Raw genomic sequence first — 72,089 nt, forward strand, 5'->3', positions numbered from 1 at the left:
CTTCAGGTGAGACTTCTTCCTGCATGCAGTGTTGTTCTGGGGGGCAGGATTCGCCATTTTCTAGCCAATTGGCGCGCAATCTCCGGCGATGCTTGGGTGCTGGAAACGGTTCAGGGATTCAAAATCGAATTCTATCATCCCTTCCACCAGTCTCGTCTTCCCTTCCCCCTTCACTTCTCAAGGCAAAGTCAGGAGTTCATCACAGAGGAACTCAAGTCTCTGGTATTGAAGGGGGCCATTGTGCCGACAGTACGCCATCCTCAGGGGTTTGCCAGTTCGATCTTCCTGGTGGAGAAGAAGGGAGGGGGATCGAGGTTGGTCCTCAATCTGAAGGATTTCAATGCGGGAGTAGTTTATCGGCACTTCAAGATGGAGGGCATCCATCTGTTGCGAGATCTCTTGAGGGAGCGGGATTGGATGGTTCGTCTGGACCTCAAAGATGCTTATCTCTCTGTCCCGATCTTCCGTCCCCATCGCCGCTTTCTGCAGTTTCAGTGGCTGGGGACTTGGTATCAGTATCAGGTTCTGCCCTTCGGCCTTTCGTCAGCACCGTGGCGCTTCACGAAACTGTTACGTCCTGTGGTGGAATCTCTCCGCAGTCGCGGAGTTCGCGTGATCATTTATTTGGACGACATCCTCCTACTGGCGGATTGTCCGGTCAAACTAATGACTCATCTAGACTGGACCATAGACCTTCTTCAGTCCCTCGGTTTTCTGGTGAATGTTCCCAAATCCGTGCTTCATCCTACTCAAGTGATCGATTTCTTGGGGTTCAGGGTCAACTCCCTCACTTGTCAACTTCTGCTTCCCCAACAGAAGATTCGGTATATCAAGCGGGAATTGAATTCCATTATCTCGAGTCCGACTGTGTCATTGAGGTTGTTAGCACGACTTGTCGGTCTCTTGGCGTCTTCCCTGCAAGCGATATTTCCAGCTCCGCTGCATTATCGGGCCCTTCAGCGTCTGAAGATTCAACATCTTCAGCGGGGCCTGCGATATTCCGATCTGATTCCTCTCTCGGAGGAGGCCAAATTGGAAATGCAATGGTGGTTGGACCACATGGAGGCCTGGAACGGCAGGGCTCTTTTCTGCTCCTCTCCGGAGATTGTGATCGAATCGGATGCCAGTCGTTGGGGCTGGGGAGCTCGTTGCGGTCCAATCTGGACGGGGGGACGGTGGTCTCCGCAGGAACTTTCACTCCACATCAATTGTTTGGAGTTGCTGGCGGGGTCGTTTGCGATCAAATGCCTGTCGCCTCTTCGGTCCCACTGCTGCATCCTGCCCCGGATGGACAATGTCTCAGCAGTACGTTACATCAACAAGCTGGGGGGGACTCGATCGAGGTTGTTGGCAGAGATTGCCAAGGAATTCTGGCACTATTGCCTTCAGCACAAGATCACAGTTATTGCGGAGTACCTTCCCGGTTCTCGCAATCTTGTGGCGGACTGGAACTCCAGGTATCTGAAGGACTTCAGCGACTGGAGACTCCATCCTCGGGTGTTTCGCCAACTTCTTCGCAGTTGGGGCCCGTGTCTGATCGACCTCTTTGCATCCCGTCTCAACACCCTACTTCCCCAGTTTTTCAGTTGGAGACCGGACCCAGAAGCTCTGGCCACCGATGCTTTCCTCCAGCCGTGGCCGTCGTCCCTCTGCTATGCGTTTCCCCCATTCATGATGCTCCCAAGAGTTCTGGCCTATGTGACGCGCTTTCGGGCGGAATTAATTCTGATTGCCCCTCTCTGGCGGGCTCAGCCGTGGTTCCCTGTTCTTCTGGAGATGGCATGCGACCTGCCATTTCTTCTTCCTCAGAAGGAGAATCTCCTTCTAGATCCACTGCAGAATCCGCATCCCCTGGTTCAGTCCGGATCCCTCCTTCTCCTGGCGTGGCGGATTTCGGGGAACGTTGGGCGGTGCCAGGCCTTTCTGCAGACGCTACCAGATTTCTCAGCAACGCCTGGGCCCCAAACACTCACAAGCGTTACAGAAGCTCCTGGAAGCGTTGGAGTGATTGGTGTGCTCAACGGCAAGTTGATCCCACATCGGCTGATATCTCTTTGATAGTTAATTTTTTGGCTTCTCTGTCCTCTTCTTCGGGTTTGGCCTACTGCACAGTCAACAATTTCCGTTCCGCCATTTCGGCGGGTCATCTTCCTGTGGATGGGAAACCTGTTGGTGAACATCCACTTGTGGCTAAGATTCTAAAAGGTATTCGTATGGCTACTCCTCCTCGTCCTAAATATGTTTCCTTATGGGACGTTTCGGTTGTCTTACGTTTTCTGGAAGCTTGGCCGGTTAATTCTTTATTGACTCGTAAACAACTTTCGGCCAAGCTTACTATGTTGTTGTGTTTGCTTTCCTGCAAACGAATATCAGACGTCCGCGCTTTGGATCTTGCGGGTCGTAGCTTCACGCCTGAGGGTGTTTCCTTTCGCCTTTCCAGGCGCACTAAAACTAACACCGAGGTAATCTCTTACCCTTCTTTTCCGGCTCGACCTAACCTTTATGTGGTCCAATGTCTTAAAGATTATGAGGTAAGTACTTCTCTTCATCGATCTGATATGCAAGGTCAATTGTTGATTGCCTTACAAAAGCCCTTTCGCCCCGTTACTCCGGCCACATTGGCTCGTTGGGTACGGTGGCTCATGGGGGAAGCGGGCATTGATGTTTCTGTGTTTGGTGCTCACTCGGCTCGGGGAGCCATGGCCTCTAAGGCTTTTTCGTTGGGTGTCACTTTATGTGACATTATGAAAGCTGCTGACTGGTCCTCAGATTCTGTGTTTAAGACCTTTTACTTCAAGCCTGTTCCTACTGTTGCTTCTGTTGTGGTGGAGGAGCTTTGAACAAGCATAATCGGAGCCTCCTGTCCTGAAATAGAATTCAAAATTTGCTAACATTCGTGACAAGAATTTTCAATTCTATTAAGGACTAGGAGGCGAGGATTATCCCACCCATTGTATATGCATGTACTATATCATATATTGTTACTGTGCAATGATTCATGGATCTTATTCCTACTGTAATGTGATGATTACCTTGTTTTTTCTCTACCCACCCTTTATTTGCTCATGATTACACGGAATGTGTATTACGGCTTTGTGTCTCTTTTCAGGCTCTGATCCCAAGTGATGCTCCTCCGGCTCCGTCCTTGTGGAAGGTGTGCTGCGAGTTTCTTCTCCTCGTTGGCCTGCTTTTGTTCCTGTGGCTTTGGGAAGTTCCTCCGCCTCCTCGTTTGGATTTTGGTCCTTCTGGATGATGTTCTTCTTGAATTTATGATGTTTAAGTTGTTCTTCCTAATGGATTTTGGACAAAGAAAGAGGAAGTGGTTACCTCTGAGACTGTTTATATACCATTGGTGTACTCTATGGTTACCCTGGGTTCATGGGTAACGTAGTTTTTGTTTTTCTTTACTGTTCTGTGATTGGCTGCTGTATGTCAGTAAAGAAATTGAGTATAAGCATAATCCTCGCCTCCTAGTCCTTAATAGAATTGAAAATTCTTGTCACTAATGTTAGCAAATTTTGAATTGTTCTGTATACAATATAGGTACTGAAGCCCCTACCAAAGGCTGGGGCCATCGCGGGCAAAACAAAGTGTAGTCTCTGTCGTTAATTCTTCCTTCTTTTGTCGCTGCCCTGCTACTTGAAATTCCCCAGTTGTTAAATCTGATTTGCAAACAATACGTTGTAATGCATTACGAGCCTTAGACTTTACACGTGCCAAATTTCTTATTTCTAATGGCACAGGCTAAATGCTCTATTTAACCTACTGAATAAACAGATCGATGATCGTTGCTTGCCGATTTTAGTTACCCTGCCTGCAAGGAAGAGTTCTATTTATAAATGTTGTAAACGCGGACTCCAGTCAGTGAGTCATGATACGTCATGCGTTTAGCTATAAACGTCACGCTTCTGAGAGGTTCCCTTAGTTACGCTTCTGAACCCGCGCACCATCTTGAGGCTATGACCTGCAGTTCTAGCTCGAGTACAAATACAATTTTATCCAGTACGACTTCGAGGAGCTCCGTAGGTTTGGTAGGCAAGGTAACTAAGCATTGTAGATACAGAGACTAGCTGCGTTTCAAGCCTCGCTCGCGAATTTGTCTGTGCTATTCATTGGGCTGAGTTAGCATGCTTCCAAAATGAGGCTTGAAACGCAAGATGGGTGAAGCTACGGAAGCCATAGAAACAATGCCACGTTCGTGTCCTGTTAGCAGGTGGCGGTTGAGAGTGGCCAGGTGAAAGAAAACTCACTGCAAGATTGAGCGCAACACGCCATGGCTCAAGTGGCGATTTTGTTGCTGCCTGTGCTTCTTCCGTTCTGCAACGGCATTTCCTTCAACCTGGCGCCCCAGGGCCGCCGGTGCTTGAAGGATGAAATTCACCGGGGCTTGCTAGTGACTGGACAGTACCAAGCGCAAGAGCAGGAGGGAGTGCAGACCAACCTCAAGGTGAGACCCGCAGGTAGAGGAAATAAAGCGATCCGTTGTGTATTTTTTACACCACTAAGTTAGCAGTGACGCTAATAGCCTCCCACCAACAGTTGTACTACGCTGTTGGTGAAATTAATTCCGTAGTCTGCCATTGAGGGGGCTGTGCTGTCCGGTGAGATCAGTAGCTGTCCATGGGAGCAATACTGTGAATTCTCAAGGTTCCCTTTAGAATAAGCCAATGCTCTCCCATGTTTTTGCCAGGCATTCTGGGACATGTAGTCCCGATTCAAACACGTTAATATTAAGAGCTATGCTTAGTGAGATTAATAGACTGACTTTAAGGCCAATTCTTTATATCTAGAGTGATATTCTGTCCTTGAGATTTATACTCTCAGACCCTCAGTCGGAGGCGGAACAACAATCTGTACCTGACATTAGCAGTCTTCGTGAAACCAACAAAATGTCTGTGACCTCAGATGTTTGTTAGTGACATTAGTTAACCAATCTTTACCCAGTGCTCCAAATTAAAAGAGGATAAAGTTACAGTGAAGCTGTAAAGTCGCCGTCTTGCTGTCTGGGTAACTGTCATCTCGTCCAGGTCTTTAAGTGGGATGAAAAAACTTCGGGGTCTCTCAAAGCGGTGTAGCCGATTTAATTAGGGCGTGGCTTAAAAGGTAAGCTAAAAATCTGTGCTTAGCATAGTGTCGCCCACTGGTGTTTTGCTGCTTCTGTCATTGCATCCAGGTATATTGTACAGCAAGTAAATTACACCAGTGGTCGAAGTGGGCAGGATCGTCAGGGCACTGTAGTGGGGGAGGTGCCGCTCGCGCACGTGTTGCCACGCTGCGGCCGCAATAACCACTTGGGACACCTTACTCTAATTCAGAGGTCTTCAAACTTTTTGATGCCGAGACCCCATTGTAAAACCTTTTTAGGCGTAAGGACCCCCTTCCGACAAAAGTTTCTAGAAACTGGTACTCCTCATCATCAACTTTTGACAACCATAAATGCGCCTGTTAGACCTCATCACATCCCTCCATTATTCATCCACCCACACTGTCACACATCCATCCATCCACCCTTTCATCCATCCATCCATCCTTTCATCCATCCATCTACCCATCATTCATCCCCCCACCTTTTCACACATCCATCCATACTCCTTCATCCATCCACCCTTTCATCCTTCCATCCATACATCCATCCTTTACCCATCCACCCTTCCTTCCATCCACCCATCATTCATCCACCCACCTTTTCACATATCCATCCATCATTCATCCATGCAACCTTTTATCCATTCATACATCCATCCACCCTTTCATCTTCACATCCATCCTTCATCCATCTACCCTTTCATCCTCCCATCCATCCACCCTTTCATCCATCCACCCTTTCATCCATCCATCTACCCATCATTCATCCCCCACCTTTTCACACATCCATCCATACATCCTTCATCCGTCCACCCTTTCATCCTCCCATCCATACATCCATCCTTCATCCATCCACCCTTTCATTCATACATCCATCCACCCTTTCATCCATCCACCCATCATTCATCCCCCCACCTTTTCACACATCCATCCATGATTCATCCATGCAACCTTTTATCTATCCATACATCCATCCACCCTTTCATCCATACATACATCCATCCTTCATCCATCCACCCTTTCATCCATCCATTCACCCATCATTCATCCACCCATCTTTTTACACATCCATCCATCCATCATTCATCCATCCTTTCATCCACCCATCCTTTCATCCGTCCACCCTTTCATTCTTCCATCCATACATCTATCCTTCACCAATCTATCCTTCATCCATCCACCCTTTCATCCTTCCATCCGTCAATCCACCCTTTCATCCATCCGTTCACCCTTCATTCATCCACCCATCTTTTTACACATCCATCCATCATTCATCCATCCACCCTTTCATCCATCCACCCTTTCATCCATCCATCCTTCATCCGTCCACCCTTTCATTCTTCCATCCATACATCCATCATTCATCCATCCACTAATCATTCATCCACCCACCTTTTCACACATCCATCCATCCTTCAGCCTTTCATCCATCCATCCACTCATCATTCATCCACCCACCTTTTCACACATCCATCCATCCTTCAGCCTTTCATCCATCCATCCACTCATCATTCATCCACCCACCTTTTCACACATCCATCCATCCTTCAGCCTTACATCCATCCATCCACCCATCATTCATCCACCTACCTTATCTGTGCCTCTCTCATGGGGGCGGGGAGGGGGGGTGTATCTGTATCTCCCTGCGTCGTCTTCCTTCTTCTTTCCTGCTCATGGGAGGGCATCTCTGTGCCTCCCTGCTGGGGGCAGGGGACATGTCACGGGACCCACAGCTCCAGGTGCGCAACATCCATTGAACTCAAAGGGCTACACTACAGCCACTCCCCCAGCCCCCCCCCCCCAGCTCCCCCCGAGCTCCCCCCAGCTCCCCCCAGCTCGTGTATGTGAGCCCGGCTGTAACAGCTTCAGGGACACACACACAGTCACACCCAAGTACTTGACAGGTCTTTAAAAGACCTTTTACTTGTTAATGAGGCGTTGATGTTTTTCACACCTCTGTGTGAATTAGGCCTCCACCGTGAGCACCCTCGATCAGCCCAATGCCAGGAACTGCACTCTGCAGAATCTGCAACCCCCTTCCCAGGACTCCACGACCCCCCTGGGGGTCGCGCCCTACAGATTGAAGACCGCTGCTCTAATTGCTGCGTGGTACCGACTGACTTCCCTGGGCCACGCCCCTTTATTTATAGCTGGCGCGTGTCGACACGTACCAGCGCTAGCGTAACATCTCTGACGCGGGTAGACTGCACCGCAACCCTGCGTCGGAGAACACTACATCCCTTCTAACCTTTAATAAACAACAAACAAACAGTGATCATGTAGATCTGTTACCAGTCACTAGAATTCCAGTCCCAGGTTCGTCACACCATGAAGTCGGCCAGCTGGTAGGATGGAGCTGGGTTTCTTCTCAGGCCGTATCTGGAATGCTCTCCCCGTGATGATGGCAATGATGGGGTCTTTCCCTGTGAGGCTTAGCTCTCTGGGGATCTCGCAGGGGAACTTGGCAGACTTCCAACTGGTGCTCCCGGCAGTGAAGGTGTGCCTTGGTCTGATCGGTTCTCATCTTCAGTGGGGGTCGTCCCGTGACCACCATCTGGGCCTTCCCTCCACCGCCGGTTGATGTGGTCTGGCATCCAGGTTTTCTGACACTTCCAGGTCTGGAGTTCCGGCGTGCACCTTCTTGAAGAAAGAGATGTTGCGTTTGACTGCCTCCGTTTCTCTTGTGGCTGTTATCATGGTCCCGGTTCTGCGGATGACTGTCCAGGGCCTATGTTCGCATGGAAGCCAGAACTTGCTCCTGGGTATCTGTCCTTAAGATAAACTCTGTCTCTTACTTGAATAACAGACATCCGGGCCCGTCGGTTGGCACTGGACTGGTCATTGGAGCTGGTCCTGTTGGCTAGGGTCTTTCCTGCGTCAATCTGAGATGGGGTTCAGCTTGGGTGATGCAGGATGGTGTCTCGCACTACTCAGCCCATGCTTGCCGGTCCCGGAGCTGCCTCGGTTGTGAGATGGGGCGTCAAACGGTATTCTCTCAGGAAACTGTATATGGCCCTCTCTAGCGGTGATCCATCTGCATGCGCGATGCGTATTACTTTGTTGAGAGTACGCATGAACCTCGCTACTTTCCTATTTGCTTGAGGCCAGCGCGGGGTCACTTTCCGGTGCTGAATTCCCCAGGCCTTGAGATAGTCTGCAAACTCTTGTCCATGGAAGGGTGGACCGTTGTCTGTCTTCACCACTTCGAATATTCCGTGGGTAGCAATGGTCTTCTCAAATTTGGTAACGACCTCCGTGGCTGTCTGACTTCCCACAATCTCAACTTCAGGGTACTTTGTGTAGTCATCGATGATCACCTGTGCATAGCGTCCATCTGGGAGGTGTCCAATGTCTACACTCACGCACTCCCATGGTCGTTGGGGGGTTTTCTTCCGTGATGACGGGGTGAGGGCGATCTGGTTGGTCCGATGCTTGGCACCATGAGCATGTTCTGACTGTTTGTTCAACCAGTGGGTCCATCCCTGGGAACCACACCTTGGCTCTCACCGGCTCTTGGTCTTTACCATGCCTTGATGTCCCCGGTGTGCGAGGTCTACTGCTTGTTGAGCCAGACTGGACGGGATCACCAGTCGCGGGCCTCGGAGCAGAAAACCACTGCTGTCGACTGAAAGTTCATCCTTGACCTGCACAATTGACTCCAGGACGGTCTTTGCTTGCGTCGTCCGTCTGGTCATGGTGGACTGAATGGGGCGCCAGTCATTCGATTGGACTGTACTTATGACCAGTTGCAGGCATTCATCACTCCGGGTGGCTTTTACAATGGTCTCGAGACTCATAGGCAGTGGTCAGGATCTTTCCGATACAAGTCGGACATATTCTTCAATGTCTTCGGCATCCTCTTCTTCCGCTTTGGTGGCCGCTCTGGGATGCCTCGAGAGGTAGTTCGCTAGCTTGGACGAGCCCGGTTTGTATTCCACTCAATAGTCATATCCCTGCAGTTGAAGGATCCATTTTTCAATCCTCGGTGGAGGTTTAGACGCTGACCCTTGAAACAGGAGGATAAGGGGTTTGTGGTTGACAGGCCCAGTGGATGGCGATCGCTTCTATTTGCGAGTATCTCTGTTCTGTGCCTGTCAGGGAGTGGCTCGCGTATGCTATGAGGACCCACTCTCCATTCCCTTGCAACTGTGTGAGCACGACTCCGATCCCATATGGGCTGGCGTCCACAGCGACGTTGGTGGATCAGGTCCGGTCGAAGTTTGACCGTGTTGTGTCTGCCGACAAGGCCGCTTTAGTATCCTTGAAGGATTTCTTATGTTCGGGCCCCACTGCCATGTGGTGGAGGATTTCGTCAGTTCCCTGAGGGGCTTTGCGAGGTTGGACAAATCTGGGACAAAAGGTCCGCAAAAGTTCACCATTCCCAGGAAACTTCCTATTTCCGAGATGTTAGATGGTGCCGGGGATTCTTGTACGTCTCGCACCTTGTCGGGGTCTGGGGCCACTCCTTGGTCCGAGAATGTGTAGCCAAAAAAACTGATCTTGTTCTTTAAAAATTGGCACTTTTCTCTGTGTAGGGTCAGTCCTGATTCTTTGATCCTCTGGAGAACTCCACAAAGTCTACGATGGTGATCTTCTATCGACGACACGTAGATGAGTAGGTAGTCGCGTACGTTTAAGACCCATGGTAGCCCGCTGAGGACTTCACAGATGGTGTTTTGAAATACCTCTGCAGCACTCGAGAGCCCAAAATTGAGGCGTCGGTTTCTCCTGAGACCGACGTGCGTAGAGAAGGTGGTGATGTATTGGGAGTCCGAGTGTAGTGGTAGTTGTTGGTGATAGCCGGACCCGAGGTCCATCTTTGAGAACCACCTTGCGCCGTTTCTCTTCTCCCAATATGTTGTCGACGGTGGGGGTTAGGTGACGTTCTCATTTCACTGCGGTGTTTGGGAGGGCATGTCCACGCAGATGCGGACTTGCCCCAGCTGTTTAGGTTTCCGTGCCACTATGATCGGTGACACCCACGGGGTGGGCCCGCTGACCTTTTTGATAATCCCTTGCTTTTCCAGTGCCTCCAGCTCTTCTTCAACCTTCTTTCGCAGGTGGAACACAATGCGCCTGTGCCTCAGCGCCACCGGTTGGACTGACGGGTCGATATGGAGAGAGACTTCTTTCCCTTTCAGGCATCCAATACCTTTGAAGACGTCTTCTAACTCCTCCATGATGGCCTCTAGTTCTTCCTCTTGTACCGCCATGGCAAATGATATTAGCCTCAGTTCTTCTGTTGATTGTCCACTTATCAGCATACCGCTTCCTTCCTTGGTCACGTACACTGTGGTGGGGATCTTGAGGTCCTGGTTTTGCAGTTCAGTCTTGAAGCATCCCAGGAGCGGGATTGGTGTCTTCTGGCTGTACGCAAATACCCTGATCCTTGCCTTTCGTAGTGGTGGGCGTGGACTTAGTTGATTGTATACATTGGCAGCCATTAGTTCAATCGAGGCTCCAGTGTCAATAGTGGCTCTCACCTCCTGATGGTGGATCTTAATTCTGCACCTTGGAAGTCGTCGTGACTGATCAACTGCGAACACATAGTGGACCGGGTAGTCTCCCTCATCGTCATCCATGTCCTCCCTGTCTCGCTCTTCAGCTATTGTTTGTGCTGCTTCCTTCCGTGATTTTGCGGAGCGGCATACTGCCGCGAAGTGGTTCATCCACCCGCACGCACTGCACATTTTCCCTCTCGCTGGGTAGTCTTGCAGGCGATGGGGTGTGCCTCCGCAGTAACCGCAATCCCTCTTCTTGTCTTGCTGTCTGCTCCCTGCGTTTCGGCGCGCTTTGGGTCTCACCACGTTCGCCTTTTCCACCACGTTGACTTGTTCCGTCTTGATGGGTCAGTGGAGGGCCGCTTCTGTTTGGGATGCTCTGGCTTGCGACAGTTCCTTTGACCGGCCTAGGGTGAGGATGTCCGCTAGAGGCTTGCCATCCTCCTAAAGAATGTTTACTCTGAGTTTGGACGAGTAGCACCCTTGTATTATCTGACCTCGGATTTCTTCCTGTTCGTCGCGGAATCTGCACATGCTGGCCAGTTCTTTTAAGCGCCTGTGGAACGCGTCTAACGATTCCTCCGCTTCTTGCTTGGCCTGCGAAAAATGAGACTTTTGTAGTCCCTGTTCACCATCGGCTCAAAGTGCGCATTTAGGGCGTTGAGAAGCGTGACATATGTTTTGGGTGTGGCTTCTCCCAGGGTTTTGTAGATGCGCTGGATATCTTTGCCTCCGAGGTGGAGGAGTAGGGCTCTGCGCCTGTCCCGGGCAATGCCTGCCCCTTCAAAGTAGATCTGGAGGAGATCGGTCCAGTCTTTCCATCGTGGGACAAGGGATGAGGGTGCCCCGCCCACCACAAAGGGCTCAATGGTGAGGATCGACGCCATCTTGGTGCAGACCCAGTCGCACCTCGCGGCACATGCACTGCTTACCTCCTGGGCACACTATCAGCCGCCTGGCCGAAGGCGATGATGCCGTCAGGGTCCTCTCCTGTGGCCTGTATGTCCTAGGCCTCACCGTAGTTTCCTCCCTTCAACAGTATGCTGGGGCACACTCATGCGTGGGCTCCACCGGGTGTGCAAGAAGGGCCTCCTTTTCATCCAGGCACTCTCGGGGGCAGCAGGGCTTGCCTTGGACACAGTAGACTCGCCTGGGGGCACACAGCAAGCCAGCATGGACCAGGTTGCACTTCGTGGGTGATCAAAGGCTCACTGATCACACTAAATTAGGCTCATTGACCTGCACTGCATGCAGTAGTTTCGTCACCAGTGTAGAGGCGCAGCTCGGGCACGTGTTGCCAGCGCTGCGGCCGCAATAACCACTCGGGACACCTTACCCTAATTGCTGCGTGGTCCCGACTGACTTCCCCCGGGCCACGCCCCTTTATTTATAGCTGGCGTGTGACGACACGCACCAGTGCTAGCGTAACATCTCTGACGCGGGTAGACTGCACCGCTACCCCGCGTCGGAAAACACTACAGGCACGGCGTGCTCCTACTTCCGCAATTCAATAGCTTCCGTTCCCCTACTTTCTAATCTTAAACATGCGTTCCAGTAAGGCACAACCAGATAAGGCCTACAGATAAGGCTTGGTGTTTGTGGCTGTTCGGGACGGGCAGGTGGGCAGAGAGGGAAAAGGACTCTGTCTTTTCCTACTGGCCCACAGAAGACAAGGGCAGTGTCCACTTCTGCTCTGCACTGGGAGCTACCCCCCCTCAATTACTGAAAATTGTAACTTCAAGAAACTGTTAATATTCCCTCTTTCCTCTCGTTTATTTTTTCATTTGTGATATGGATCTAAAAATGAAAAACACGTTTGCTAAATATGTCATCTTTTCCGGACATTTTTCTATTCCACAGTGCAGCCTTGGGACAGGGAAAAATACAAGTTTAAAAATGTGAACAATAACGAAATAAAGCATCAGTGGTCGCTAAGTGGCCGGATTGATTTTATTTACAACCAAACACATTAGGACCACTTTACAGAGTTTGCCAGTGAAGCGCTACTTTTGTTTTCTCCTCTTCATTTCTCCTCATCTTCAACATTGTTTTCCCCGGGTGGCGAAGTGCACCATTCCTGGATGTACTGTAATGCTTGATTGATGGGTGGATTGGAAAACTAATTGTTTGCTGCGGTTCTGTGTTCAGGAATGTGGTGTTTTAAAACCATATTGGTTATGTTTTGTAATGATATAAGCAATGGACATTGAAACTGTCCCCTTCTGAAATAACGGCCTTCACTTTTCAGGCACAAAAACTCATTGCTTTTTGAATAATAAGTGTAAAAGCCTTAAGAAAACCATGTTTTTCCTGCTTACATTTCTCATGCTTTACATACATTTTCATTCCAGTGTTTGCTTTTTCCAGGATGATGTTACTTTTTATTTGTTTATTTAGGCAGCATATTACTCTTGTCTAGTGCATTTGAATTGAGTGGCATCCAGGTGTTTATAGCGGGGCTCAATTGGGTTGTAGTTGAAGGTAGTGCGAGTTTCTCTCAGTGTGGCAGTATGGTGTGCAGTGGGGGAGTGGATGTCGCACTATGGTCAGAGCTGCTGAATTTAGAACTGGAGAACCAGGTTCAGCCTTCATGACAAGTACCTCAGACCAATCTCCTGAGGGAGCACATTCCCATGATCGACTTTAGAAGACCCTGCTAGACCTTAGAAGCTCTGGTGTCTTAGCACCAGCAGCAGGACCCTAGCGGTGGCAAGTGTGGGTTAACCTTGAAGTCCTGACCACCGCAATCCATGCTGAAGTTCACCTCCAGTCTTGCGGGCAAGCCTACGAAGCAGCACACCCTAGAGCGACAGTGACTCTGTCACAGAGGTCATAGGATCCATGAGCAGGGCGATGCGACTGGTGCAATGTGTGACATGACAACTCCAGTTATTAATGTTCTTCCTAGAGAGAGATGGAGTTTTGTCAAGTGGAAGTTTTGACTTGTGGAAATGTAGTTCATAGGGTTAATAGGCATGCTGCAAAGCACATGTACCATGCAGACCACAGGGTGCAAATAATGTAAATAGGTCCGTGAGGAACTGCTTTTGTCAGAGAGATCCTTTTGTTACTTGCAGTTTATAAGTCCAAATCCTAACATAGAACAGTGAGATGTTAACTAATATCATCTAAGAACTGCATGCAAACTGCAGGGTATAAATTAGAGTGTTCAGTTTTTCCCCCAGTCTTTGATTATCTTATTGTTGCAAAAAGGGTTCATTTGGGTATAAATCAATTTTGGTTAATAAAGAGAACCCCCAACCATGGTATTATGTTCTAAATTCAGAGTTGGCGTTTCTCGACACCAAATAACTATTAACCTATACTGCTACAAGTATGGTTATCCTGTGACTCCTACACCTTGTAGTCCTGTGTCTTATGTAACATTTCCTATACTGGGATTTACACACATGTGATTGATTGTCTCTGCTTGATGTGTGTGATGTAAAGTGCTCTGACACCCTAACCTGGTATCAGTGACACTGTAAATCCAAATAAATGCATCTGAATGAGTGTGGCTATGGAGACTTGAGGGGCACTGTTAAAGGGTAGTAGTGAAGGAATCCGTGGTGTAGGTGGTCTTTGGGGGGCACCAACAAACATTGTTGCACAGGGTGCCCCCAGCACTAAAGCCAGCCCTGCCCTTGATGCTAGTCCACCTCACCCATTGGTACCTCCATTGGCCTTGTTTTAGCAGTAGTAGCTGCAACTCACCAGGGGTCGGCAGTGCAGGATTTGCACGCACACCAAACTTTGGGTCCTGATTAGGATGGAGGATTTTCCGCATCCTCCGGGCCAGCGGAAGCCACCGCCGGCCTGGAGGATGCGGAAAATCCTCTGCGGACCCACCAAGACCCACCGCCACATTAGGATGGCTGGTGGGTCCTGCTTTCCGTCCGCAGCTTTTCCTCCGCGGTTGGCTTACAACCACGGCGGAAAAGCACTAATATGGTGACGGTGTCTCTCAGACACAGTCAGCCAGATTAGGATGTGCATGGAAGCATGCTTTTCCGCGGTGGCTTTTCCGCCGTGGAAAAGCATGTGTCACTTCACTGCGGGGGCCCGTTGCGGGCCCCCTAGGTGAAGGGGGTTGGGGGGTGCACATGGGGGGTACCTATGGTACCCCCCTGCATTTGTATGCAGTAAGCGGCAGGCACCGCGCGGTGCCTGCCACTTTCTACAACAAATGCAATGCGTGCATTTTTAAACATTGCTGCGGGTGCAGCTTGAAGCTCCACCCGCCAAATGTTAAAAGTAGAGGATGTGACCGCCACCCTTGCGGTCACATCCTAATTGCACAGGAGGGAACTCCGCATGCCATGCGGAGGTTCCCTCCTGCTCTGGGGTCGCGGACGGACGCAAGTCCGTCCGCGATCCTAATGACCCCATAAGTTCACAAACTTCATGGTCTTTCTGCTTCATGCACAAGCACTTTTAACATGTGCTGCCTGCTTTGGGGCCACTGGAATTATGGAGCAATGGAGGACAAAATTATGCAGCAGTGTTGACTAAATTATGTAGGAAAAAAAAGGCTGCAGCGTAATGCGATATATTTTCTGATATGTTTTAATTTTTACATTTTTACAAATGCTAACAGTCGCTGCCAAGATTTTGCCTTATTAGTACCAGTGAACATACAAATGCAACTGTGAGAAAGGTGATCGGTCAACCTTAGAAAAGGGCTGTCCACTTTGCAGAAACACGTCACACTTTTTAGTAACTTTTGATGCGTTTGAGCTACAAACAATTTATTAGTTAAAATCATCAAATTATGCAGCAGATGGTACATTATGTGACAAATATTGCAGCACTATAATTATACAGAGAACATCAGCAAACTAGGATATTTTCCATTCAAGTTTGAACTGCTCTTGTGGAAAATGGGTCGAGGAGTGCTGATGACAGAAACTCCATGGCTCGGAGACAAATGGCTTGTGATTCCACTTTTAAGTGTATTTGGGAAAGTCTGTGATTATAAATGTATACCACTTTGTGAATGTATTTTAATGTCAATAACTCATATTAAATCTTAAACGTGTATTCATTGGTTGAATTAAATCACATAATAAGCTGTAACTGGGTAGTGAAATGTGAACCAAATTCAAAAAATTTGAATGATTTGCTATTTGTGGCCACATCTCTTGACTCCGCCCACGAACCCAATCCTTGGGTTATTCCCGCCCTCTAATTCTCCGGCCACTTTTCCCCTACTTTTTGTTCCCCACTTCGACCATTGAATTACACCTACAACAAGCCAGGACTATTGGCTTTGTTAGTTGCATAAGATCGATAAGCAACAACTATGCCTTCGTTGTATATAATATTGAAAATACTTCAGTTCTGAAATGATGACACCGTGAAAGAACTGCTCGGAATCTCTTCGAAGTTACATCAAAGGCAGTGAAGGGTGGGACCCATGCAGAGTTAAGATTTCTTTTTCATACTGATGATGAGGGCAAAAGTGGAGAGCCTGATAGTGACTTGCCTCAGCACATGCTTTTTAGAACTGCCGGTGCTGAGCACAGACAAGACCTGGCCCACTTAAAACCCTGAGCTCCACTTAAAGCCCTGAGCTCGTCCCCGTCCTTGCTAAATGAGGATTGTCACAATTTATGGAACAGGAACAAAACAGGTAATGCTTATCAGTTGGGTGCTTTAAATAGGTTAGCTTCCCATAGCACTTCTCATAATCCAAAGCTGTCAAATTCCTGGACCTGCGAGGGCGACCGGGTCGTAATTTCTGGTACAAGGACAAGTTGAATTAAGAATAATGAAGATTACCAATAAGTAATTGGGCTTTTACCGCTACGTCCCTTGTCTTTGTTGAAGCCATTACTAAGTGACATTTTCCACACCAAAGCAAGCCCGTCTGCGCCGGGACCACGCCCAGCGCCAGGACCCCTGGCCCTTGACGATGCCAACCCACCCGACGGACTTACAACGCCTCCACCCTCCACAAACTCAACACCGGCCGGAACCCCGCCTGCTACCAAACCACCCCGAAACGCACCCATGGACCCTTCACGTGCCAAGCCTGCAAATTCTCCTGCCTCTGAACCAGCACCGCTCCCGCCAAGTCAAGCTCCAGCAACAATCACCTCAAGTGCATCCTGCTCAACCCCCGCTCCGTCCACAGGCACGCCGTCGAATTCTGGAACCTCCTCGACACAACATCACCAGACGTCGCCTTCCTCACGGAAACCTGGATGAACGCCTCCTCAGCCCCGGACATTTCCATAGCCATCCCGGAGGGCTACAAGATCACCCGGAGGGACCGCGTCAACCAAACCGTAAGAGGCATCGCCATCGTCCACAGAAACACCATCCGCATCACGACCAACTCCGAAGACACTCTCACTGCCGCCGAGCACCTTCACTTCCAGGTACACACCCTCAGAGGCACCCTCATCAACAGACCCCCGGGACCACGCACACAATTCAGCGAAGCCATCGCAGACTTCGTCAGTCCGCACGCCCTCACCTCCTCAGACTACATCCTCCTAGGGGACCTCAACTTCCACCTGGAGAACAACAATGACAGCAACACCGCCACCCTGCTGGACAACCTCGCCAACCTCGGACTCTGAACACCCCCATTCACTACGCCGGCCACACGCTTGACCCCCTCTTCTCATCCAGCAAGCACATCGCCTTCAGCCACTCCACTGGACTACATTGGACAGATCACAGCTGCGTCCACTTCAACTTCAGGAGAACCACGACCCACCACCACCCGCAACAGGTTCCCCTCGGAAGCTGGAGCAAGATCAACACCAACCAGCTCACCACCACCCTCAGCCAGAACCCCCCCCGCCAAAACGACGGACCCCAACGAAGCAGCTCGCAACCTCACACAGTGGCTTACCGAGTGCGCCGACGACCTCGCACCACTGAAGAACCCCCCCAGCAGACCCGGCAGCAAGAAAGCCGCATGGTTCACCAACGACCTCAAAAACTCCAAGAAAAACTGCTGCACCCTCGAGAAAGCCTGGCGCCAAGACCAGACATCAGAAAACATGACAGCCCTCAAGAACGCCACCCGCAAACACCACCAGCTGATCCGCACCACCAAAATGACAACATTCAGAGAACGTCTGGACAACAACACCCACAATAGCAAGGAACTCTTCAGCATCGTTAAAGAGCTCTCCAACCCCAGCACCGGCAACAAAGACATCACACCCTCGCAAGACCTCTGCGAATCACTCGCCTCATTCTTCCACCGCAAGATCGCCGACATACACAACAGCTTCGACACACAGACCATGCACCCAACCACCGAACCAACGCCCCCCACCACCACCCTCCTCACCTGGACCCTGTTCAGCACTGAAGACACCATCCGCATGATGAACACCATCCACTCCGGCTCCCCAACCGACCCCTGTCCACACCACATCTTTAACAAAGCCGACTCCATCATCGCACCCCAACTCCGGGCCATCATTAACAGCTCCTTCGCATCCGCCACCTTCCCGGAGAGCTGGAAACATGCCGAGCTGAGCGCCCTCCTGAAGAAACCCACCGCAGACCCCACGGACCTCAAGAACTTCCGACCCATCTCGCTCCTCCCGTTTCCTGCCAAAGTCATCGAGAGGACCGTCAACAAACAACTCTCCGCCTTCCTCGAGACAAACGGATCCCTCGACCCCTCGCAGTCCGGTTTCCGAGCTAACCACAGCACCGAGACCGCATTCATCACAGCTACCGACGACGTCGGGTCCCTGCTCGACAACGGGGAAACAGCTGCCCTCATCCTCCTGGACCTCTCAGCTGCCTTCAACACTGTATGCCACCGCACCCTGATACAGCGCCTCAGCAACACCGGTATCCAAGGATCGGCCTTGGAGTGGATCATCTCGTTCCTCGCCGGTAGAACCCAGAGAGTCCGCCTCCCCTCCGTTCCGATCTGCGACCGCCGAAGTCATCTGCGGCGTTCCGCAAAGGTCCTCGCTCAGCCCCACCCTCTTCAACATCTACATGAGCCCTCTCGCAGCCATCGCACGCCAACACAACCTCAACATCATCTCCGAAGCAGACGACACCCAGCTGATCCTCTCCCTCACCAACGACCCCACCACCGCCAGAACCAGCCTCCAGGAAGGAATGAAAGACGTTGCGGAATGGATGAAGCTCAGACGTCTGAAACTGAACTCGGACAAGACGGAAGTCCTCATCCTGGGACCATCCCCCTCCGCCTGGGACGACTCCTGGTGGCCCCCGGCCCTGGGCACCGCCCCCAAGCCAACGGACCACGCACGCAACCTGGGCTTCATCCTGGACTCCTCCCTCACGATGACCAAACAAGTCAACGCCGTCTCGTCATCCTGCTTCAACACCCTGCGCAGGCTCCGAAAGATCTTCCGATGGATCCCCACCGACACCATGAAGACGGTCACCCAGGCCCTCGTCACCAGCCGTCTGGACTACGGTAAAACCCTCTACGCTGGAACCACAGCCAAACTCCAGAAAAGACTCCAGCGCATACAGAATGACTCGGCACGACTCATCCTGGACATCCCGCATCACAGCCACATCTCTGCCCACCTGAGAGACCTGCACTGGCTCCCCGTCAACAAGAGGATCACGTTCAGACTCCTCACCCACACACACAAGGCTCTTCACGACATGGGTCCCAAATACCTCAACAACCGCCTCACATTCTACACACCCTCCCGCCAGCTACGCTCGACCAGCCTCGCCCTCACCTCCGTCCCACGAATTTGCAGAACCACCGCCAGAGGAAGATCCTTCTCCTACCTGGCGGCCAAGACATGGAACTCCCTCCCCACCCACCTACGGCTGACCCAGGACCCCCCCTCCTTCAGGAAACCACTCAAGACCTGGTTGTTCGATCAGTAGAGGCTGCCCCTCCCCTCCCAGCGCCTTGAGACCCTAGCGGGTGAGTAGCGCACTTTACAAATTTGTATGATTGATTGATTGATATAAACAGCAATATTCTGCAACACCCAGTGCATTTAATTGCTGTTTAATGACAATAACTACATCATACCTGGCTGCAAGACTGAAAGTTTTGTATCCTTGCACATTCTGAAGTCTTTAATGTTTAGAAATTTGCGGTCGGAGGCCCAGGTCCCAGCTCAACAGATTTCTTCCAGTGCAATTCCCTACACCTCGGCCCTAAATGCCGCCACAGAGTGAGGGGAGTGGCCTTAGACATTTCCACACATTGTGTCTCCATGATTTAAATAAGCCCATCCGATTATACCTTTTAATCACTGGCCTAATTTTCATTTAAAGGCTTTTTTTAACCTGGTCCAGAAAGGCCGAAAGTAACAAAAAAAAGTCTGTTTTTCCTGACGCTACTGGATCAGTCAAGATAAGAAGGTATAATTTGTTTAACATCCAATAAACTCAACAATTTCTTTAACTCTTTCTCCTGAAGAAGTGAAATTGTTGAGTGTATTGGAAGTTTAGCAATTTCGATTCTTCCGAAGTATGAAAGAATAATCTATGGAGAAGAATGAAACTTAAACAGAACTTTAGAAAGAAAAGAAAACTAGGTCCTTAAGAAAACAGCAGCATCCACAAATCTTAAAAAAAGAGGACAACAAAGAAGAGCACAAAGTTAATCCAATTTTGGTGCAGAAGTGATTGCCACCAAAAAACAAACCTTGTAAGAAAGACATTTAAGAACGGCAGTCTCCAAAGGTTCAAAAGGAAAACATTGTAAAGACTTCAATACCAATTAAGATCCTACGGAGGAGCAGAATAATTACATACATGGGATGAAATGGCAAATTTATAGCCATTCTTGATTCTAATGGCTTGGGCTCAAGAATAAAATAATCTGCATCACAAAAGGCCATATTATCAAACCATTGCAGCTTCAAAGTAGATAAGCACATTTTTTGTTGAAGTCAACCACTAAGAATAGCAAAGACAATGCAAGAATTAGAGGATTGATGATGGATTGAAAACTAAAAGTCAAAAATAGCTCAATATCTTGAAAAAGACTTCAGAATAGATCGCTTTCTTGAGATTGAATTAGTTCCACCAAATGAGGAAGGAAACTCTTGACTCATAATGGATAACCTCTCAACCACCATACCAACAGGGGTGCATTTTACAGAAAGAGGAGGGCTGGAGATCTTCAGTTAAGTGGGAGAGTGAGGAATGATAAAAGGGGAAAGTACCACCATCTCCTTGAGTAGAGGGAACCACATCCTTCGAGGCCAGTTAGGTACCACTATCGCCACTTGTGACTTTTCTTGTCTGCCTTCAATAGTAACCTCCGAATCATTGGAAAGAGCAGGAAGGCAAACAGCAAATATTTTGCCAGTTTCAGAAGAAGAGCATCCACACTCCAAGCTCCCTGTTCTGGGAATCTGGAGCAGAAAATCGGAAGAACAAGAGAGTTTGCCCTGGATGCAAAAAGATCTGTTAAGGGGTGCTAAATTTCGAGCATGTCTGAAGGAAGATTGTCTTTGACAAAGTCAGATTCTAAGATGCGGCAGCCACCCTGCTGAAATGATCTACCTCACAGTGCCTGTTCCCTTAATGTGCAGTGCCACAATTGATGTTCCTAAGCCCACAGCCTAAGGAACAAGCTATCTCATTCAGGGATTGAGAGTATGTGCTACATTGATGGTTAATATAGACTATGCCAACTGAATTGTCCATCCTAGGAAACTTATTGGAAAGGAGCTGATGATACTTCAAATGGAGTAGAGCTCTGATTATTGCCATTAACTCCCGCCAATTCAATGTCCTCAGAAACTCTGTCCAAGCCTATCTCGTCTTGATATGCCAACTACCCTAGAGTTAAACTCCATCCAATGGAACTGGCATCTGCCATTGGTGCCAACAGTAGAGCTGTCTTAAATGTAATTCCCCTGGAAAGATTGTCTGACACTAGCCACCAATTAAGCTTTTCCTTTTGTCCTTAGTTACTCGAATAAGTGGTTCCAGATTGTATTATGGTGGGGACTGTATTTGGGGTGGTGCCATAGTAATGGCATAGAATGTAATCTCGCCTACTGGACCCTAAACACACAGGCACCATTTGGGACTGTACCTCGATACAATTGCAGGTTGTTTCTTCTTCCTTCTGCAAAGGCAGCCTCAGCAGGGTTAGAAGTTGGTTTACTCTTTGTTTGGGAAGAGACACCCTCCCTAAACAGGTCTTGAATGTTGCTCCAATATATTTGAGATTCTTCTATAGTTGCAGATGGCACTGGGAACTGTTTAACAGAATTCTAGTCTATTCCATTGCAGCAGTAGTTGCTGATGTGAAGGTTCCTTTAGTTGCTGATGTGAACGTTCCTGCAAGAACATTTGTCCAGATGTGGGAATATTGATGACTACCGCAGATGAAAGAAAGCAATCAGTCGTGCTACCATATTTTTGAAGTATCCTGGGAATGATCTCAACCCAAAGGGAAGCATTTGTAACGGTCAATACTGGTTCTTCACACACATCTCACATATTTCTGACAGGATCTTTTATTGTCACATGCAGATATGCATCAATTAGGTTCAGAGTTGCTAGACAATGATTATTCTGAACTAAAGGAATTATGCTTTGCACAGTTTCCATATTAAATATTATCTTTTTCACCAACTTGTTTATTTATTTATAAAGTTTTATATAGTCAGTTTCTTTAAGTCGGTCACCAGTCGAAAACCTATATGTACCAAAAATACTATAGAGTATAAAACTTTCCCCGCCTTCTTTTCAAAGACTGCTAGGATAGAATTCTTCAACCATAAAGCTTGAATCTCTTCTTCCTGTGCATCTTGCTTCACCGCTGAGCTTGGAACAGGAGTAGGAATGGTCCATGAATCTAGTGCTGGAAAGATGAATTCTATGTAATATCCTCTCTTGATTACATTAGGAACCCACTTGTAGGAAATAGATTTTTACCAAATATCCAGGAAGTAATGGATTCTACCACCGACCTTTAACTCCAACTGTCTACCTCCTGCTTTCTGACCTAGTCATGAGCATTGTTCTTTATTCAGAAGATCTTGTGTGTGCTTTTTCTGAAGCATCTGAGAGAAAGATCTGGTTAGTAGTTTAATGAATTGTTGGCATTCTGTCTTCATGATGGCAGCCTGAATGATGACCTATGCTTTAAAAATGAAATTACTTTGGCTGCCTGTTAAAGGAAGAAGAATGTAGATTTTGTAGTAGCTGCTTTCCAAACAGGCAAGCACCTTCACATAGAATTCTTTAAGCTGCAGATCTTTGAGCTGAATCCGCGTACCAGGTCTTTGGGAACATGTTATGTTTTCTTGCTAAAGATTTTCTATATGACAGATCTGCTACAATCTCAGTATAAAAGGAAATATCCAACAAGAATGTAACTTGTTTTTCCATAATTTATTTTTAATGTTTAAGTTTTTATATAGCTCGACCTAGACCCTGGAAAGATATTGGGGCACTTGTAAATGTTACATTAAATTGATAGAGTGAAATACTAGGGACATATATGTGAGTGGTGTAGGAAAGTTAGATCTGCTTCTTATGGTTACCCCCACTTTTTTGCTTGCTGTTGCATTGTTTTTGACTAGTCTGACTGGGATCCTGCTAATCAGGACCCCAGTCTATCCGCTTTCTCCTTTAAATTGACATACATGTACTTTGGTACTCTCCAGATTGGATACTGGGGTACCCTTATAAGTCCCTAGTCTATGGTACACCTGTACCCACGGCATAGGTACCCCAGAGGCCTCCCATGGGCTGATGCATGTAGTATGCTACCCATGGGAGGCCATGAAAAATGGAACCACGGGTCTGCTACTGCAACCTGCGTAAGCTGGTGCTTGCACCACTTACTTAGTATAGGTTTACTATATCTATTAGTCACTACACTAAAAACTTATAAGTCACCCCTATACCAGGCCTTATAAATCCTGAAGGCAGGGTGCTGAGTTTTGTGTGAGAGGGTGCCCCTGCATGAGCAGAGCCTCTCTACAGCCTTCGGAGACCATATTCCCGTGTTGTCTGTGACTCTGCCGGACATATAGGTAGAAGTACATTATAACCTTGTGGTAAATGCTATCTCAAACGGCTGCATAGAAACATATTGTGTTTGGTATCAAACAACTTGGAATCATACCTCCACACCGGTAACCGGTGTGAGAGGTATGATTCCACCCTCCAGAAGCGAGCTTAGTGGAGCCACTGGTCTATCCGGTGCCAGCCTTCTCGATCCGGAAAGCACAAACTGGATGCTGCCAACCAGAGACACATTTCTGCCCTCCTGCTGCTGAGCCAAGCTCGAGCAGAGGAAGACTGCACAACAGGCATCCTGTCACAGGGAGCAGGATTTAGTGTATTGGTGCTGGGTGGGTGAACTCCGAGAGTGCCTGAAAGTCTGCACTTGGGGCATATTTGGTGTCCCTGTGCATAGTCCAGCTCAAACCAGTTCTGGGAGCCATTGGCTCCTGCTCTGGCACAAAACTGGACAAAGGACATGGGTGTAACCACCCCTCGGTCCTCACCCTCCCCCAAATCTGTCCAACCCCTTCCAGTGGGTACAAAAGGGCTTACCTGGCTGTAAGACATTAGATTTTATGTGGGCAAGATTCTACAAGGAGAAACCACTGACCTTCGACCAGCTGGACACTCTGGACTTCGCTGGACTTTGACTGAGCCTGATTTTGTCTCCCTCTCGGTCCAAAGCTTTGTCTGTGCCCTTGCTCCATACAGGCTCTATGCAGGACCTGTGGTGCACAAAGACAACTGAAGAATCTCCCTTACAGTGAAAGAGTCACTCGCCTGCATTTGCAGGCACCTTAGTCCAACTGATCGGTCTGCTGTTCCTGAGCTCCTGCGGACTCCGAAGATTTTAGCAACACAGTAGGTGGGTTTTCAAAGGTCCCGGAGGTTGATCTGCTCTCTCAGCAAGTTTGAGGCCAGTATCTCTCGTGGGGACTGCATAACCCGAACCCCTGTGCACCGCGTCCATTTGCAGTTGCATATGCTTGTTGGTGATTCCAGAGCTTGTGCATTGCACTCCGTGTAGTCCTGACCTTGAGCAGTATTTGCACGAAAGAACTCCTGCCTCCTTGCACTGAGTGCTCCGTAGGCTGGTACTTTGCAATCTTCCTCGAGGTCCCCTTGCGACTCCTGGTCCTTCGGCCTGAGGATCCTCCTGAGGGTCATCTTGATTTTGTTTGGGCTTTCCTTGTTGCTCCAGACGTGCCCTGACTCTCCATTGCTTGGTGATTCCCCTGATCCTTGCTGGTCCACACCGTAACCTGCTTGACCTTCCTGCTTGGGTTGCTTTTGCCAAGGCTTGTTGGTGTTCCAGCCGGACAACAACCCCTCAGCACTCTACATCCTTCGTGGGACTGCTCACCTCCGGGTCCTGGTCATCCTCGATGTCTCCTGGTCCTTGTGGCTGCAGAGTCAAGCATCCCTTCTTCGCACCTGAAGAACCCAACATCGGTGGGCATTCGTCTACCAAGCCCCTGGTCACTCTGAAGTGACCCAGACTCTGTCCCCTCTGCTTTCAGGTTCCTTCCTTCCAGAATTCAGGCTTGGATTCCACTGGACCCTCTTCACCTTCACGGCAGCAGTACTTCTTCGCAGCCCTCCATTGAGAACAACGGCGGTTTCCAACACCACACCAGACCTAGGCACCGGCTCCTTTGGGATAGGTAACTCGGCTACTAATGAACGCAACATGGTATATCTGGAGGAACCACCCAACTCTTCCACATGAAATTCCATATTCTCCCTGATATGCCTTAGCTACTCTGGTAACCACTCTAGTAATATATTTCCATTGCTATCACGCAGGGAACCATGAACTCGCTAGCATAACTATACTAGGAAACACAACCACCTAAGCATAAAAATTTATTTTAGGGGTATAGGTCAGGAGCAGTACACATGATGCATAAAACCACATTCAGAGGTGTAGGTAAGACACATAATGCATAAAAACATGTTCAGAGGTGTCAGAACACAGGGTGCGCAAAACATACTACACACAGTACATTTCCTAACACCCAAAGCATTAGCTCATGAATCATAACAGCACAAAGCACATTAGCGCAGAAATCACATTTAGCACATAACTCACATCAAAGTCCAGGTTGCGCCACAGCGCCAACACCTAAACGTAGCAGCTGCCCACTACTTGCTGGGCAGCTGGGGACAATAACAGGACCTAAACGCTGCAGCTGGCACTAAGTGCCGCGCAGCTGGGGAAGGCGAGGGAAGGGATGAAGGAGTGCGACTCACTCCTAAGTCCAGAAGAACACATGTCCCTAAAAGAAAAACCTAAACGGTGCAGCTTCCCACTACTTGCTGGGCAGCTGGAAACTCCGCAAAACTGCGATAGGGCCCTTACTTGCCCTAGGACAAGGACTGTGCACGGGGGAGCCTTCTAGGCTCTGAACAGGTAGGTATGGGATCCCTCTCGCTCCTTACATTAATAATGTGCCCCGGGAGCCTCGTGGCTCTAGAAATAAACTACCCCCAGGACGTTGGGGCGGCCCTCTCGCACGTGGGGCCGCTCGGGTGCCGACAGAGCACCCCGACACAGCCACAGACATGGGGATACCCGCGGGGCCCTCGGGGGCCCTAACGCATACATGCCCCCGACGTTGGAGTCCTTCGTGGACTCAGAAACAGCAGAAGCGCTGAGGAACGACCCACGGGGACGCCCGCACTCACCGGATGGCTGGGAGGCGGCGTCTCCTCTCTGCTGCGTCTCCTCTGCTCAGCACTTGCGGTGGGGGCATTCTCTGGCGGCTGCGGGGCTCTCCCTCGGTCATGGGAGCCCGCCTTACCAGATGCCCTGCTTCACCCGGTCCCCCATCTCGGGGCCGGGACTTAGAAATGGAGCCTGCGAGGCTCCGGGCTAAAAGCAGACCATGGCTTCCCAAAGGCGGGGGGAAGCGGAAACAACATCCTCCCGGCCCCGCCCACAACCAGGCGGCTGGCCGGACATCGGCTTCCGGTGCTTCTCCCGGGCCACGGCGGTGAATCTCTGGGGCCAAAAGGAGGGGTGGGCACCCTGGAAACCCAATTAAAAGGTAGAGGCGAGGTGGGCACTCGCTCAGGAACAAATAAACGGGGTGAGCACTCGTAAGTAAGACTAAAATAATCACAGCCATAATGCAGGGTGGGCAACTGCGAGACACAGCAGGTCAGGAGCGCTTCCCTCCGAGGGACAATGACAGCGCTCTGCCCAGCAATCCGGATAAAGCGCCCACGAGGCGCTGGGAGGCCCAGAAATCACAAAAGGCCCAAGAAAGGACCCCCACAGCAAGGAGGGTCCCAGCATCAAGCAGGGCATTACAGGACAAGGCTTCTAGGGCAAGGAAAGTCTCCCAGCCATCCTCATGCCAGGCAGAAGGGGCCCCAGAAAGAAGTCCTCCAGCAGTCCAGGGGCTGGGCAGGGCCCGGGGAGGCAAGCCTTCCCCCTGGGCCCCAGCAGCAGCACGCCCCTGGTAGATTCAAGTCAGGAAAACAAGAACATTGAACATGAGGTCACAGCCTCATTTTATACAGAAAATCCCTTTGTCTCTAGGGTTGTAGGATGGGGGCAAAACCAGACACAGCTGGTTTGGGAGCACTCTGATGGGCTCTGCCCCTCTCACTATTCACTGGCCAGACTAGGGTCATTGACGCACCACAGGGGCGGAGCCAGCATTGTGTGGGGAAAGCCCAGCCCTATTCAGGTCCCAGGTGCAGCCCCTCCCTGCCATCAACATGCAGATCTCCCCATTTACCACCGGGGCAGACCCACCCAGACTCCAGGAGCCTGGCACACCAGCCAGCTCCAGCTAATCAAAAGCCAGCATTCACTGCACAGACAGGTCAACTTCTAGAAGTGGCACTTTCACACTAGACACCATTATGCCGCACACATCATCGCGCAGCATTTACTCACACAAGTCCGCACATACCAAACTCAACCTTGCACTCCCCATGCATCAGGAACTACCAGGGACACACACATTCCCCATGCATTCCTATGGGAGGGCAGGCCAATCTCACACACGCACTCAGAGAGCACACACACTTTACACTGCGCCATAGTGCTAAAGTGCGCAAAGACCAGAAATCATTATAATTATTTCAGAGTTCAAATGCAAAAAGTTCAGGGGTGAACCTGACGGAAGGGCCAAGTCCAACACTCCCTGATATGCCTTAGCTACTCTGGTAACCACTCTAGTAATATATTTCCATTGCTATTCAGGCAGAGAAGAAAAGACACCCATGGATAACTCTGACACAGACAGGTCGGTGTACATTGGCTTTTGCTCCGAAATGCTTTTGCCACATTCTTCTTCAAGGACAGTAACGTCTCTAGGATTAGGAAGCAAGTGATGGAGAGCAATGTCTTCATTTTTTTTACTATGTCAATCATTTGCCCCCCCATACTATAAAAAAAGAATGATCTCTCAATATCCAGAATACACCACAATTACTCTGATGCTTACCTCCATGTATAAGGAAATCTCCTTACCTGTGCTTTTCAACAGTCCTTGATATGAAAGTAGGCACTTGTGCAAACCAACTTGGTTTGTGTAAATGCAAAAACCACTCCCGATCTGGCTCCAAAATGAACAATGCACATGAGCCTGTCCATGATGGTATTCATAGCACCCCGAAAGACCGGCACTGCAAACATACAGCTGAAGTTTATTAAATTAAGCAAGGTGCATCCCAACCACCCCTTACCCCCATGTAAAACACACTGGCCATTACACTGAAAAAAACTTGCATGGAACTTAGTTGCGATTGGTAGTGCCTATCAGGCTAGGCACTACCAATCTCCCTGATCCTGGCAGGGAGAGAACCAGTACACACCCTCCAGCAGATTCTGTTATTTCTCTGGCTGGGCTGTTAAGATAAATGATGTAGCCATAGATTGTGCGACGGGCTTTAGGGTAACCAGACAAGGACAAGTGAGAGAAAGGATGCTATGTCCTAAAAATGTTTTCAGCACACCAGCAGTAACCATGAATGCAGTGTTAGGTTCATGTCAGCTATAGAACATTACAAACTGAAACCCTGAACTTTTACAGGATCCACCTTCTTCACAAACAGGAGCTTCTCTTCTAGCCCTTTCCTTGACCAATTATTTTTCCTTTCATGTACTCTGAAGCGACTTTTAGCGGCACATAGTAACTATTAAATCTTCAATTAATCAATATGACAGTAAACCTTTAGGGAAGACGTTATTTGCGTCTCAAAATGCCTGCCTGATGTTAGCAGGTAGTTATAAAACCTATAATCCTTTGTATAGGAAGGCAATTTGTTTTCTATCCTCTTCTCAAGCCTGCTTCCAGATCCAGAGACCTGTTGTCTATTATAGGTCACTGTTTACGATATGTATGGTTGCAGCTATCCTAGCTTTTTACATGCCAAACCATTGGCTGAAATGCAGTTTTTTTCATTGTCTATATTTTTGTCTCATTTTATGTATAGCCATTATATTCTCTTGAGTACCTTACTCCTCCTGTAAATGTCGCCATCCAAACTGAAATGGGTACCATTCGCATTCTTTGTAATTTTACAGCATCTCAGGTAGAAATCCATTCCCTTGTGTTTTTTTCAATAAATCGTTTTTAAAAACGCATATGGTGGGACAAATTTACCTTGAAATGGACTGCTTATCGGTTAAGGTTTTGCCAGCAGGCGGGAATGCAAGTAGAGCTTATAATGGTATTAGACAAACCACTTCATTTGACTGCAGCTACAGTTTTTAGGTTTCACCTATTATCATTCGCTTGCGAATGTAATAGGCGAGAATTCAAGTGCTCCATCGACTCGTCAAACCACTGCGGTTTTTTCACAGTGCATGTGAGTCACGTGACCACAAAAGCGGGTCACGTGACCACACAAGCACGCGCATCTCCCTAATCCGCCTGCCACACTTCTCCTCCCCTCGCTCGCATTCCTGCCCCCCCACCACCAGGCTCTCCCGCCCCCATCCGGCTTCCCTCCGCGCATCTCCCTAATCCGCCTGCCACACTTCTCCTCCCCTCGCTCGCATTCCCGCCCCCCCACCAGGCTCTCCCGCCCCCATCCGGCTTCCCTGCGGCCATTTCCATGTCTGAAGGAAATCAGCCGGGCTTCCCAATGCGATGTCTGCTCTCCTTAATGTGCATTTAAATCTACAGTCATGTATTGGTTTTATTCGACATTAGGATGTTTTTTCAAATATATAGTGTTCTTTTAAGTAGACTATGCTTGTGTTGTGTGCACATACAAACTAATGTTTTAACTTGTGAAGATTGTACCCAGACTTGAGCAACAAAATAGAGGATTTTCACTTGTGATACGTATGCCACTTCCTGACACATTGCTTTCTGTAACAATGTTATGCTTTCTTTGCTTTTTAGTCAATCCCGTATTTTCAGAAGACTTGGCTTGCACAGCCCTAGAACCTACCACATCCTTCCCGAAAATCTTTTGTAAAATGATGACGCGGGGTTGTTGAGAATTAAGTGACAACAAAGTTGAGGGAGAAACTTGCTTAGTTACAGCGAGTCGAAACTCAGAAGTCTGGTATGAAGTACGGGCGAAAAATACAAGTTATTGCCATCTCCCTTCTGGCGCTGTTCAACATCTGGGCTGACCAGTTACAACCCACACTAAATGACACGTTATCAACTGCCTCCATGCACGCGGGCGGACAGAGCGGTAAACATCTCACATTGCTTCCCATTGATGTGGCAGCAGATTCAACCCAGAGGGTGCCTGGCACCCCGAGGCGGGTTCCAAGGAGAAGATATGGCGTTAATGAGTGAAAAGAACGTCCCAGCGGCGACCAGCAAGAAAGCAAGGAAAGTCGCTTCCATGCACTCACAGTTAACTCAAACCTCGCAAAGTAATACCACACACACGCCCAACGAGGATTAAAGCATAAAAACACGAGAAACAAGCACTGGCGTTGCCAATAGGTTTCGCATTTGGAAAGTTGGAGCTATTGGTTTTGTAAATTACAGTTTATATTTATATATCGTTATTGGCATTGTCAATAACAATATATAAATATAAAATGTCATTTACAAAACCAATAGCTCCAACTTTACAAATGCGAAACCTATTGGCAACGCCAGTGCTTGTTTAGATGTTTGCCTGTAGTGAGCTGAGCCCAAATCGGGTTTAACTTGTGTGTCATTGTGTTGTTTGGCATTTAATGTGTTGCTTTGTAGGCCAGTCCATCAATTTGATTATTTGGCTGCTGCATTAATTTTAAGTGAGAGTTTGTGTGTTAACCACAGTTATGTGGTGCTGTGGAAATGCATACCTTACTTGTGGGAGGTATGAAGTTTAAGGAGCTGGACTATGTTACGAGGCATGCGTCTTTACCACTTGTAGTGAGGCTCATTGCTGAGGTTCCTCATCACCCCCCCCCCCCCGAGGCTTAAGCAGTTAAAGTTTCTTTACTGAAATTTTGTCAACCACAGCCATGTTGGAATAGATCAGAGTACTATGCAGCTTCACCTGCAGGAAAATACTTTAACTGCTCTTTTTGTTGGTGGATGGGATAGTAACTCCCCTAATTTGGGTTTTGCCATCTGTTTCATGAAACTGCAAGTAGTGGTTGCACAACAAAGTGAAGGCCAGGTACCAAGTTAGATGCTGGATGAAGTTTAAAGTGCCACTTCAAGGGCAGTGAACTACGTTTCCATCTCCCGGGACCTCAGTCGTCGACAATCCAGCCTTTACTCCAGGGACCGGGCAGGTCTTTCGAGTATGGAGGGCTGCCTGCCAGCAGGGCTTGCAGGACATTTCTCTGACATGGAAGGCCCTATACCCTTCGTAGTCCTTCAGAGGGACTATACCATCCCTGGGGGCGAATTATTGAGATATCTCCAGATTGGGCATTGGCTACTACACCCAACTATGAGAAACTGAATGGAGTGGGCATTGACTCCCTATGTAAAATGGCTCATGAGCAAATTCTCCGACAAACACCTCCTTCTGAACTGTATGTGCTTTTGCGACCCACGCAGACAGCAGACAAAAGCCCAGTCCAACGCCACTGGGAAGCAGAATTGAGGCGTCCGCTTTCTTAGAAGGACTGGAAAGACCTATACCACAGAGCATGACACACAGCCTATAACACAGCAGGCACAGAAACGGCTTTGAAAATCACCTCATACTGTACATTACACCAGTGAGGCCTCATAGGGGGCAACCCAGCTCGTAGTGATGAATACTGGCGGCAGTGTGGAGAGAAAGGCATGCTTGCCCATATCCTCTTGGAGTGCACCAAAAAAACAACGTTCTGGGATTTGGGCCTAAACGACATGGATCCCCACCTCTCAACACAACTCCCTAGGTTCCCGTCATATACAGTGCTGGGCCTCCATAACCCCTTAACTATCCCCTAGCCTCCGGTAGAGGACGTAAAATAGGAATAGCGCTAGGTGCAGCACACCAAACCATCCTCTCACTGTAGAGTCGACCACCATACCGACAGATAAGGGTTGGCTACACCGTTTGTGGAGTGTCCTGGGTTGGAGAGACTTACGCTCACACACACCGGCCTGGAAGATACATTTAGTACCACTTGGTATCCATTCCTAGCGTTACTTTTCCAAGAATTCAGCGAATTTACATGTCCCCGTTATTTACAGATATTGAGACTCACAGATTCATCTCACACCGAAAAAGACGAAGTCGCACAATGAACGACCCACACACACAGTTGCTAGTTGCACAGCTATTGGTACTGGGGAGCGTGGGAGGGTAGTTATAGGGGGGAGTTAATTGTTTCCCGTTATGTCATTGAAGGTTGTCATGTCTACGCAGATGCTTTCAGAACTTTTTAAAAACTAAAGATATGCAATGTAGCATTTATTGAAGTGTGATAATGACAACAATAAAACAAATTTAAACCATTAAGCGCCACTTCAAGTACCAAGGACTGATGTTTGTTTTGGGGGTGATGTATGCTGTTTCTGTTTTTGGAAGAGCTGGATGTGTGATTCTTTTGGGGGGGGGGGGGGGGGGGGTGGATTTTGCCGCATTTTTCTTGGCGTCTCTGTGCTTAGTTCTGTATTTGCTACTCCCTTGACCCCTCCTATCTTCTGAATTTGGTTAGCACTCCAGTTAGTATTGTCGGTCTGTTCTGGGTGGTACTGAGCACCCTTGTTACTAGGGGAGGTGAACCATATCTCATAGTCATACGGGTGCAGCAGCATGTGAGGATGTTGTCCCCTGGGGTTTTACTGATAACAGGAGCCATAAGATTCTCTCTATATTTAGCCAAGCAGTGTAGTAACAAACAATTTAACACTGAAAATGTCCATACATTAGTAAATGGAGAGGAACTGCTTATCCTATAAAGTAATAAACGTTGTCTAGTTCATTCAAATATCACTTGAACTAGCACTGCTATTGTTTCTTTTGGATCAGTTTACGTTATATTGTAAATAAAAATCTGATTTGTCTTTTAAAGATAGATTTTGGCGTAGAATTAAGCAGTCAGTATGGAGGCGTGGCAGCAGTGGTGTTTGTAAAAACCCTTGTCTCCTAAAGTGCTTGGATGGATGATTCTTTTAAGCATATTGATGGCAAGCATCTTTAAGTTATTTTGCTTCTTTGTTTTTCATCCTGATCGTAGTCCTCTCTTTCATTACCTGTGGATGTGTTTGCGTTTCTTTAAGGTGACTGATTCGTCGGGCCATATTCTCTACTCCAAAGAAGATGCAAAGAAAGGAAAGTTTGCTTTCACCACAGAGGACTTCGATACTTACCAGGTGTGCTTTGAACGACATGAACTTGCAGGTAGGTACTATGGAGTATCCAAGCATTCTTGTCGCTGTCTCCCTTTTGCAATAAAGACATGCAACACTGTAGGTCTATTTGGATTAAATTCTCAGAGTTGAGCCCTCATTCACCAGTTCAATCAGTAACCCAATTTCTTAGAGTCCGGCATCCCAGATTCTCCGTTTTTGAGAACTTTTATTTTCGATCACATGGGAGGACATTTCCATGACACTTAATTTGCACGAAGACAGCTCAGGCCACCCCAGTGTTAGTACCGGTTATTTGCGGCTTCACAGTCTTTGGGTGTTTAAGTATCTGGCGATGCCTGGGCCAAAGGCAGATAACTATCCAATTTTCCTTTGCTCCTACCATAAATATTTTGTATACATGATGAAAAAGCTATTCATGCTCGTTTTGTGGAGGTTATATTTGCACCCTATCCTACTAGCGTATCATTCTCTTAATGCAGCTTCTGTTTACGTGATAATGTTGGACACTGTTTTGCTGCTGCACTTCCTTGAGTTAATATTGCATTCTTTTCTTCTGAATTCCAGGACAGCTGCATCTCACTGACCAGTTGATCACGCTGGACATCAAGCATGGGGTGGAGGCAAAGAACTATATTGAGGTACACAGAGGTTTCATATGGGGATAGGTGCGTGCATGCTGGTCATGAATGTGTGGCAGTTGGAATTCACATCTTTGTCCCTTGGGCTGCCATGAAGTTTGGTAGATGACACTTCAAGAAGCTCTGATGAACTCTATTGCTATACTTCTCTGTCACAGGACTTGAGTCTTTTAATGGCACTTCTGGTTGCACAAGGGCACTATTTTGAGGCTTGGCAGTGTATCGAACTAGACACGCCTCCATGCCTTGGATACCTACCACTGGCTAAGGAAGGGGAGTCCTAGTGTGATTTATTTCAAGTTGCTTCTGGGGCAAGCGTTTGTAGAGGCAAACAAGTTAAAAACACTGGTCTAATCCATGGACCAACTCTAAAATCTGACCATCACATTAGACCCGCCAAGACAGTGGCTGCAGAGCGGTGGCATGATGAGCACTTTTCACTTAAAGGAGGTGGTCCTCTCTCTTGGTCCCTTTTGAGCCGGTTCTATACGTCCATCCTGCCAAAACAAAAAGGCTTTGGTTTATCATTGCCACTTGATTCAAAACTGTGAATTCAAGATTGCCCTGTTATATCTGGCTAGTTTGACGTTGTAAGGCTTATGAAAGACCAGCACGCATTGAAACGGTGCAGCCTAATCCCAAGAGACTTCAGAAATGTTTGTTACCTAGTAACTAACAAAAAGCAGAGATTAAAATTGGTCTTTAGCAGAAATAATGGAAATAAATGTGTGCCACTGTGCTATTTAACTTGTGTCGTCTGTATTAAAATTAATTTGGAGGGTCAAACAGTATAATTATGGATCTCCATTTGCAAGTGGTCACATCTTCAGAGGATATGGAGCAAGATGCTAATGCTAAGGTAAAGCTGAAACTTTGAGGCACAATGTTTTGGAACATGGATATAGATTTTTCAGACAAGCAGTGTTCTTTGATATTTGTCCAATTTTGCATGCATTATAACATAAAAAGACAGCCTTCTGAAAAGAGGACGCCCTGTGATCAAGTAATGAAATTGTATATCAAAGAAGACATATCTTTAGGTGGCTGTCAAAATCCAAAATTCTGTGACATTTCTCACGTCTGTCTTGGGCTGATATTTTTCTAATCGTTTTATTTGAAATAAAACGACTTTTTATGCAACCCTGCAAGCCTTTTATTGTTGATAGAGGCCACACTCTCTCTGGCTACTGGCCTCGCTTTTGGCACCACTACAAGAATACATCCAATAACCATGGTAATGAAGGGTGGGAGTGGATAATAATGATTTTGGTAGAGGAAGGCTGTATGAACTGAGGGAGACCGCAGGGTCATTAATAAATGAGCCTGTTCAATATATCAATTAATACTAACGGCTACACCCCCTCCAACTCGACAACCTCTGTTTTCCTCCTTTGCAGTTAGCGAAGGCAGAAAAACTGAAGCCCCTTGAGGTGGAGCTGAGGCGTCTGGAGGACCTGTCGGAATCCATTGTGAAGGATTTTGTTTACATGAAGCAGCGTGAAGAGGAGATGAGAGATACCAATGGTAAGTGCCAATCACTGTTTCTTCATTGCAAGATGCGGAGTGGAATCTATGTGACAGACTCGACTTCCATGAGGCTGGGGTGGGTCCATGGAGGGGAGTATGAAAATGGGTGGAGGGGAGTTGTATGCGGTTTTCTTGTATGCACGTTGAATGTCTTTTCCTGGCTTTGATTTAGTTGCATCTACCTCAGTTCTTTATGCCTACACCCCATTTGCTATTGGGTGGCAGCTCACTGTTAGAGAAAATCGAATTGTTTTAGTCCAAATTGAAAAATAGGACAGCCCTAATTAGGGATGGGTGTAATTTGCCCAATTTAGTGCAGCGTAATTATGCAAAATTATTGCAAAATTACGCGAAATGCATCTCTCGCTCATAAAATGACATGATCTGTTGTGGTAAAAAATTTAACAAAAAAATATAATTTCGAGTTTACTTCTGGTTGCTTACTTTGAAAACGCTCCGCTTGTATTTAAATATGTAGTTTTGCACTTAAAAAATACCTGAACAGTCCGCTCTAGTAAAATATCTACCTTAAACACTACTTGCATTAAAAAATTAGGTGAACAGTACATTGCACGTTAAAATTTCTCCCTGTAATTACGTGATGCAGCATAATCGTATTATCTCAGTAATTTCGCAGACGTTCTGTTTAGTGAAATTACCAAAAATATCCCAATTACTTCGGCTTAATTAAAGTTTCACCCAGGCCTTGCCCTAATATGATGAAACTATTTTTGCTGAGCTCCTGTAGACCGAATAGGGACCTGGTTGGAAGAAGCTTGCACATCTTGGGCCTCTTAGTATTGCCCAAGCCCTGCTTGGGAGAAGCTCATATGGTTAGGATCCTATAACCCTGACTGGGAGTGTGGATATTCAGTCTACAGTGCCAAAAGTCCTAGACTAATGTTGTTGTTGCTGGAGCTTTGTAACCCTTTTTGGGCATGATTTGATTAGGCATTGCCTGAGAAAATGTGCATGTCTGGCTCGTGTAGCACAGGAAAGCACTGCTTGGAGAAAGCTCACACAGGGATCCTATAGCACTGACTGGGGATTAGCACTAATGGTCAAATGCTGGGGGTAGTTGAAATGTCTTGTGCAGTGCTAGGTGAAGCTTGCCCTGCTGGCACTCATAGCTCTATGATCAATCCATCATATCATTTGTAGAGCGCACTACTTAGGCTTGAGGGTCTCAAGGCGCTGGGGGAGTGGGGAATGCTGTTACTACTCGAAAAGCCAAGTCTTGAGGAGTCTTCTGAAAGTCAGCAGGTCGTGAGACTGCCGTAAATGGGTGGGGAGGGTTTTCCAGGTCTTGGCGGCTAGGTGGGAGAACGATCTGCCACCGGAGGTCGCTCTTTGGATGTGGAGAACTGTGGCAAGGGTGGCGGAGCAGAGCTGACGGGTGGGGGTGTAGAAGCTGAGTTGTCTGAGGCACGCTGGTCCGGTGTTGTGGAGTGCCTTGTGTGCGTGGGTGGGGAGCTTGAAGGTTATCCTCTTGTTGACGGGGAGCCAATGCTGGTCTCTCAGGTGGGGTGTGATGTAGCTGCGGCGAGGGGATGTTGAGGATTAGGCATGCAGAAGCATTCTGGCTGTGTTGAAGCCGTCTCAGGAGTTTGGCTGGTGCTCCTGCGTAGAGGGCGTTTCCGTAGTCCAACCTGCTGCTGACGAGAGCCTGGGTGACCGTTCTTCTAGTGTTCAGTGGGGATCCACTTGTAGATCTTGAGGAGGGTGTGGAAGCAAGAGGAGGAGAGGGCGTTGACTTGCTTAGTCATGGAGAGGGTGGAGTCGAGGATGATCCCTAGATTGCATGCGCCGTTGGTGGGTGTTGAGGTTGGGGCATTCTGGATGCGTTGAAGCCGTCTCAGGAGTTTGGCCGGTGCTCCTGCGTAGAGGGCGTTTCCGTAGTCCAACCTGCTGCTGACGAGAGCCTGGGTGACCGTTCTTCTAGTGTTCAGTGGGGGTCCACTTGTAGATCTTGAGGAGGGTGTGGAAGCAAGAGGAGGAGAGGGCGTTGACTTGCTTAGTCATGGAGAGGGTGGAGTCGAGGATGATCCCTAGATTGCATGCGCCGTTGGTGGGTGTTGAGGTTGTTCTCAGTGTGGTCGGCCACCAGGAGTCGTCCCAGGCCGACTTGGTGGAACCGAGGATGAGGACCTCTGTCTTGTCTGAGTTTAGCTTCAGTCGGCTGCTCCTCATCCATTCTGCGACGGCCTTTATTCCTCTGTGGAGGTTGGTTTTGGCAGGGTGGGGGTCTTTGGTGAGGGAGAGGATCAGCTGGGTGTCATCGGCGTAGGAGATTATTTTGAGGTCGCGTGACGTGGGCGAGCGGTGCCATGTAGATGTTAAACAGCGTTGGGCTGAGGGATGAGCCCTGGGGTACGCCGCAGATAATCTTGGTGGCTACGGAGCGGAAGGGGGGGAGGCGGACGATCTGTGTTCTGCTGGAGAGGAAGGAGGTGGTCCAGTCCAGGGCCTTCTCTTGAATTCCGGCATTGTGTAGTCGTGTTCGTAGTGTGTGGTGGCAGACAGTGTCGAAGGCGGCTGACCGGTCCAGGAGGATGAGGGCTGGTGTTTCTCTGTTGTCCAGCAGGGTCCTGATGTCATCGGTGGCGGCCATGAGGGCAGTATCAGTGCTGAAGAACCGGGACTGGGAAGTGTCCAGGATGCTGTTCTCCTTGAGGTGATTCAGAAAAGGGGGTGGTGAGGTAGCGGGTCAGTTGTTTTTTGACGGTCTTCTTGATGACCTTCGCCGGGAACGGGAGCAGAAAGATGGGCCGGAAGTTCTTGAGGTCCTTAAGGTCCCCCTTTGATGTCTTGAGTAGGGCGTTGATCTCAGCGTGCTTCCAACTCTCCGGGAAGGTTGCTGTCTCAAAGGAGATGTTGATGACTTTTTGGAGGTGGGGTGCGATGGCTGTGCTGGCTTTGTTGAAGATGTGGTGTGGGCATGGGTCTGACAGAGATCCGGAGTGGATGGTGTTCATCATCTTGATGGTGTCGTCGGCGTCTGTCCAGGAGAGCAGGCTCTTGGTGCGGATGGTTGTCGTAGGGGGTGGGGGGGTCTCAGTGGTTGTCGTGGCGGTCCTGGCGTTGAAGCTGTCAAGGATGTCTGCGATCTTGTGGTGGAAGAAGGTGGCCAGCTAGTCGCACAGGTCTTGCGAAGTAGGGATGTCGTTGGTGTTGGAGCTGGGGCTGGAGAGTTCCTTCACGATGTTGAAGAGCTCTTTGCTGTTGTGTGCATTGTCGCCCATGCGGTCTTTTGAAAGAGGTCCTTTTGGCGGCTCTGATGAGATGATGGGGTCTGCGGGTGGCGTTCTTGTGGGCTGCGTGGCTGTCCGGTGTTCGTTCACGGAGCCAGTTCCTCTCCAGTTTTTGGCAGGTTTGCTTGGAGGCCTGGAGGCCTTCAGTGAACCAGCTGGCTTTCTTGCTGGTGTGACTGTTTCTTGAGCGGGGCGATGGTGTTGGCGCAGTCGTAGATCCACTGTCTGAGGTTGCGGGTGGAGGTGTCGATGGGGTCAGTGAGTGGGCTCTGGGCGAGGGTGGTGATTAGCTGTTCTTCAGTGACTTTGCTCCAGCAGCGTCGAGGCATCTGTTGGGTGCGGTGGTGCATGGTGGGTTTCCTGAAGGAGAAGTGGATGCAGCACTGGTCTGTCCAGTGGAGTTCTGTCGTGTGGTTGAAGGAGACGTGGGGGATTGCAGAGAAGATGGGGTCAAGCGTGTGGCCGGCGGAGTGGGTGGGTGTTGTGACGAGTTGTCTGAGTCCGAGGTTGGCTAGGTTGTCGATCAGGGTGGTGGAGTTGATGTCATTGTTGTTCTCGAGGTGGAAGTTCAGGTCCCTGAGGAGGATGTAGTCCGTGGAGGTGAAGGCGTGTGTGCTGACTAAGTCGTCGGTGGAGTCGCTGAACTGTGGTCGGGGTCCAGGGGGTCTGTAGACGAGGGTTCCTCTGAGGGTGGTGATGGGGTCGGTGTGGATCTGGAAGTGTGATGGATCGGTTACAAGGAAGCTCACACTTCTGGGGGCCCCATCAAGCTGATAAGACATTGTTGACAAAGATAGCACTGCTCAAACTCTATATCTATGATGACAGTGCTGGTAGAAAACTCTCTGTTTGTAACCCTGGGTGGCTGCCGGGGAGTGGAAGCTCACACTTAATATTTTCTAGCGCTAGGAGGAAGCACCCAGTGCTTGACCAGGTAGCTGCTGAGGTAGCTGAACCTCCAGGTGTTCTGTATGGCTCGGCACTTCTAAAAGAGGCCTACATTGTTAGGGTCTAAAGCACTTAGATGGCATTGCTGGTATAAGCCATCCACGGCAGTGCCCTATACTGCTGTCCAAAGGGCGTGCTCGTTTTTAGGTCTCGACTGAGCCAGCGTGTATGCGCTGCTCTGCAAGACTTTTTGTAAGGGCCTCAAGCTTTACTCAGTACTTTTCACACGCTCATGCGTGTGGTATTTTTGTAGTTGCATTTTTCCTATTTGGCTTTGGTGCAAAGACTGCATGCAATTGGGCAAAGGCGGGTGCATGTCCCGCCTTTCTCAAGAAATGTATCCACCCAGGCCTATGGCTTGCGATTACGAGCCGGGTGGATGTCACACGAGCTCGCACGTACCATGCAGCTCGCATGTTGGTGACTTTTTCTGTTTGGGGCTCTTTGAAGGCTTTTTTTGTGGTGAAGCAATCTCTAATAAAGGCAAGCTTCTGAAAACGAGGAAGGCTAAAGCAACGTCTCTGCAGTGTGCCTTAGAAGCTGTAGCTGTTATTGTATCCAATACATATGAAGCTCGAGATCTGCTTATTAAAGCCCAAACAAGCCTTAAAGATCATTTTACAGAGGCAGAGATGGTGAACGAGAAGACTTGCTTTCAAAAGAGCTATGAGAAGAGTGAGCATGTTGGTCGCTACTTAACCTGGTCTGTGAGAAAGAAGAGCAGCAACAACATTAGGTCTATTTATGATGAAGCTTTGAACAAGCTGGCCACTCAACTGGGTCAAATTGGAGAGGGTTCCCTCAAGCATTACCCCCACCTTTATTAGGTTGCAGATTACCCAGCACCAGAAAGTGTCAAAACATTTCTGAAATCTATTCAGATGCCGGCTTTATTGAAGGCACAACAGCAATCTTTTATCCTTCTTATAACTGCGGCAGAGCCTGAATCCACAAATAACGCATTCCTGTACGCCAAAGCATCCGGGTGTGATGGTCTGGCAGAGATTTACAATGTATTTAGAGAACAACTAAAGTAGTATATTAGCTATTATTTATAGTGAGTTATTAGGAGGCTAGGTATCCCCTAAGACATTTACCACGGCAGTGGCCACTAGCCTTTGGAAAAAGGGAAAGCCCGTGGAAAATATTGGCTCATATCAGCCCATAAAGCCAGAATTTAAAAGCTTATTAGGTCAACAAGCTTTCTTCAGGACCCATATGATCCCTAAGGACTTCCTTGCTTTATACAGTCGCTAATTAGTATGGGTTCAGGAAGCTTTTTTCTCTCTCTCTCGCACACACTCTCGCACACACACTCTCGCACACACACTCACACAAACTCTCACACACGCACACACTCACACACGCTCGCACACGCCAACATGCCCACACACACACAACCTCCCTCACTATGTCTCTCACACTCTCTCATACTTTTCAAAGAAGACACTATGGGGTTGAATTCATCTGTTGTCAGTTGGACTGTAGCCAGCTCCGTTTCAATCTAACATTCTCATTTTCAAACTTAGACCCTGGTCCTGATAACAATGGCCCTATGTTTGCCTTTGCGGGGGGAGGGTGTATTGGAGTAGTTGCCCCTAATCTTCTCCAGTCTCATTCATATTTCAATTAAGAAACACATCAGGCTTGATATCAGACTGATATCTCTTTTCTGATCCATTTGGTGTTTCAACATGCCTTTCATGAACTGGTGTCTGATGACAAAGGCATTGGTTTTGTCTTAGAGTCCTAGACTTTTCTCCAAAGGCTTACGCTCGTGAGGTAATGTAAGCTGCAGCTTTTTGAAAAAAAAAGAATCTTTCAGTAGTGGGTCAGCAACTTCCACCTTTATATTGATGTGCAACTCCAGGTGCTGTAGATTTTGTACCTTCTTCGTACACTTTGGTGTGTCCGAGCCTTCTATCAGAAAAAGCATAGTATAGCTGGTTTGGGACTGTCCATCAGTGCCAAGACACAGCATTCCCACTGCTATGGGTCGCAGGTAGGCAGAGGTCACAGGCTTTGTAACCATCAGACTATTTGCATATTCAATGGGAAAAATGTAAACGGTGTATTTTCCACATCTCTCACTGAGCATTAATCAAAGGGACCAAATGAGCACCTAAAAAACCAACAAGCATTGGTGGTACCATGACTTTAAAGTACTGTTGTATGGTAATGTGAAGTATTGCAAGTAGATAGCATGAGAACAGATATGTATTTGTGTGGAAGCAAAGAACTGTAGAATGATATTGGTGGAGGTGACAGCTGCATTGACAAGCCAGGCCTAAATATCTGTGCAGGTTAATGACTGTCTTCCTCCCATCAGCACTACTTCTATCTCCCATAATGTGGGTAGCGCCAAAGCCCGTCTCCTTGCGATTCTCTTGGGACCTTATAAGTATTTATTTCTGCAGCACAGTATCCTTGGTGCAACATCAACTGTTGCATGGCTAAACACTTATAATGTCACAAAGGCGAGACCTATTGGCTATGCCAATGCTTGTTTATTCTGTAGCTCAACCTCAGTCACCGAGGAGGGGCTCTTAGAGCTCTAGAGCTCTGATGGAATAGTTGGCCAGAAGATAATGCTGCTGGGTCCTGCAGTCTCCAAATGAACCAGGCGCTGCTTCGCTCTTTGACACCGACAAGGTGCTGCTAGTTCATCTTGCATTGAAAAGACAACAGTCAGACTGGTGTAGCCTTTGCAGTTATTGTTGGAAGAAGCTCACTCAACAGGATGTCTACAGCTCAAAAGAACATGGCTGACACTGCTGCCTTCCTGTTTCTGACCGGGCACTTCTCAATTAATGAAATGCTGATATTGTCTTATAGCAGTCACCGTGCATAACTGCTTGAAAGGGTTTGATCTATAGAGCTGACTGAGCACAGCTATGAATTAGCTTACACTCTTGTGGTTCTGTGTCTACAAATGGCAGAATTTTGCCCTCCTGATGGTGGTCTAGCATTGTCAAGGAACAACTGTTGGGTCCGAAGCTTTGACTAAACACTGCTAGGAGTAGTTGCACTCCTGTAATACCTTAATTGATTGCTGCCCAGTATAATGCATGAACATACCATTCAAACATCGCTGTTGTCTTTTGTTCTCACTTTTCCTTTTGGAACTCAGTTTTGCTCCTGTTCCCTCATTGCAGAGTCTACAAGTCTCCGTGTCCTCTACTTCAGTGTGTTCTCCATGCTGTGTCTTGTGGGCCTGGCCACATGGCAAGTCTTCTACCTCCGCCTCTTCTTCAAAGCCAAGAAACTCATTGAGTAAAGTGCAAAGGATTTTTGGAGCCCTCTACACTGGTGTCTTTCCTGCTTTCACACTCCAAAGTCCGGTCAACTTCAAAAGCAAGACTATTCTTGGCAACTTATTGAACATGTGGGCACGCAACTACTACTTTCAATCAGCTGCTTCTACTCCTTTTTGGGGCATATTTATATTTTAATAATCATACTGTGGGCATTAGGGTATGAATGTTGGGGACTTGTGTTCATTGGTGGAGGTAGAATAAAAACAAAGAATGGTCTGTTCCGGTGTAATCATTGGGAAAACATCTCTCACTCGCATGAAGACAGCCTCTACCAGCACCAGCCTTTTGCAAAACATTGAGCACCAGTTACAGCTTATCTTGTTAAATGGAATACAACAATTTCTCTTGGACTATTCTAAAAGGTGGTGTCACCCAAAAAAGAGCATGGTATATGCTTAGACCTTTTCCTTTTCCAGTCTGAATTTCTGTGTTTTGTCTTCTCTGTTTCATAGTACATCTTAAAACCCGTATGGAATCCATTTTTAACGCCTTCCAAGAGGGATAAGATAATTATGATCAGCAGTAGCAGACGAGATTCAATTTTGAAACTCTTCCAACATTTTCTCATAAATAGTGGGCGTTGTCGAGCATGGCTCACAAATTAGCAAACCAAACAAACAGTACTGCAGGTTGCCATGACTGGTTTATAGTAGCTTGCTTATCAGACTGAAAAAGTACTCCGAAACAGATGCCTTTTAAGTGCTTCAATCATGAAACTTTTAAGAAAATTGCTACGGAAAATTGACCATTGAGGGATTTTTTTTAACATTATTTTTATTTTAATAAACCTTGTTCAGGGCAGAGGTAAACTCTGTACACCCCACACTGCTTTTTAAAGACCATCTACTTTTTGATTAATTGAAAACGCACTGAACTTCCATTCCAAGAGGAGTTTTTGTTTCTGGAGCACTTGCCTTATTGCTGATGACAACTGTTGCTTGTCCCAAAGACCTGGAAAACATATCCGTACTGTTTGTAGTTGTAGCAGTTCTTGTGTTTGCTGGAAACGCTTTTATTGTGCAGTTGTAGCCTCAAATGTTTTAGTAAGGCAATACAGTAAATTGAGCAGAGATATCCCCTCAGGCAGAAAAGCAACACTGGTTTTCATTCTCAAACTAAGATCCACACCACCTTAAATATTTATAGTACTTTGGCATGAGAGAGCAATTGCTTTCTATTTGTGATGATTGACGGAAAGGTTCTAGTGTGGGAGTGAAGGTAAGCGGTGGAGAATAGGAGACCTGAGTAAGCAGATGGACAAACTCGCGGAGGTGTGGGCGTAGCTGAGAGCTAGAGGGTGGGCAGGTGGTTTATAAAGAACGAGTGCCTGGGATGTGATGTAAAGTTTGGGGAAATTTTGGGGTTGGAACTTCTGTGGAATTACCTTCATCAGAAACTAGAAAATACCGTTACTTTGGCAGTGGTGACATGTTTGATTTTGCTGTGATACAGTTAATAAAGCAGTCTTTTTATTAACAAGTTTGTGACCTGACTGGATCTGTGTTAAAACTAATTGGGGTGGTGTCTGTGGTGGGCTGGGCACTTTGGAAAATGCATGACACAGCAGTTTGATAACTAGTATAGTTCAGATTACCCAAAGAATATGTTCTCACCAATTTTCAGTTACTACTTGTAAACACTGAACATCTCCACATTTATGGAATATCCCAATCCATTTATGTCAATGAGCTAGTTCTGTTCAGAAAATAATTTTACATTGCTTACCTAACAACATGATTTCCAGTCATTTTTAAACTATAATGTACTTTTTATAAAATGTTTCAAAACCTGTGATGAGGTCCTGAACTTACACCGCATTCTATCTGATTCCTTGGCGCCCTGGAGTATATACCTTTCTCCCAGTGTTGATTGAATTTAGACAAGATATTGGGTGAGGGTTGGCTGCATGCTCTGAACATGGTGTACTGTTGCTTGGTGTAAGCATGAAGAGTCATTAAAAAATAGGCAAAGACACCTAATTCTGCATTCAAATAGTTATCTTTTTAGTAAGTGTGTGAGAAAAGCCATTTTTTTAAATGTTCTTTGAAAGTCCAGATGTTCGTAGACAAGCCGTCTGCGCCCAGAGGCCACCCCGCCTGCCCGTTTTAAGACCGGTCAAGCCCTGAAGTACTCGGCAAAAGAACTAAAAGACTTGGAGACACCGTTACTCGATCCATGCTACCATATGCTAACTGCAGCGGCAGAAACTTTGTGCTGCACTTACTACCCTTTTATATCTAAATTACCTAAGACAGCGCTCAAGCAAGAGCATAACTTAGAGTTCTACTCCTTAACTGCAGGTCACTCAGCAAACATAAAATCGAAATTCATGATTACATTATGAACAATCACCCTGATGCTATGTTCCTTAAGGAGACATGGCTGAATGAGTATTCTGCCCCTGATATACTACAAGCTCTTCCTCATAATTACGGTTCTGTCGGGTTCGAACAACAAATGATTTATCCAAACAGTTTTTCAATACTGCTAAAAGAACCAACAGAACACCTCTGAAATACTGTAAATCCTTATAGTAAATGAAGGAGGACCTAACTCTTGCTTTATAGTATCTTTATAGCATTTTCTGAGTCAAAAAAGGTCATTTCTGTACATTATATACATTGACTGTCATTATATCAAATACAGTGCAAAAACAAAGTGACATTAGTGAATTGTGAGTTTGTGATAGACAAATTATATCCAGATTTCATATAAAGCAAGTATACACATATATACAAAATATTATTTCATAAGACCATAAAATAATACAATCTAGGAACCCTATCATTTCTTTCAAGTTTTGGTGAGGGCTCCAAGTTTATATGGCCTGTGAGTAGATGTCCAGCAGCCGTTTTGAGAGACAAAGCAGATCGTCTCTTGCGACTGAATTCCGACTCACGAAAAAATCTTCCCTTCCACGTGATTAATGCACCTGGTTGACAGGACTGTTGTGCTGCATATATTATTGTCTTGATAAAGACCCGCTGCGACTGAAAACATTGGCGCCGTAAGGGTCGAAACGTCGACATCTACTCACAGGCCATATAAACTTGGAGCCCTCACCAAAACTTGAAAGAAATGATAGGGTTCCTAGATTGTATTATTTGATGGTCTTATGAAATAATATTTTGTATATCTGTGTATACTTGTTTTATGTGAAATCTGGAAATAATTTGTCTATCACAAACTCACAATTCACTAATGTCACTTTGTTTTTGCACTGTATTTGATATAATGACAGTCAATGTATATCATGTACAGAAATGACCTTTTTTGACTCAGAAAATGATATAAAGATACTATAAAGAAAGAGTTAGGTCCTCCTTCTTTATTTACTATAAGGATTTACAGTATTTCAGAGGTGTTCTGTTGGTTCTTTTAGCAGTATTGAAAAACTGTTTGGATAAATCATTTGTTGTTCGAACCCGACAGAACCGCTATTTTCTAAATTACATATTACCCAGGTTCTGAGGGACACAGGGTCAACCCCGTTGTTTTTTATAAAGATTCCTCATAATTACGGCATCCTTAGACAAGGCCGCCCTATCAAGCGAGGAGGAGGAGTAGCCGTCATCTTCCATCTGTCATTAAAATGCACCATGGCTAAAACTTATGTAGAAAACGGTGTGTCAGCTTATTTCACCATAAAGGTGGCAAATGATCTTACGATTAATGGCCTTTTGATATATCGTACCCTGGGGCCGGCCACTAACTTCACTCCTAATCTTGCTGAAACAGTGATGCAATCGGCATTACGCTCTAACAACTTAACGGTGCTGGGGGACTTAAACTTACATTTTGATGATCGCATGAAGAGTGATGCACAATTCCTATGTGAAGAATTTGTCACCTTGCAGCTAGAACTCAAATCCACGGACCCGACACATCGGTCGGGTCATGTATTAGATCCCATTTTTTCTAACTACAGAGAGCTAGTGGTTGAGTCCCCGACCCCTGTTCCTTGGTCGGACCATCATCTTGTAGCTTTCTATATTCCACTAGCCAAACGTCTCTGCACGCTTAGAACAGGCCCCACCTTCCCACTAAGAAAATGGCCCAGATTCAATAATGAGAGTTTTACTCGCGCCTTACAGCAAAATCAACCCCTACTGGAAAATGAGATTAATACTGCCACCTCAGCAGTGGATAAGTGGATCATGGAATCGCTGGATATAGTTGCTCCATGGAACACGAACACCCCGCAGAGACAGTCCAAATCAGCACTGTGGTATAATGAAGAGCTCAGAACAATAAAAAAGGCTGCAAACGCCTAGAGCGCCAATGGAGGAAAGATTCCTCGGAAGATAATAAGGATGCTTATAAGTTAGCACTAAAAAAGTACCACTCTCTTATGAAAAAAACAGGTACCACCTATTATAATGAGAAAATAGAAAAGGCGGAAAACTCCTTTAAGGAACTAATAGTCATCCTTAAAGACATATCCTCTCTAGAGAGAACGTTGTCTCCGCCTACCAGTTACCCATGGTTGTGTAATCAGATCACTGACTTTTTTTCATCTAAGGTATCCAAAATATACAACTCCTTTCCTGATCAGGCCTGGAATGGTCTTCTTGTGCACTACTGAGTCCAGGATTAACCAACTCCTGGAATTTCTGACCACCTCACTGGCCGATTTGAAGAGTACGCCAAGTATCAAATTTGGCTCCCCAACGCAATAAAGGAAGGGCTAGACCGTATACTACCTTATGTGCAGCAACTGCTAGAGCTATCTTTTCAATTTGGGGTGATCCTGGGGAAATGGAAAGAAGCTATCGTTCTTCCTCTGAAGAAAAAACCCTCAGCTGACCCAGGTCTGCTGGATAACCTCTGTCCTATATCATTACTACCTTACTTCTCTAAAATAGCAGAGAAGGTGGTGAACAAGCAATTAGTTGGTCATATTAACTATGATACCCTATTCCACCCTACGCAATCAGTCTTCAGAGCCGCATACTCTACGGAATCAGCACCACTTTTTGTTACAGAGTCCCAACGTAGGTGAGTGGATGCTGGTCAGACAACAGCCTTAGTCTTGCTGGACCTCAGTGCTGCCCTTGACACAGTTTCTCACAAACTGCTCCTACAGCGACTATGGTCAGGTAGGCTGGATGGAGCAGCTCTGAAGTGGATGACATCCTTTTTACGATCGTAGCTTTCAGATTGCACAGAACCCACATATGTCTAAAAACATGCCACTCCCACAAGGGGTCCCACAGGGCTCAATTCTTAGCCCAACCCTTTTTAACCTATACATCGCCCCTGGCAGAGATTTTGGAAAAACACAATTTCACCAATGTGTCCAATGTGGATGACACGCAGCTCGTTGTCACTCTATCCCATGACTCCGATGAGCCAGGCACCCAGTTCTCCTTCTGTTCAAAAGAACTAGCTTCTTGGATGTCAAACAATTGCCTGAAATTGAATGGCAGTAAAACTAAGGTTATGGTCCTAGGGAAGACCCCTTCCATCTGGTGTTCAGCTTGGTGGCCCCAGAGGCTGGGGCCCTTGCCTATTCCCAAGGGAGAAGTAAAAAACCTGGGAGTCTGCCTTAACTCCAAATTATCCTTTGAGACCCACACCAGGAAGGTTACTGGGAAATGCTGTGGAATCCTCAAAATGTTAAAGAAAACTCTGGATATCCTCCCCATCTCAGCCAGAAAAACCCTAGTCCACACTATCTTTACAGTGCAACTGGAGTATGGAAATGTTCTTTACTTGGGAGCAACATAAAAGTCTCCTGCGGCTACAACGCATTCACAATACGGCAGCTCGCCTAGTTCTTAATCTACCTAAGAGAGCCTCCTCGGTGAAAGCCCTTGATTCCCTTCACTGGCTGCCTGTTGACAAAAGTATCCTCTTTAAAGCTTGTGCTTCTGTCACTGGAGTCTATAGGGAAAAGGACCTAGATACCTACATGATCTCTTGATACCCTACAATCCTACTAGTCATCTGAGATCAACAGGAGCCCTCCTGCTCAAAGTCCCAAAAATCCAAAGGGTGAGGATGGGTACGCGCTCATTTGGCTATTTGGCAGCCAAAAATTGGAATACACTACTGCCTCCACTCCGCGCGGAATCATCTTAAAGTGTCCATTGGAGAGGCTTGAAAACCTGGCTCTACCAGATGTGATCTCTGCCTGCCTTGCCCAGCCAAGCATGTAGCTGTTTCTAGCGTGGGGACACACCAGTCTGTATTGTAGTTCCAAAAAGTACCCTGTCCTGCAGGACCTACGACGGTTACGGATAACATATACTGTGGGTCTGGTGGTAGGCTGACTCGGTGTACACCCCCGCCGCATATATTAGCCTATAGTTCGCCTTAGCTAGCTCGCAGCGCCACTAGAATCTCCTATTATCCGGGAGATTAGTTTGTGCAACTTTAGAACACAATAACCTCAGACTCATGGAAACAATATATTACTTTTCACCCAATCACTCGTGCTTGCTTGTTTTTACTTTCAGAGAGATACAGAGAAGAAAAAGTTGAACGTGTTTACAATAAGAATTTTTTGTGCAGTAGTTTTTCTCATGTAGAATAAGTGCGCTCTTATGACAGTAACAGAGATATAGAGCCAGTAGTACAGTGAATAAGAAGAAATAGTACTGTTCTACCATTTTGCATTGGTCACAAACCTATACCTGTATATAGATGCATTTATCAAATAAAGTGCATACTCCTAAGATGCCTATTCAGACTTTTACGATATTCTCATACCAATATGATCCTCTCACACATGAGGAAGGTCCAACACATACAATTGAATGACTCCAAGATAAACATTGCTCAGGACTACTCCAAGGAATCGGTATCCATTAATAGTATGGGAGAACTCTCTATCCCCTTTGCATTTGCAGCCCCACAAAGTTTCATATCATCGTGAAGGGGAAAACAATGACCTTCAATGATCCAGTAGACCTGCAATTCTTCCAGGACTCTTCGACCCCCTCAGACATGGCAATATGAGCGATCAACCAAGATGGTTCTTCTACTTTGTTTGCCTTCTCTCATAGATCAATTTTATCTCTATCTTACGATTGCAGAATATACAGTCTCTCCCCAGGCCAATTGTGTCAATGTTGTAGCTTATCTATGTTGATTGCTAGCTGCATCCATGCACACATTGTGATGTAACAGTTAATGGATGATACATCTTTTAATTTTCTCCCTTGTTCCTTTATTTTGATTTGTCCTATGTCCTACTATTAGGGAGCCTGTTCCGAAGGAAGTACATAGGAGGAGCTAATTCTGGCGCTTCACTTAGAAGATTCATACTTTAATGTGATGACTCATCCAGCGCAGGATTTGAACACTCTGCTCTCATTCTCAATTGTTATCCACACTGTTTATGATGATTTTCTACCGGTCACTGTTATCTAAGTTGTCCTTCTTGGTTACATGTTGTGTAATGCTGAGCACATCTATATCTGGGCCAAATAAGTTCTTCTTTTGTCCAGAGGATTGGAGGCAGGCATTGTTGGCTTGTGACAGGCCTGCTCGTGACCCATTGCCTCTCATTTAGAGGCAATGGGCCACGAGCAACCAAAACGTGGAACTTCGTATTTGGTGTATTATCAAAATTGTTATAAATTAACCAAGTATAGGCTCAAGTTTCCGGTACATCCACCACGCCGAATGAGACCTCCACGGCACAACCCCAGTGTATTCTACTGAACGCATGATTACTCGCCAAACACGCCCCGGAGGTCTGGAACACAATCTTGCCCTAAACTTATCTTCATCACAGAGACCTGGCTGAACCCTGCCTCTAGGCCGGATATTGCAATTGCCACCCCAGAAGCCTACAAGATAACTCACCCTGACTGAACCAACAAACACTGAGATGGAATTGCCATCATCTACAAGGACACCATCCACTGCACAACCTCCTCAAATGACTCCACATCGATAATGGAGCATCTCAACTTCCAACTTCACACTGACAGAAAAAGTACCATCAGAGTCACCCTTACCTACAGACCACCAAGACCATGCCCCAGCTTCTGCAACACCATCCTCTTCCTCCTCACCCAAATCGCCATCGACTCTGAGCACTACATCATCCTAGGTGATCACTTCCACCTGAATGACCCGAGTGACACCAACTCAGTCAACTTTCTGGAAAGCATGAGCAACATCGGCCTCAAGCAACTTGTCACCGGCCCTACCCACATTGTAGGACACATGCTCAAAGCCATTTTCACTTCCAGGAAGTGCAGCCAAGTCCCACAGCTCACCTGGACTGACCCCTACAGCGTCTCCTTCACCAGCTCATGACCTACCAACACTGGTGCCATGCCCCCCAGCTCCACATACTGAAACTGGAAAAAGATATCATAAAGACCAGTGGAACAATGCTGTCAACTCCTACCTCGCGGATACAGCATCCAATCCAGAGCAGGCAGTGAAGAACGTCTCCCAGTGGATCACAGAATGCACCAACACAGTCGCCCCCCACTAAGCCAGCTAAATCCAAAGGACCTGCCAGAAGAGCCAGCTGGTTCACCGCAGAGCTGAATTGCACCAAATGCAACTGCTGGCAGCTTGAAAGGTAGTTGTGCACCAGCAAAGAGACATGAGGCCAAACCACCCTCAAGACTGCACTCAGCCAATACCACCACCTCCTGAAAAAAACAAAGAACGCTCTAGCAAACCATGTAGAGGCCAGCACAAAGAGCAGCAAGGAGCTCTTCACCATCATGAAGAGGTTTACCAACCCCGCAGCCATCGAGAATAACATCCCCCCCCCGTGCCCCCCCCCAAAGAACTGCGTGACACCCTGGCAGACTTCTTCCACGACAAGATCTCAGTCATCTATGTAAACATCAACCCCCTGCCTCTGACAGCATCAGCTTGCTAGCACCCACAAACACAAACCCTGAACACCTGCTCACCCATTAGAACCCTTTCACACCCCAAGCCGCAATCTCCATCATGAACTCTGTGCACTCTGGAGCACCCATGGACCTCTGTCCCCACTCCATCTTCAACCTCGGGAGCAAGACGATTGGCTGCAAGCTCATGAAAGTCCTGAACACCTCCATCACCTTGGCCTCTTTCCCTGAGAAATGGAAACACGCTGATGTGATGCCCCTCCTGAAGAAACCATCCGCCGATTAAGCAGAACCAAAGAAGTACCAGCTAACCTCCATGTTACTCTTTCTTTTTTTGTAATTTTTCTTTCTTTTTTTATTTTGCCACAAGGTACATTAAATCACATATAATTTAAATTCATTATTAACATTCCTTTTTTAAAGTCCTTTAAGTTAAATCACTTATCTCAGAGAAAACATACATCACTCTTGTTATTATCATGGCATAAATCATCCGGAGCCACCCGATTCCTGTTCTATTTACTGGCACGATAGATTCTTTTTTTCTGACCAGTTGATCAAAGGTCCCCGTATTCTATGTCCCTTCTCTCTTGCACGCCAGCCCTTGTTGTTATATAATGCCATTTCTTTAACATGGATATTTAACACTCAATATAACCAAGCAGTAATTGACGGGGGTTCAACATGAGGCTATCAAAAGTCTGACCACTGTAATTGTGACAAACACAAAGTCCCGATGGGTTGTAGATAGTTCAGCTCGACTGTCATACCCAAATAGCATAATGGTAGGAGTGATAGTAATCATACAATTAGTTGTTTCTTGCCAAAAATTCTCAATTCCCTTTTTTAATGATCTAAGTAGGTTACATGAAAAGAACATATGAATAATATCAGCAGGGCCCTGGCAGCAGCTAGGACATTAATCTGATTCTCGTTTCCCCCATTTATGCAGCTTGGCTGGGGTATAATATAAATCAAAAATCGTTTTATAATGTTGCGTATTTATATTAGCCGCCAAGTGGATATTTCTCCCTAGTTCCAATGACATGTCTAGATCTACCTCTGGATCCCCAAGTTTCTCTGCCCATCCTGTCTCTGTTTTACCTAAATCTTCTGGTATAGTTTCCAACAGTATGTTATAGAACTCCCCAATCCGAGCGCCCCCCTGGTGTATTTTATCCAGTATAGGTATTGCTCCTAGACTAAATGATCCCCTTTCCAGGGTTTTTAAACAGCCTTTCATTTGGATATATTTAAACAATGTCCCTTTGTCAATTCCAAACTTTCCTACTAAATCCAAGAAGGGGATTATCTGTGCTTCGTCATTATATAAACACAAACCCGTATTATTCCTGCCCGCTCCCAGCCCTTGGCCATACCATCCATTATTCCTACTGGGAACAATGTTGACCCCCATAACGGCGTATATCTATTAAGTTTGAGTACTTTCAAAGTCTTACAAGTTTTTATCCAGACCACCCTAGCTGCTTTGATACATTTAAAACGAATGCTCTTATAATAACTTGCCTCCCATTGTCTAAGAAACAAATCTTCTGCTTCCTTTTCCTATAGCAAGCTGCTAGATAGAGGGCAGGTCATCCCTTTCACCCATCCTCTGCTCTACCAGGAGAATACCCATCTGCTGCAGAGAAACTGCCCAATAATAGAAAAGTATGTTCGGGGCAGCCCAGCCGCCTTTCTCCCGAGGGAGAGTTAATGTTCTTAATGCCCGTCTTACTTTGTGATAGTTCCAAATAAAGTTTGAAAACATAGCATTCATTTTCTGGATTATACTAGGTTGCAACTCGAGAGGAACAGAGTGTAGAAAGTACAAAATTCTAGGAACATTTTTAATTTTTAACACCTTTATCATGCCAACCATAGTTAAATGTAATTTATCTATTCGCCAAAGCTCATCGTTAATATCCTTAAGTATAGGATCAAGATTATTTGTCCATAGCATATCTAGTTTAAATCTTATCCTTACCCCCAAATACATAGCAGAGTCAGTCTGTCTCTGGTCTTGTATTACACACTGTCTTGAGCATATTATCTGAGTCTTACCCATTTTGCCTGAACCACTTTACAACCATATGTCCTAATACATTATTAGATCTCATGACCCGTGTTAACTCCGGGTCTCCCAATGACTGCTGCTCACCTCCTGTCCTTAGGAACACTTTCTATGCACTGCCTCATAGTATTCTCCCTTTCCTGAATGAGTCCCTCAGTAAGGGGGAGGTACCTAGTGCGTTCAAAAATGCTACGGTAGTCCCACTGTTAAAAAAAAAAAACAGGGGCTGACCCCATGAACTCCTCCAACTATCCCCCTATTTCCCTTCCCCCTTTTTGGCCAAGATCATGTAGGCCCATGTGGCCAGGTGCCTCTCTAACTTCATCGAACAATCAGAATACTTAGAGCCAAATCAAGCTGGCTTCTGGCCGGCGCACTCAATGGAATCAGTAATCCTTGCGGTACTTGATACGTTGAGAGCTAAGGCTGACATGGGGACCCCCCAGGCTCTGGTGCTCCTGGACCTGTCGGCTGTGTTCGACACGGTCGACCATAACATCTTGTTGAACCTTGTCGAACAAGCAGGTATACAAGGACCGGCTTATAACTGGATCAAGTCTTTTCTTATAGGCAGAACTTGGCGCTTTTACTGCCCCCAAAGTGTCCACTTCTTGTGGGGTTCCGCAGGGTTCTTCCCTCTCCCCTCTGTTGTTTATTCTTTACCTTAGGCCCCCGATCCACTCATTAAAAAACAGAAAGGTAACCATCTTTAACTACGCCAATGACCTCCAACCTGTTTTTCCTCTGGACTCTCCCAATTCCGCTGTGGAATTCAAAACTACTATTCTCCATATCCAGCATTGGATGGACCTTATCCATCTGAAGCTCAACCCGGGCAAGACGGAACTTGTGTTGCCCAGGAAAAGTCAGTTGGGGCCCACACTTCTGGCCAAGTGAATTAGGCCCCCCACTACCCCTTCCCCCTCTGTGAAAAGTTTAGGGGTCACTATAAACGCAGATCTCTCACTCAGAGGACAAGTGGGTGCAGCGGTCTCTACTAGTCTTCCAATTGCAAAAAATCAGGAAGATCGCTCGTTTGCTGACCCACCCAGCCCTTGTACAGGTGGTGTTAGCGTTGGTTCTCTCACCCCTTGACTTTTTTTTCAAACTCATATATTGGTCTGTTGCTGTTTCTGCTTAATCGTCTACAAATAGTTCAGAATCAGGCGGCAAGACTAATCTAGAAACAGCCAAGATGGCAATCGGCTAGGCCTTGTCTGCAAAAACTTCACTGGCTGCCTGTGGCACAACGGGTTGTCTTGCCTTCAAGGCGCTGCATTGCAAGAGCCAAAAGTTCATCAACGACATGGTCACAAAGCATGTCCCTAGGCACAATTTACAATCAGCTCATCTATACCTACTGACCATCCCAGCCATCAAACTCAAGCGGCAGGGAGGCTGTAGGTTTTCCTACTTTGCCCCCAAACTTTGGAATTCTCTCCCATTGACAACCAGGAGCTGTGAGAACCTCTTGGGTTTTAGAAGGGCCTTGAAAACGTGGTTGTTTGAGCAAGCCTACTAATAGTCTGTACGCAACGATATTACACAGGATCAGCGCCTTGAAACCTTTTGTGACCGTGCGCTTTATAAGCTTTTGTTAAAATTAACATTAACCCTTATTGAGTCGATAGCCTGATCTTTTCCCAAATTCCTCTTCCATATTTTCAATCTCTGTAATTGCCACTCCTGGTCTAGATGTAACTATGTCAACCGAATGATATGATGATAATATTAGACAAGAGGTTAACAGGAGGGGGTGTATTATGGACATGGTGTAATGCTGCCTCATCGCCAACTAGACCATCGGTTTAGTTGCTTCCAGGGGGAGGAAATGAGGGGTGGGAGGAGGGAGGGCAGGACAGGGTGGTGAGAGGCAGGGAGGTCGGGGGGAGGCGGAGGGGGAGGGGGAGTGGGGTGGGAATAGCCAGACAAGGTACATAGGGAAAATGAGGAGGAAACAAAGAATTGGGAAAAAAATAAGTAGAGAGCAGGTAAGATGGGATCTTCGAGGTGAAGGATATGGGTAAGCTAAAGATTTGAACAGTCAATGTGGCAGGGCTTAATGACAGGGCTAAAAGAGACAAGATATATGAAATTCTGCGATATATTAGCCTAGACAATATTTGTTTACAGGGAACACATATCCCTTGGGGTAACCGGGCGGTACTTTAGATAAATGGTTATGATTTGGCAGTCTCCTCCTCACAGACATCTATGATTAGGGGAGTAGCGATTTTTTTTAAACTTAATGTAGGAACGAGCAAACGTACCTTAGCAGATAAGAAGGGTCGATGGGCAATTGTTTAATTGAACACGGGTTTGACAATTGGGACTATCTATGCCTCAAATCAGGAATATCCAGGAATCTGGGGAAAGTTGGAGATAGAGTTAGCTACATGGCCAACCCCATTAATTCTATGTGGTGACTTTAATATCCATCTTGGCATTTCACGGATGACAAATTTGGGGTATGTTGGCCGGAAACCTAAGGTGAATCGTGCAATAAATATGCTTAAGGCTAGTCATGGATTAGAGGATGTATGGGGGGCCAAAAATGATAAAGATCCAGGATTCACATACTTCTCATGTCCACATCAAAAAAGTGTACGTCTGGACTGCTTTTTGGTTTCGACTCAAATTCTCGGGGAAGCAGAAAGTACAAAAATGCCCCAAATTTTTTCAGAGCACAATCCTCTCATGTTGGGAATAGCTTACCAGGATGGGTAAGGACAGCCTCATCCATGGACTTTTGATAGGAAACTACTGGCGGATGAAGAGTTTTTAGAGATGATTAAAGATTGAACGAGAGACTTTTTTATATTAATCGCTATAGTACCTCCTGTGCGATAGTATGGGATACATATAAAGCTAGTCTTAGGGGACAAATAATAAGCTTTGCGAGTCAGCGGCGTAAACATAGGAAGGACCAAATCAATGCGCTTATGAGTATACTGGCACAATTAGAGACAGCACATACTGATTTATTAGGCCAGGGAAATCCGGAGAGGTCAGGAAAGAGATAGCAATAGCTAAGGCAGAAATTAAGTCTGTTTCAAGTACAAGTGACCCAGGCATATCAAACATATCAAGGAGAGAGGTATGAATATGGAGAGATGGCGGGTAGATTACTGGCTCTTAGGATTAGGCAGTGTGCCTCGCATAACAATATTGCCAAAGTTACGAACTCTGATGGACAATTGCAAAATACTCCGATTAAAATTACTGAGGTGTTTGAACAATTCTACAACAAACTAGATCAACTGGATCCCGGCAACTAAGGCAAGTAAGAAGTATGGAGAATTGTTTAGGATCTGGTAGATTGGATGCTGAGACATATCTAGATTTTGAAAGGGAAATTTCATTGGAAGAAACAAAGATAGCTCTGAATGCTTTATCTTCAGGGAAAGCATCTGGCCCCGTTAAAATTCCAGTTGAAATGTATAAAATACTACAATCAATTCTGGTTCCAATATTACAAGACTTATTTTTTAGATGTACAATATCGTGGGATACCCCCCAGATCATGGCAGGAGACTGACATTGAAATATTTCCCAAAAAAGGAAAACCACCTGAGCTGCAAGGATCATACCGGCCGATATCATTAATAAATTCCAACGCCAAAATGTGTTCTAAGGTTTTGGCCAATCGGCTCCAGGGGATCATAGCTAAATTAGTTTCCCCATGGCAACACAGCTTTATACCTGGTAGAGGTACTACTGACCATATTCGACGTGTGTTTTTATTGATAGATATCGCAGAAGTTAGAGGAGACTGTTTAGCTGTGTTCCTCCTGGACGCCGAAAAGGCTTTCGATCGAGTGATGTGGCAATATCTTTGAGAAATTTTAGCCAAGAGAGCGTTTGGCTCATGGCTGATCACTACTATTCAGGCGATGTATTATAAATCCACTTCAAGGCTCCAAGTGATAGGGAATGCTTCTGATCCAATTATGATAGCATGAGGTACCAGGCAGGGCTGCCCCTGTTCCCTAATCCTTTTTGCTTTATATATTGATCCTTTTGTTAACCAGTTGATTTTAAATACAACAATTGGACCATATTGAACTAACGGCCCTGTTCCCCTTTCCTGTGAAGGTTCTCTACCAGGCAATCCACCAACAACTCACCTAACGCCTGTTACACAACATCCTTCTGAACCCCTCTCAATCTGGATTCCAAGCAAACCACAGCACCAAGACAGTCCTGATCTCAGCTACCAATGACATCAGGGCCCTTCTGAACTGTGGCGTAATAGCAGCATGCATCCTCTGCAGCTTCTCCCTAGGATTGTCTCAGCCCCACACTCTTCAATAATAAATTACCCCTCTGGCCAGCACAGACAGATCACACAGAGTCAACATCATCTCCTTCACCGACACCCAGCTCAATCTCCTGCTGTCAGAAGACCCTTCCATCACCAGAGTCAACTTCTACAGATGTATGATGTATGTCATGTATGAAGGACAACTGTCTCAAGCTCCCTTCGGACAAGACGCAGGTCCTCAACTTTGGAAACAGCACCTCGCCATGGACCGATGCTTGGTGACCTGGTGTGTGTCGGCCCTTCCCCCACCTGAACAAACCACGCCCTCAACCTCTGCATCATCTTGGACAGCAAGACATGAAGAAACAGGTAAACGCAGTCTCATCCGCCTACTCCCACACCCTTCATTTGCTCTGCAAGATCATCAGGTGGCTCCCAGTCAACACAAGAAGGACTGTAATGCAGGCCCTCGTCACCAGCATCCAACCACAAAAGATCTGGCAATCTAAGGCACCCTCATACATTTTTGTATAGGATTGGTATCGGGGATACTTTGATCTCCTCCCAAACTCAGATGCTCATTTATACAGTCTGACCTAATCCTTTGTGCCCATCCACATAATATTTTAAAATGAGAAAGGGAAAGAAGATAGTCAGTCAAGTCACGCAATATACCCACTCTAATTAAGTGTATGTGTACCACAAAGAAAATTGTGTGGAGAAATGAGAAAGTATTTCACGTGCGCACCACCACAGGAGCTACTGGCATGTTCTCACCAGCTTGCCCAAGTTTTTGTCATCATCGATAACTTTCTCATATAGAAAAAATTGTGTGTCCAGTGAAAAAAGGAGTAAAGAAAAGTCATAAAAAAAGACCCCGTGAAAAGAAGAGACAAATAACGTCTCTAATAAAATTGAGCTACACTCACACATATACTTATGACCTTTTAATCTGAAATGTGAGTTTGCTCAGCATTAAAAACATGGCATGTTGTGAACCACTTCAAGGACGGCCAACATCTTTCATTGCCTTTATTAGAGGCAAATTCATCAGGGCAATCGAGGTCAGCAATCGAGGTCAGCAATCACCTCCCTGGACATCTAGCATTGAGTCAAGAGTGACTAATGAGAGCCATGGGCCCACGTACCACCTCCCACTCAGTCGTAAGGGTGTATATCTTTTATACTTTTGATCCCTTTCAAACAGCACATTCATTGCTTATAGGTTTATTACTATCTCGAAACCTTTGCGTGGTGACTCAACCTGGCGTCACCAGCAGCCTGGACTATAGGAAAACTACGTAGTCATCACCGCATGTCTCCTGAAGAATCTACAGAAAATAAAGGACTCCACAGCAAGACTTGTCCTCGACCTCCCCAGACTGACCTTCAACACACCACACTTCAAGAAGCTTCACTGGCTCCTGATCCAGAAAAGATGCCATTTCAAGATGTTGAGCCACGCATACAAAGCCCTGCACAACGAATTACCAGCATACATCAATATACGCATGCGCTTCCGCCAACTGACCAGACACCTACGATCTGCCTTCCTTTTCCTTGCACACACACCCCGGATCGGCCGAGGATGCTACTTCTCACACCTGTCAACCAATGCTTGGAACGACCTTCCCCTACACCTCAGGACTGCCTCATCACTCCGGGAATTCAAGAAAGGTCTCAAGACCTGGCTCTTCTAACGAACAGAGCACCTCAAAGCAGCTAACAACTCCAGCGCCTTGAGATCCTCACGGGTGATTTGCAGCGCTTTATAAAACCTGATTGAGTACATCCTGAAAAATCTTTCTCGGGCTTCCAAGGGCTGGGCATGAGCACCTATCGACAGATTAATCCCAAAATTAATCTGTTTTCTTTAGTCAATGTAGCAGACTTTTTTTTTTTTTTACAGTTTTAGCCAGTAACCATGTGAGCAACACTAATTTACATATATCTACCCACAGACACCTGCGTAAGAGAACCCAATCCATCAGCCTAAAACAAAACAAGCATTGTAACGCACAGAAACACAGGCATGCATAGATGCAGTTTGTCTGCATTAGCATATTAAACCCAAACCAGTTGGCTTTGCCAATGCTTGATACTTTTTGTGCTTCACTCAACTTTGCCACACGGATTATTGTTAAACTTTTATGACCTGTAAGATATGACTGTTAGTGACTTTTATTTTCAATTCAAGACAACCTCTAGAAGTGCTTTTTGACAGCAGTTCCACAGGTCATGAGCAAGGCTCAGTGGATCCCACACTTGGTTCATGGCATGCTTTGCTGTGGTGTCCTCATTTTATGATATACCCTTCCCCTGAGGTGAATGCAAGTGCAATGCAAAAGAAAAAAACACACCGCTGTTTAAAAACCAAATCCTGCTCAGGTTTCTCATTGAACGGAGGGCGAATGATGTAAATACTGGTTCTGATTTCCTGCAGTTAGTGAGAGAGCTGGCTGTGTGCTGCAGGGCCTCTGCTAGATTTGGGTGGCCTCCACCATGCCTTCCCCCTGTTGGGTGAGAGGAAGGGTATGATTCTGAGGGGCATCACTGGGCATCCTCTGAGACCCTGAAGGCTCGGTTGCAAGTGACGTTGTATTAGTGAGACTGGAGAACCAGGATGCTGGCAGCATAGCATTTGCTAGAGTGGGCGTTGGCTGGAAATAGTTTGGCGGTATGGTCCCGAGTACACGCTCAAGCAGACAGACCAGTGCAGATGGAGACTGGTTACTACTGGTCTGCTTGGAAACCTGGGTTAGTGACAGCGTGCAGTGGGTGTTTGTGGCGCCATTTATTTTTGTGTTTTTTATCTTTAAGGCTGCTATGCCTTGGATCTGCCACAATATGGTTCCCAAAACACTTTTCGCATTAACATTTGCTTTTTAATATTCATCTCTGTAGAAAGCTAGACTTTGACTAAACGCATTGGAATACATCAGCTTGTTAGTAGTGACTATGTTTTCACAAGCTGTTGTGGCGTCTGTAAAAAATAAAAGCCTAAATTGTGGGATCTATCAGCACTCTGAAAATCAGGGTGTTTCATTAAGAAATTAGGATGGCTATCAGGAGGTAGAGCCTCACGAATTGAATTTTTTTTAGGATAACTGGTCCTGTGTATGTAAAAGTATGCAGTGATGCATTCCTGTATAATTTGCCGAATTCAAGTAAGCCTCTTCATACAGAGGTTTTGATAAAGTACGTACAACTCCTAATACTGGCCCCTGTGCATCCCATGAGCTTTCAACGGATTCTTCCTTTTAAGTGCTCAGCTCAAAGGGAGGGAAGTGCTCTTCGAAAATCACAATACACAAGAAATCTCCAAATAGCAAGCAAAAACCTGACATCAGATGTTTTTAATTTAATGTGATATTTTGTGGAATTTATACTAGCTCTTAGCTCTTCCTGTCTCTCCCTAACTCCTCTTGTGTCTATTGACTATATCAAGGAAAGGTTTCATTGGCATGCGTTCTCAGTAAACGAAAGCATGGCTGAGCTGGGAACAATTATGCCTTAATTAGGTGAGATGGGCCCCCTGATAGCGTTTCAGGTGAAATGTGCGTGTCCATCATACCCTGGCACCCATTCTTTAGTAGCCTGGATCGGGTTAAGCACTAACTCACAAGATCCACATCAGTTTAAGGCACTCCCCTGTGAGTGCCTGGTAGGAACTCTGTGCAGTGTGGCCAGTTAAATGCAAGCGGGAAGGCGATATCAATGAATATAGTTTTCTCTGGGGTCATGTCATACGAGGTATACAGGCCTGGTAGTTGCACACTGGCACAAGGCTTATAGCAACCAAGTTTCAGTTACACATAACCGGCGACTGGTTGATGTAAGCAATACTTGAAATAGGCAGGCTGTGGAATTCTTATGGTACAGAGACAAACTTCGATGAAAGGGTTTAGGGAATTCCCGTGCCAGGGTTCCCTAGTTTTCATTCACCATAAATGGTGTACAAATTGCAAATGTTAATTGGGCTTCAGACACATGCAGCATACGCCTGGCCTGGGACGCTAGAATTTTGGCTGTATTGGTTATGCCCACAGAAGGCAGAAGCCAGGGCCCGCTTTAGGGCAGGACAACTAGTGCAGCCGCACCTGGTGCTGAAATTGGGGGCGCTGCCTTAAGAAATAACTTATGGGTTTAAAAGGCCCTACTGCAGAGCTTCTTGTCTGACTGGCAGTTTTTCGGTAACAATAAAAATGCAAAGATAACGCTGATGATGAATGTTCCTGATGAAGAGAGATTGGAGTTGTGTCTACTGGCAGTTTTGACTCAAAATACAGTAGCGTAGAGCGTTAACGTGCTTGCTGTAAAGAACATACCCCATGCAGGTCAAAATTGCGTTTTAAAAATATAAAAAGTTTTACCTCGTTAGAAACAGTTTAACACCTACAATAATCACCTAAAAGGTGAGCAGTTGATTTTTGCAAATGGGTCTCCAACTGCAAGACACCTTGATTTGCACATTTCTGTTTGTAACATAATCTGTATAAGGTAGCAGCATTGTTTTGTATGAAATCTGCAAATTATGCAGCAGATACTAGATTATGTGGTTAATGTAAATTCATAATTCTGCAGAAGAACAATGGAACAAATGTTACATGGGCATTAAAGTTAAAAAATACCACTACAAAACCATATAAATTCAATAAGAAACCCAAGGGTACAGTAACATTACAGTTAAGAAAAAAGAATTGAAAAACACCCTAGAAATTCACTAAAAAACAAAGGTTACAGGGACGTTATAGTTAGGAAATAGCATTAAAGAAACCTTAGCAATTCACTGCAAAGAAAACAAAGGTTACAGGGATGTTATAGTTAGTCTCAGATTTTACACACACAAAACCATGCAAATTCAGCAGTTATTCACCTGAGCTAACTATAACTTACGACTCCGTAATGCACTGCTTATGACTTCACATATTACATCACTCATGACATCACTCATGACATTTCATACTTAACAGAACCACTTTCACATCCATATAACCACTCACACACCCACACTACCACTCACAAATCCATACAACCACTCACACACCCATAGAACCACTAACACACCATCTACATACCTACACCACCACTCGGGTACCCTCTCACACACACATACAACTACGCACAGACGTATACATGCAGTCACACACTCACAAAACCCCTCACACACCTGCTCATAAACCCATACAGTCACTCGCATCCACTCACAGACCCATACAGTCACTTGCACACAGTGAGAAATACCCAGAAACCACTCACACACCCATAGAACTGCTCACATAGCCACTCATAGACCCAGAAAATCACTCACACACCCATTCACAGACCCATAGAGCCACTCACACACCCACTGAGATACCTATGCAGCCACTCACACACCCACTGGCACATCCATACAGGCACTCACATACCCACTCACACAGCCACACACACACACACACACACACTCACACACTGATACTGACAGTCATACAGCCACTCAGATGACATATGTTACTATCACTTAGTAGTACAGAAATAAATAGTAATTTAACTTATGCAGTAGCTTAGTGTATAGCCATAAGTCTCATTAACTTTAGAAAACACTCACTGGATTATGTCATCAGCGATGTTACTGGCCATGTCATGAGTGTTGTAATATGTGTTGTCATAAGAAGTGCTTTGCGGGGACGTAAGTTATAGTTAGCTCAGGTAACTATAGCTGCTAAATTTCTATGGTTTTGTGTGTGTAAAATCTGAAACTAACTATAACGTCCCTGCAACCTTTGGTTTTTTAAAGTGAATTTCTAATGTTTAAAAAAATTCTATTTCCTAACTATAACGTTCCTGTAACTTTTAGTACTTTTAGTGCATATATTTTAGATATGCAGGCAACATCACGTGATCTACTCAACGTTTTGTGTATGTGTGTTTTCATCGTAGACACTAATGCGTTTTCATGTGCGGTTTTGCATCTTCAATTGTGACCCCTAGAAATGTACTACATTTGCCTTTCCGAGTTGAATATTCCAAGCTATGGCCTGAGGTATATGGTTAATTCAGGGGAGGTTCTTTGTGAGAAGGTAATGTAAGTTTCCATTGCTTCCATGTTTTATTCTGCCCTGCATCGCCATCTAGTGACTTAAGTGTTAGCACACCCTTATAACAAGAGAGAACTCCACGGACCTCAACCTACCTGCATTCATGTAAAACTGCAAATCATACATACTAATAGACCCTATTCAGACGGGAGACTTTCGATTTTTGAAAGGGGGAGGGGGTTCCAGGCGGCTTTATTTTAGCTTGTCCCGCCTGAAATTTCCCCTGCTCCAATAGAAGTCATTGGGGGAAATATATTCTCCCGATTTTTATTTGTTGTTGATTTTTTTTTAAAATCTACCACAATCTTCTAAAACTTTGGTATATTATATCGCAGATGTATAGCGCTTTCTACCCCTGATGAGGCGTTGACGCACTTCTCAAATTTTTTTAAAAACATATTTTATTGAGTTTACGTGGTACCGTCTGGGCAGCCGCCCAGTATAGTCACATTGAAACATTGGATAATTCAAAAGTACCAGACTTGTGCACAGAATCAAAAACAATAGAAAATAAAACAGCTCAAACTTTGCGCAGACAATCCCATTACCCTTACAGTATATCACATAGATTAAAGTTCTTGCATCACCCACCTGAAGTATGGTGTGGAGTGGAGTGTACCATGGGCCAGGACGCACAAGGAAACATACCTATCAGGGGGACTGAGAGGGGAGAGGGGGAAGATCGATGCCCCGGTATGCTGCCCATAGGGACCATATTTTCCCGTGTTTCAGGACTCGCCTGGAAGACCGCTATCTCTGCTCCCATGCCTTTATCTAGTTCCGTTCGCCATTTCCCCAGTGTTGGGAGAGGGGGGTCCCCTTCCACAATAGAGCAATACCACGCTTAGCTATAGTGAGAGCCTGAAATAATAGGTGTTTATACCGGTCTCCCCCTATACCCTCAGTGCTATGTAATAAAAATAATTTGGGGGTCATATGGGAGATGCACACACAAAAAGAGGGCCTAGAGGAGATTTAAGGATTTAAGCAGTGAGTTTTAAACTCACTACCACTTCATTTTAGCACTGCACATCTTATCGTTGTTTGTTCACACACCTAGATCACATAGGCTTTTAGTACAACCAAGCCGCCCATTCAAAACATCCCTGAGCTCCTCCCTGGTAGAGAGGGGGTTGTAACCCGCGTGAGAACCAGGTTCTGATGCAAAGAGGCACCCCTATGATGAAGTATGGCAACGATGGTGTATGGGGGGAACGTCATGATAAGGGATACCCCCAACGTAAAGCTTGGTTCTCTTAAATCCACTCTCTATTCAGCCATTTAGTTTGGACCCATGGGCTCTTTGTGTTTAGATGTCGTATGGGAGATGCCAGGACAGTCCTTCACCTAGGCAAGCCGAAACCCTACGCCAGAAAGGGCTGCAGTACAGTTCTGTCCCAGACTGAATGTATAAATGTTCCCTCGGCCCTGACACACCGCAAGCACTGGGGGGACAGGATAACCTCCCATCTTCCAGAGACGGCGTCGGGTATAATATATACGGTGTACATATTTAAATTGAATGATGCGGTACAGGGCACAAGTCCCAAAAAAAGAAGTGGGGGGACGCTGTCACCGGAAGTGACGTCACAACAGGAAGTAACGTCATGAAAGGTGGCTTGCACCATAGAGCTCATTGCCTCCCCTCGCTCACCCCTTAGATGTGATTGCATCTGAGAAGTCAGCGCGTGAGCAGCGTGCTGGGAGCTCCGATCTCGTCTTGTGTATGAGCAGCGTGCTGTGAGCTCCAATATCGTCTTAGAGAGGCCAAAGAGTGAAGTCCAGCTGTTTGGCAGGGGGGACGGCGTCCACCCGGCAAAATAAGTGGGGGGACGCTGTCCACCCACGTGGTACCCCGACTCGAGCCCTGATGCGGTATCAAGAGGACACAGCTGTGCTCCGAGGGCTGGCCAGAGCCTCTGCCCAGTCATGATCAGTTAAATCCAGGACATCCACCTCCCATGCCTCTCTGGTTTAATGTAGGGTCGTTTTAGCATGAGTCATCAGGGTCTGATAGATCTGTCTGATTTTTTGGGTTTCTAGATCCCCCTTGAGGAGGAGGCCTTTCAGGGGGTGAAAGTCTGGAAGGGCATCCAGCGTGTGGATGATGAAAGTGAGGGCATGGCGTAGCTGAAGGTACTTATAGAATTGTGTTTTATGTAGGTGAAATTCAGTCTGTAACTGCTGGAATGACTTCAGTGTGGTGCCCTTCATCACATCGCCCAAAGTGGACATGCCTATCAGGTCCCATTTACAAAATCCCACCAAGGCCACTACCTGGCGCAGAGCTGTACCATGCCATAGGGGAATCGCCTGAGTAAGGCACCCTCGCCACCCCATTCGCCCCACATAATTTCTCCAGAGTCAGATCACCGTACTACTGGCATGCAGAAGGGAATTCAGCTTCTGGTTACTGTACAATAACTGGAGGAGAGGGACCCCCACCATGGCCGCATGTTCTAATGTGAACGCTGGGTCTTAGGGTGTGTTTATACCACCATCCGTGGATGATTGAAAGGTGAGAGGCAGCATAGTATGCATACACATCCGCTGCTGCAATTCCCCCACAGTATGTAGATTGTGCACAAGTTTGCTGTGCCACCCAAACAAACCCACCGTTCCACAAAAGTCTATTATGAATTGCATTTATTTGCACAAACCAGAACCTCAGTATATGATACGGAAAGTTCTGCAGCCGATGCAGAATTCTACGGAGGGAGACCATCTTGAATATCGCTGAGCGCCCATAAAACGAAAGGGAAAGGGATGACCAAATATTAGTCTCATCCCAGAGGCCAGCGATAAGTGGGTTTGTGTTATGTGTCCATGAGGTCTCTGGACTGGAGGACATGAAGATCCCTAAATACACAAAGCCCTCTGTCACATGCTTTAGCTGGGCAGCCCATGTATTCCTCCCTTGGTTCCTGCAAACCAGCAACAACACTCATTTGGGTGGGTTGGTGTGGAGCCCCGAGGTTTGGCCGAATACCCGGGGAATCTGTAAGATCCTTGTCCCCGAGATCCACGGATCCGTCATGAAGTAAAGGACATAGTCCACATATAGTGCAATCCGATCAGGTTGCGAATGTGGCCACTCAAATCCCCGGAGCACGGGATCCCTATGAACCCATACCGCCAAGTTCTCAATCGCCACGGCGAACAACAGAGGAGACTAGGGGCAGCCTTTCTCGTGCCCTGACTAATAGGGAAAGGGGTGGACCTGTGTCCCGTGATACGTACTGAAGCAGCTGGTCAGTATACAATAGTCGGGTATATGCTAAAAAGCGCAGCCTGAAATTAACTGCCTCGAGAAGATGAAAGAGATACTCCCAACGAAGGGAGTCAAATGCGTTGTCTATGTAGGCAAGAAGAATGTCTGCGGGGCGTCCCAGCTCCGGGGCCAGCGTCATACCGTTGTGTAACCAGCGTATGTTACGGAGGGTGGCCCAGCCTGGCATAAAGCCAGATTGGTCTAAATGGACCAGGTCCTGTATACAGGCACGCAGAAGAACAGACACTACCTTGCCCAGGAGTTTGGGTTCAAAATTTATCAAGGAAACTGGGCGATATGAGGAGGGGTCTTCTGGTGGACAACCCGGTTTTAGGAAAAGAACAATCTCAGCTTATCTCCAGTCCTGGGGCAGTATATGCTGCTCAAGTGCTGAATTGCAAAAAACACAGTTGATGGACAGAATGTAGAACAATGTCATACATTCACCCCAGTACAAGGATCTGGGCCTAAATCCATCGTTTATTTGCACTCCACACCACCCTGGGTTAGACACTGGCTATATGCAAATCAGCTCTGACCCTGTGCCTCATGGGAACAGTCCAGTCCGAACTACCAATTCATTTCTTTCCCAGACCGGAATCAAGCATCCAAGGACCGGTTTCTGGCTATCATTCCGGTCTGGGAAAGACATGGCTTTTTCTTGCAATTTTCACCCCGAGTGTGCTGGGTATACTCAGACGTGAGTCCCAGGCTCTCCCCACCACTGGAGTCAAGCTATCCAGGCTGATGAAGGCTGATAGCCAGAAACCGGTCCTTGGATGCTTGATTCCGGTCTGGGAAAGACATGGCTTGGTAGTTCGGACTGGACTGTTCCCATGAGGCACAGGGTCAGAGCTGATTTGCATATAGCCAGTGTCTAACCCAGGGTGGTGTGGAGTGCAAAAAACGATGGATTTAGGCTCAGATCCTTGTACTGGGGTGAATGTATGACATTGTTCTACATTCTGTCCATCAACTGTGTTTTTTTCTCAAGTGCTGAATGGCCTCCAATAAGTATGGCCTCACTATGGTTATGTGTGACCGTAGGAATTCCATAGGGAATCCATTGGGGCCCGGCCCCTTCCTGGGTGCATTGCTACCAATGCTGCATTTAGTTCCTCCAACGTGATGGGGGCATGCTTCTCTATTTAACGTTTTTGTAGCATGCCATCGCACCAATCAAGAGACAGAACCATTGCGGGTCACAATAAGGGTGTGGATGCCATATGTTTTGGAACCCTACCCACATTGCAACAGGAACCAAATCTCAAGCAAGGAGTGTAGGCATGACACTATGCACAACCACGTCTCCCTTTTCTATGCACTGTGCCATGCAATAAGTACAAAAAAGCGCTTGCAGCGACATGCGAGGAGCAACCACCATCAGTCACACACAGCATCAAAATACTCCCCACAAGCCCCAACTTGCATTCTCTCTCCCTTCCCCTCACCACCCAACGCCTTGTGATCTTAAACATTCTCTCCTCGTCCCTTTATGCTCCAATGCACAGCAAGGTGCATCGACCTGTAACATAACAAGAGCACAATTGATCATCAGCCATGAAACAAACAATCCCCACGTACGTCACGCTACACACCCGCACCCTTCTACCCACGCACAGTCTACAGAGTGGCTGTCTATGTCATCACGCCAGCGTGGGCCTATTGTAGGAGTCGGTGACGTCAGCGGAGTCGCGAGCGGAGCAGTGTCTCTATGACGTCCAAGTCCACGTCGGCGCGAGGCTACGAAAAGAATTTCCGAATGTTGCTGACGCAAGGGGGATATTCACAAGGTGAGGAATCCACAGGCAGATATAGTATCTACCAGAAAAAGTGTTACCGAAGGTAAGTAACTTGTTCGCCAGGTCGCATCTTTACCTCAGCAGACTTGTGAAGCTCTATATAATTGCAAAGACTGTACAACTCGTTACCATTTCTTTGTCAGTGATTCCTTAGGCCTGGAAATGACTTGTGCCAACTTCCTGTCCGGTGCCTGCCCATCTGACGCTATGTGAATTTCTGTATACAAGTATGGATTTGGCTACACTGTTGTCGTCTTCTTCGACAACCTGAGATTAGGGCCCTGCATCTTTCATTTATTTCTTTTGAGAAGAGCAGACCACCTTACAGGGACTTCGAAGTGCTTGAGTTATCGCTTGTTCGAGCTACTTTGGTATCTGAATAAGGACAAAGGGAAAAACAGGGAGTGAGTTGATTAAGAGTTCTGCTGCATCAAGTCTTCATCCTAGAACTGATCCTTGGTCTTGTGCCGCCGTACTGCAAGTTGTTCACTCCAATTTGACAATGTATTTAAGGTTTTCTGAGTATCCCAATGTCATTTCTTGAGGTTTGTTTACCCCACGCAGAAAAGCTTCTCACAGCTTTCTTCTGAAAACAATAGTTTAGTCTGCAGTTTTATTTTAAAGTTAGGCATATGCCATGCTTCAAATATTGCAAGGTCCGATGACTTGAGATTGGCGTTCTTATGACAGGTCCCTGCTTCTCTCTTCATTACTCTTGTTTCATGAAGGCTGGGGACCTGCGGGGCCGCTCTGTTTCTACCAGCTACTGGGATGTAGAGGCCAAACCCTACAACATACTTAAACTGAGTTAACAAAAAAAACAATGCCCTCTAGGTAGTTGATTCAGGCAGTTCAGTTTTCTTGACAACTAGCCCATTAGACCCACCACATTGGCCAACGATGAAAACGAAACATACGTCGGCCTCTGTGGAAAGCAAGGTAGGAGCTCCATCACAGCCATAGGTCAATGATCTGCGCATGCTCAGTACCGTGCACAGTCTGTTGTTACTCTTAGCACTTTCTCAGCCCTCGGGTGATGTAGATGTATTAAGGTTGGTTATGACCAGCTGGCTGCAGAGTCTCGTGCAGAATCCTGGGTGAGGTCAGTTCCTAGAGTCGGCTTTCACTCAGAACCAGACATCTGGCCCTTGTTCTTGTCTTTTAGGGCAGGCACCTTCTGCCTTCTCCATGGCAGTTGAACTTCAATCTTTCCAGTAAGGCATAAAGGTGACCTAGGATTGGCCAATCTCATCTTGCAGACCGCCGCCTTTGAGTTTGGCCGAAAACTGATTGGTTGTTATCTGCAATGACACAAGCAACCTGAAACATATGTTAGTGAATACTTTGCAGAAGGACCCTTTGAGACATTTTTTCTGATTTATTGAACGGTATCGATTGATGGGGGAGGGGAGGGGGGGCAGGTGAGTCGCTTACCACTGCCCTATTGTACTATTGCATTTGTGACTTTCCAAGAGATAGTCAGTCCTAACAGTCAATATTTACTCCAAGAGACTCGGATACAGTTTGAAACTCGCTGTCCGGTGGGAGCTGTTACTTTTAAGGAGAATTATTATTTATGTACTTTAAAGGTAGGTAAAAAATGGATCTAAGGCTTTTCACCTCAGGAAACTCACAGGCACACGCAGCCTAACGACAAGTTCCTCGTGGTAAAATTCCTGTTTTTCTATTTTTTTTTTAAGTAATTGGTTCCCCTTGTTTTTTCAACATCTTGAATACCTTTTTTGTTTCTTTTTCTTCTTCACTTCATGAAAACTCTTCAGTTCTCTCGGTTTGAATGCAGCTGGTGACTCCTGTAGGGCAGTGGCGGCTCCTCCGCTAAGGCAGAGGGGCATCACCCCACAGCTCTGCTGAAGGGATCCTAAAATGATAATAATTGGTGGTATTATTATTTTTGTTTCCTTCTGCTGAGCCAGCTTTCTGGGCAGGGCGGGTCTGCTCCGAGGACAGAGGAGCAGGGAAGGAGTGGTTTTCCCACTCCTAAGTACATATGACTGTTTGGTCAGCCCTCTCGGGCTGCCCAAAACAGTCAGGCGCACTTCCCATATTCTCCATGCAAGCAGCATTAAAGCCTGCATGGAGAACATGCCCAGGCCCCCATTCCCTGGCTGAGCGCTGATCCACGACGCTCAGACCAATCAACGCTGCATTGCAGTGTTGTGATTGGCTATTGGGAGCCTGGGAGCCCGGTGTTTCCTGCTGCTTCCTGTATTCTGCTGCAGGACCGGAGCAGGAAGAAGAAGATGGAGGAGAGGTGACGCCCGCCCAGCCGTCATAGGTAAGTGTTTTTAAAAAAAATGTTTTTTGCCCCACCCACACTGCTGCCCCCGCTGCTACTGCTGTAGGGTGTTTGGGAAGTAGTCCAAGATCCGCCAAACCGGAATGAAATCAGGCTTTTACAGTATGTGGTGGGGAGAGGGGTTCCCCTACACTCCCTTCCCTTTTTGATTTAAAAATAGGGCGAGGCTTCAGAGGATCAAAGTTGGGGGTAATATGAGGGTGGAAAGGATTCGACAAATGGTAATAATGGTAGGTCAAAAATAAATTAGCATAAAATGCAAACATTCTGGCACCTTCTGGTGCCTAAATATAAATCGATACAATACTCTAGTGCACCTAGGTTCTGTAGACATTCTAAAATTAGGACTATTCTGGTGCACCCCATGTTCCAAGTGTGTGGCAACCGCCTTATCAGAAAGAGACTTTTTCTTCAGAAATCAGTTGACACATTAACAAATGTTCAGATAACCTTTCCCCGTCCTATCCGTTTTAG

The 72,089-nt window shown here is 46.7% G+C and overlaps 1 protein-coding gene across 2 annotated transcripts; it reads left to right on the plus strand.

Moving 5' to 3' along the window:
* Positions 1-3,960: 3,960 nt before the first annotated feature.
* Positions 3,961-44,455, plus strand: LOC147691790 (transmembrane emp24 domain-containing protein 10-like). 2 transcript variants are annotated; one of them, XR_015299963.1, is made up of 6 exons: positions 4,141-4,447; positions 33,203-33,323; positions 33,860-33,933; positions 35,331-35,457; positions 42,815-44,013; positions 44,060-44,455. XR_015299963.1 is itself a non-coding variant. In XM_086938081.1 (5 exons), the coding sequence occupies exons 1-5, from the start codon at positions 4,274-4,276 to the stop codon at positions 42,934-42,936; spliced, it is 618 nt and encodes a 205-aa protein (XP_086794207.1). In that variant the 5' UTR covers positions 3,961-4,273; the 3' UTR covers positions 42,937-44,455. The 2 variants fall into 2 exon arrangements, 1 of the variants encoding a protein (XP_086794207.1); XM_086938081.1 differs by having other exon boundaries at positions 3,961-4,447; positions 42,815-44,455.
* The last annotated feature ends 27,634 nt before the right edge of the window (positions 44,456-72,089 follow it).

Source organism: Lissotriton vulgaris, chromosome 9 (assembly GCF_964263255.1).
Source record: "Lissotriton vulgaris chromosome 9, aLisVul1.2, whole genome shotgun sequence".
NCBI classification, from domain to species: Eukaryota; Metazoa; Chordata; class Amphibia; order Caudata; family Salamandridae; genus Lissotriton; species Lissotriton vulgaris.

Excerpts from the sequence above, each read along its gene's own strand:
- LOC147691790 (XM_086938081.1), top strand. The coding sequence starts at position 4,274 with ATGGCTCAAGTGGCGATTTTGTTGCTGCCTGTGCTTCTTCCGTTCTGC. Across the intron at positions 33,324-33,859 it reads TGAACGACATGAACTTGCAG|GACAGCTGCATCTCACTGAC; the intron begins GTAGGTACTATG and ends TCTGAATTCCAG. Across the intron at positions 33,934-35,330 it reads AGGCAAAGAACTATATTGAG|TTAGCGAAGGCAGAAAAACT; the intron begins GTACACAGAGGT and ends CCTCCTTTGCAG.